The sequence below is a fragment of the Rhineura floridana genome, chromosome 2 (genome assembly GCF_030035675.1).
Source record: "Rhineura floridana isolate rRhiFlo1 chromosome 2, rRhiFlo1.hap2, whole genome shotgun sequence".
Classification (NCBI taxonomy): Eukaryota; Metazoa; Chordata; class Lepidosauria; order Squamata; family Rhineuridae; genus Rhineura; species Rhineura floridana.
The window spans coordinates 97,426,860-97,497,789 of record NC_084481.1 but is presented as its reverse complement, the minus strand read 5'-3'; the positions used below and the strand labels follow the sequence as shown (position 1 = coordinate 97,497,789).

The following is a 70,930-nucleotide window of genomic DNA, read 5'->3' as shown; positions in this document are numbered from 1 at the left end:
TTACATATGATGTAGTTGTAATGGCTATTTCAAGCGAACTCTTTTTTAGGAAATATCTGAATTATGAACTTTAATCTTAAATCAGTGCTATTTTCCTGAATTCACATCAACTCAACCTTGACTAAGGTCAATGTGAGCAAATGCAGAGAACAGTGTCTTTAGGTTGGCCTGACACCCTAGATGATTTAAGGAGACCTCTTCTGAACAGGACAGCCCAAGGAGAATATAGGAGGCCTTCCTGTGCAGGGGTGAGAGTCTGATTGATTAATATGGTTGGGCTTAGGCTCACACCCTTGTGAGTAGTTGAACCTGCTTCTTTGGATTCTGGCACTCTCTGAAGTGTCCCACTACATTCTATATCAGATTCTGTCTGTGTGTGTAACATTTGGGGTAGGCTCGGCTACAACTAGCAAGGGGAGTGTGGTGGTTATAGGGAGCATAGCAATCATGTGCTTCTTTGACTTTGATGCTTTCAACAATAATTTCAGAGTTACAACATACACAAATTGAAACTATATAGCTATTTCCTGCTTTTCCCATTCCAGCCAATGGAGCATTTCAACCACGCATACACTTAGGACTTAGCACAGGGGTGAGAAACGTCAGGCCCAGGGCTGAATACAACTCTCCAGATTTCTCCCCAGGCCAGATCCTCTCTTTCCAGGCCATACCTCTCAGCAGCCCAGCTTCATGCCCTCCTTTTGTCCTCCTCCATTGTCGGAGGCAGTATGCTTCTGAATACCAGCTGCTGGAAGCCACAGGATGGGAGGGTGCTGTTGCACTCAGGTCCAACCTTTTGGTTGTCCTTCGGTATCCGGTTGGCCACTATGAGTACAGGATGCTGAAGTAGACGGGCCACTGGCCTGATCCAACAGGCTATTCTTATGTTGTTTTTGCCTGGCTGGAATGTGTTCTTGAACAGCAATAATGCCCCACCACCACCAGGCACTCAGCATCTTGTGGCTACTGAGCAGACTCAGTCCTCATTGGGCTGTTTTTTAAACTATGTTCCTAAAGTTTTTTTCTACTTCTGCAAACCATGGGTTCTCCTGGGCATGCTGGTACCTCCCTCTTGTTTCTCAAACCTTCTGTTTAGGCTGCGGTCATGTTAAGGGAATGATGGCGACTATGAGAAGGTGAGTGTGTCTAAGGTGGCCACCTTTTTCTGACAGGGCTCCTATGGGAAGGGCCATAGCTCAGTGGTAGAACATCTGCTTTACATGCAGAAGGTGCCAGGTTCAGTTCTCAGCATCTCCAGATAGGGCTGGGACAGACTCCTGTCTGAAACCCTAGAGAGCTGCTGCCAGTCAGTGTAGACAATACTGAGCTAGATGCACCAATAGTCTGACCCAATATAAACAGCTTTCTATGTTCCTGTGGTTTTAACTGCTATTTGACAGTCAAAAACTCAGCAGAGGAAGCTTTCCCTTCACTGAATTTCCATACCAGAAAAAGGCGACTTGTCTGCTGCTCACCCAGCAGTTAAAGGCACAGAAGGGGGGAAAGTGTAAAGAGGAAGATGGCAAATCCCAGAAGAAAGAGGAAGCCTTGTTATGATTCTTCTGGGCTTCAGAGAGAAGCAGGCACTAGAAAGGTCTGCAGTGTTATCATTTGTTCATTTATTAAACGTATAACCTGCCCTTCCTCCTGAAGGGCCCCAGGGTGGCAAACACACAAGCGATAAAACAACTAAAACATCTAAAAAAGATTGTCAAATACAGATGCAGACTGCAATAAGGTCTCTACTTAAAAGTTCTGCTGAAAAAGGAAGGTCTTCACTAGGTGCTGCAAAGACAACAGACAACGTCTGCCTTGTATTTAAGGGGAGGGGATTCCAAAGGGTAGGTGCCACCACAATAAAGGCCCGATTACTATATTGTGCAGAACAGACCTTCTTAGAAGACGGCACCTGCAGGGGGGCCTCTCCCACAGGGTGCAGTGGTTGAGTGGTTACATAAGGGGTGAATCGATCTGTGGCATCAAGAAAATGAGTCTGTGTCTTACAGAAAGTTAGGGTATGTGGTCATTACAATTCCAATTTATGCAAAAAAATTAAAAAATTTTTTTAAAGTTTTTTAATACATACAATAACAAACACTAAATTTGTACATATAAAGTTTTTAAAGAGACAGGAAGAGTATCTCCTGAATCAAAAGTGCCTAAGTCTTTAGTCCATACTCATGAATGAATACATACATTGCTGCTATAGTGCTTTTTATATACTGCTGGTACTCTTGCTTGTAGGCTTTAAATCTGTATCTCAATGGAGCAAGATTCGTATATTATGGCCAGACGCGTTTCGACTTGTGTGTCTTTTTCAATGGCCTTTCAAGCACATATTAAAAGATTTTCACTTGGATGAAAAGTAATAGGTGCAGGATAGATGCATTTCCATTAGTTCTTTTTTTTATCCAGTTCCTCTGGACAGTTTTTATCAGCAGCATTCATATAGAAAACCCCTCAAAATACACGGGGGTGACACAGTTGCATCTCTTATGGTTGATTTTGAACTTCAGATCCTAATAATCAAGAAAATGAGAACATCAGCAAGGATGTGTGGGAGGTTGGTGTGGACTTGTTATGGATAGGTGAGGGATTGTTAGGTAGGCTGAATCAGCAGGATTGTGCTTTGTGACTCTCAGACATATGAAGAAATGTGGGTTGTGCGTTTCCATGTTAGGGTCTTTGGATCACCCCTATTGGCTCTCTGTGTATGTGTGTGAGAGAGACAGAATATTTGAACATAGCTGGCTGGTTGTCCCTGAATATTCATGATTTCTTGCCTGCAGTTAGCAGGAAGTGATGCCACTCACGTGCAGGGAGTATGGGTGGTATTCAATTAACTAATTGCATGAGTAGAACAACTTCTTCTTGTGCAACAGGGCTTCCCCCTTCTCTTCCCCTCTCTCCTTCCCCCTCTTACGCACCCTGCAGCATCCCCAGATGTGCCCCGCAAGCTTGGGACAACCCCCAGAACAGATTTAGGGGGCACGCGTGGGGGGGAGAACATTCCATTGCCCAAGGAGAAATCCTTGCATTGACTGAACATATGCCTTAGCGCTATGCTGACTGTGACCCTGTGTGCTTATCACCAGCACCTGAGGAGACACGTTATTGCCTGGAAGTCAGTTTTGTACCAGCTCCTGTTGCTGTTAGATTCACTGTGTCAGCCGAAGCACATAAATACAGACCTGTGTCAGCAGACTGGAGGCCTGTTAGTTTCAAACGTAATGTGCTTCCCTCCAGTTTGCCACTCAGCCGATTCCCCAGTTCACCTTCTGGTTTCTCCTCCAATTTGTCACCAAAGGCTTTGACAATCCCAAGATATTGTAGCTTTGTCTGCCCAGGAAGTTGGTGGTACCAGTAGAAATTATAGTTCTCTTTGTTGACAGTGCAGTTCAGCTCCAGGTTGTCATTCTGCCGTTTGCTGGCAAGTGATGGTTGTTGGGTCACTTTCACAGTAGAATCACTGGCTACTAGACCTAAGAGGGCATAAATGACGGTCTGTCAGTTGGTACGAGAAGATCACAAGTGACTGTGGACAAACTCAAACAAAGGGAGACAGTTAGAGAGGGTACCAGATCGTCCTGTACTGGCAGGAACATCTAAATATTAGTTGAGAGTCTAAATGTGCCCCTGCCCCTGTATCTCCTGATACTTACCACGCTGCAGGGCCCAGAGGGAGAAGAACAGGTATCGGAAGAGCCCACAGCGGGGCTGAGCCAGAACTGCCACCATCTCGGCCTTGAACCAACTGCAAGTGTGGGAAGGAAACGAATGCTGCTGATTTCCTGCTCTTTTCCCCCCACCCCCAAATAAAGACCAGTGACAGAAACTTTGTTGTATATTTGTTTTCTGTTTCCCATTCAAAGACAGCTTAGCAGAAACCATCATGAGCAAAAATTCATCTTGTTAAACCTGTAGCTCCCAGCAATTCATTAATAATACTATGTTAAAATATGTGACACACCATACTTTCATAGATTATATATAATTTAGTTTGAATGGCTATCTCAAGCAAACTCTTCTTTAGGAAATCAGCTATTTCCATACTTCAGATATGAAACATGATCTTAAATGATGATATTCTCCTAGATTTATAACAAGTCAACCTTGACTGGGGGCAAAGGAGCAGAGTAAAAATGCAGAGCAACACTGTGTTTAGGCTTGACTGACACCATAGGTAAGTCAATGAAATCTCTTCTGAACTGGAGAGCCCATCCAAAATATATGAGGCCTTCCTGACAAGGGGTGAGAGTGACTGATCGGTATGGCTAGACTTAGGCTCATACCCTTGTCCGTCGTTGAACCTGTTTCCTTGGTTGCTGGGACCCTCTGAAGTGTCCCACTACATTTTAACACCAATGGAGTCTGTGTACGTATGCAACATCTGAGATACGGTCAGCTAGAAACAGCAAGGGTGTGTGTGATGGTTATAGGGGGCATAGCAATCACGTGCTTGTTTGACTCTGAAGCACATTAGAGTTTCACTTTTAAAAATGTCAGGCTTGCAGTGTATGCAGATTGAAGCTTTATAGCTATTCCCTGCTTTTGCCATAGCAGCCAGTGGATCATTTCAACACATACTCACGACTCCAGGGCACAGCCCCTCTGCCCAGGCCGCACCTTTCAGCAGCCCTGCTCCATATCCTCCTCCAGTGCTTTTGCTTGGCTAGAATGTGTTCTTGAACTATGGTCATACCTCTTGTTTAATTGGATGGAGGCTGGGGCCATGTGTGTGTGTGTGTAGACACCTCTGACTTTGTATGGCTAGAATAAAGCCTATTGGACAAATCTCTATGAAATTACTTTTCAGTATGGTTGCAAACCATTTCCCCCTCCCTCTACACCTGTGACTTTAGAAAGAATAGGGAAACCAGACTGCTCTATCAAAATGTTTGCTTGCATAAGAGAACAAATAGGTCCTGCAACAAAAGGTTGTAGTGTGGATTGCCCCGTTGCAGGGGTGCCAGCCATATCCTCTTCCAAAACACATCCATTTTTGCCTCTCCACCAGTTTTCTGCCCCCTCCCCAAACAAACAGGCAATGGGCATCCTGTGGCTTCTGAGTAAACTCAGTCCTCATTGGGATGTTTTTAGATTATTTTCCTAGTTTTTTTTTACTTCTGCAAAACTTGCGTTCCCCTCCTGATACCTTCCTCTTGTTTCTCAGAGGTCCTGTTTGGGCTGCAATCCTGTTGACACACTCACTAGCAGAGTTTGCTATTAGAAGGATGGATGGTGATGTATGGGCCGGCCCAGATATTGGCTTGAAATATGCATGAAATGTGCTGAAATAATTTACATTTATTTACATTTGCTTATATTTGCTTAAACGGCTTAGTTTATAGCTTAGTACTGCATAAGTGGCATAGAGGAAAAATGCTCTCTTGAAAATGGGCTTTGCTTTCCCTTCTGAACAAAGTAGTGTTTTGCATGAGAATGCTGACAGTATATGATATGATATCTAGGCAGTCAGCAAAGTCCAGCCTTTTAAGAGGAAGTTCCTTATATGGTATGGTTAACACCACAACATTCAACTAGTTCTTGACACTGGTCATACTTGCCAGCTCTAGGAGAAGGCATAGAGAGGCAGCTAGTGCTGCTTCTAGCAAGCAGCATAATTGATAAGGCCATAGGAACACGCCTTCCCTTTGATAAGAAAGTGTATAAAAGGCCAGGTTTTATAGCACTCAGGATCCCTCAGTTCTGCTGGAGTGGGGGGGTCAAAGAAAGCAGGAGAACCATTGATCTATTCCATTCATGACATCTGATGGGTGATGTCTCATGACATGTATTTCCAAATCCTTTGTAACTTTGGATCTGTAATATGATTTAGAGTTTAACTCAGTCTCTCATCTTTTGTAACTTGTTTTAACTAAGATGTGCCTTCAAAGTCTTATACTTTGATGTTAAATGGATATCCAGCAACTCCTTTCATGCTGATATGTATTCCTATTTTTCTGTTTCTGCAGTGTTGGCTAAGCCCACCTAGAATGCATTTTTAGTTGTAGTGTGTGAGATGTGAATAAATAGCATATTGTTATGAGTTTGGGGGGGTTGGCATGGATGATCCCTGTGGGTCCACTTCCAGCCTCTGATTTGGAGACTTGCGCCTGGGGGAAAAGAAACTCGCTCTGCTGGTCAGATGAGTCTATCCTTTGTTAAACATATAGAGTGGTCAGGTAGGATAATGGGATTATTGGTTGCCCAGAAACTGGTGAATGGGCCAGGGAGACCCTTTTGTCATTGAAACCCTTCTGGAGAGCATCCCCCCCCCTTTCTGGAGCCCAGGAGAGGCTTGTAGTTTTTAGTTGTGTCTGGAGAATGTTTTTTTGGGAGACTGGAGGCAGGCAGAGAGGCTGGCTCTCTGCATCATGGCTATAGGATGCTTCCTGTAACACTGATGGAAAAGCTGGATATTGGACTGCTGATGCCTTGAACCCCCTCCATCTTAAGCTCAGGATGGAATGTGTGTAAATAAATAAACCATATTTCATAAAGACACTGCAGTCTCCACTGACCTTCTTCCCAAAGGAAACCAAACCCTGGATGAGAGCAGGGATCCCTGAGATCTCACTGCTCGGAGATTGGGGAGGCATGCAACAATATATTATAAAGACTGTTCTGCTGACTGAAGTCTGACTCCTAAATAGAAAATTTCTGGTACCTCCCAAGACTCAATAATTCTTGAGTGGGGTCTCCTGTATCTTCCACCTACACTAGATGACTCGCTGTTGACATCCTGTGAGCTTAGATGAACTAACATTTGACATACAAGGACTCTTGTATGGCTAGAAGGGAGGAAGAGAGAAAGCAAGAACCCTGTGCATTCATTGGCAAGGGAGCTGGACTTGCTGGTATCAGTGATGATTGTGTGAGAAGGTAAGGCACCTTTTTCTGACAGGGCTCCTATGGCAAGGGCCATAGCTCAGGGGTAGAGCATCTGTTTTACATGCAGAATGTTACAGGTTCAATCCTCAGCATCTCCAGTAAGGGCTGGGAGACACTCCCTGTCTGAAACCCTGGAAAGCAACTGCCAGACACTGAAGACAATACTGAGCTAGATGGCCCCGTGATCTGACTCGGCATAAGGCAACTTCCTAGGTTCGTATGCTTTTAACTGCTATTCGACATTTAGCAGAGGAAGGTTCTCCCTTCACGGAATTTCTGTACCAGAAAATGGCAACTCGTCTGCTGCTCACCCAGCTGTTCAAGGCACAGAATTCCCATCAGGAAGAAGGTGGCAAATCCCAGAAGAAAGAGGAAGCAGCATTATGACTTCTCTGGGCTTCAGAGAGAGGGAGAGAGGCAGTGCAGGCTGCTCCATTACTCTTTATGGGGTATGGAAGCACCAACCTTGGCTGGCCTTCAGTCACCCCTTGTCTTCCTGCCTTCTTGCTTACAATCAGTCCAGGGGGTGGCACTGGTGGTCAGCTTTCTCCTCCTTCGACTCAGTAGAACTCAACAGGGAGGAGGATGGGGACAAGACAGGATTCCTTGGCTTGGCTCCATCTGTTATTGGCTCTGGCTCCATCTGCTGTTGGTCTCCCTGCCTTCTTCCCCACGAGTCTGCATGGGCACCAGTGATCACTGGAGAGAACCAGGGAACAGAGATGTCTGTGACAGCAAGAAAATGAACAGAAGCACTGGTGTGAGGGGAAGGCTTGTAAGGGAGGCAGAAGCCCCCCACATGGATTGTGCCTCATGACTCTCAGCCATACGAAGAATGTCGGTCGTGGGTCTCCACATTAGGGCCTTTGCACAACCCCTATTGGCGCTCTCTCGCTCTGTGTGTGTGTGTGTGTGTGTGTGTGTGTGTGTGTGAGAGAGAGAGAGAGAGAGAGAGAGAGGTCCATACCATTCATTTAAAGGACATCTAATGCACATTTAAAACCCATGACTCTCCCTGAAGAATCATGGGAATTTTAGTTTGTAAAGGGTGCTCGGAATTTGTAGCTCTGAGGGGAAAACCACAGTTCCCAGGATTCTTTGGGGGAAGTTATGTATTTTAAATGTACGTTGGATGGGATTTAAATATATGGTGTGGAGAGAGAGAACAGAGTTGGCTGACAGACATGAGAATATGTGATGCCTTGACTGCAAGTAGTGGGAGGTAATGCCACTCAAGTACAGGGAGTCTGTTTATCAGCAGCACCTGGAGAGACATATTATTGCCTGGCAGTCAGTTTTGCACCAGCTCCTGTTGCTCAAGATTCACTGTGTCCTTTGCAGAACACAGATACAGTCCTGTGTCAGTAGACTGGAGGCCTGTTAGGTTCAAATGTGATGAGCTTCCCTTCCGTTTGCCACTCAGCCGATTCCCCAGATCATTTCCTGGCTTCTCCTCCAGGTTGACTTCAAAAGCTTTGAAAGTCCCGAGGTGCTGAAGCTCTGTCTGTCCAGGGAGTTGGCGGTACCAGTAGAAATAATAGTTGTCTTCATTGACAGTACAAGTCAGCTCCAGGGTCCCACCTTGTGGGTGGCTGGCAAGTGGTGGTTGCTGGATCACTTTCACTCCGGAATCTCCAGCTACTAGACCTAAGAGGAGATAAATTGGTAAAAGAAGATCACCATCAGTGGACTGTGGACATATCACAGGGAAAACAGAGAGGGCACCAGATGGCCCTGTCCTAGCAGGGGCATCTAAATATTAGTTGAGAGTCCAAATGTTCCCCTGCCCTCATATCCCCAGCTACTTACCACATTGCAGGGCCCAGAGGGAGAAGAGCAGGTGTCGAAAGAACCCACAGTGTGGCTGAGTCAGTGCGGCCGCCATCTCAGCTTTGAACTAACTGTGAGAGACAAACTGGTGCTGTTGATTTTCTGCTCTCTCTCTCTCTTTCTCTCTTGTTTGTGTGTATGTAAAATGAGGGATCCAATGTGAAGATGTTTTGAATATTTACTTTCTAGTTTCTATTAGAGTATCTTGATAAACATCATAAGTTTGAACATTTTTCTTACTATTTTTCTATAATAGTAACATAATTACTTAATACACGTGGTAAAGGTGTTGTTACTGCAATGCAAACTGAAGATGTAGGGGATTTTGTATGTTTTGATACTAGGCATCCCTGAGGACTTGCAGCTTCTGTAGAGCAGTAAAAGAACCAAAAGACAAGAATCTTCAAAACAGCAAGGTTTATTAAAAGACAACGAATCTGAACATTTTAATCAGAGCATTAAGCAAACAACCCCCCTACAACTTTCTAGCTGTGTATGAGGAAAGTGGGGACAGGGAGGGAGAAGGCGAATAGGCAGGAATAGGATTCTGGTGGTGAGTTTGTAAATGAAGGACTCTCTGTGATGATCTGGATGGGGAGGAAAGCAGATTTTTGGGGTGCACAGACATAGGGATTTGAGAATGGAGAGGGAGGCTTGGGGAGGGAGAGGAGCATGAGGAATGTTGCTAATTTTGTGCAGAGTCCACAGTTTGAGAGAGTTTAACATGCTCCCCTTTCACAAAGGTTGGCTTGTACATAGGGATCTGGCTGGGACCTTGCTCACAGAAAAGTAAGGAGTGACATCCCCCACGAACTTGGATGACCACACCCCTGGTTTTTTATATTTAGTTTCTTGTTTTTATGGAAATGTTTGAAATGACTTACACCGTTGAACATTTTCCTAAAATGTATCTTTTTTTATAAATATATGTGGTAAAGGCATTGTTATTACATGCGATAGCATGTGCATGCTTATAGGCATGCAAACTGAAGATGTAGGGGGTCTTCTATATTTTGGGACACTTAGTGTCTCTGAGAATTACCAGCTTATGTAGTAAAAGAAGCCAGAGACAAGAATCTTCAAAACGACGACCAGGTTTTTTAAAGAGGGTTTTTAATTAGAAGGTGAAATGCTAGTCAGCATTTACAGGGTTAATGAAAGCTATCAATTATATGTGAAAGTGTTTTGAACAGACAAGCAAACAGCACTCAGTGATTTTCTGGTGTGTATGGCACAGGAAACTGGGGAAGGCAAATAGACAGGAATAGGATTCCATTCAGGTGGTGAGATTGTAAATGAGGGATTCTCTGTGATGCTCTGGATGAGGCACAAAGCAGATTTTTGGTTTGCACAGAGTGTTTGAGAGTGGGGGTTTGAGAGTGGAGAGGGAAGTTTGCAGAAGAGGAGGAGCATGGCGAATGTTGTTTCTATTCATTTGATGGAACTTTCTAATATGTACAGTTATATGGAAGTGAGCCCCACTTAATTAACTGGAATTCACTGTCAGGTAAATTTGCAGGATTGTTGTCCCTAGATATGTGAGGGCCCAGGGGGAAAAAAACTGGAAAAATCCAGGGGGAAATTGTGGGGTTCATTTTTTTTTTGGTTCTGAATTTTGGTGGGGGGGTCCCCAAAAAATTAAAATTAAAAACAAAAGAAAAAATCATGGTTTCCCCCCTAACTTTTCCAGACTTCTTTTTTGGTGGCCTTTCTGTCTCTACTTGTTCCATCAAAATGAACAGGACAAATGATTTGTCATTATTAACTTCATCTGGACCAGGGCTAATGGGACTGATCTATTAATGTTTTAATTGCTGAAGAAAACTGACGACCAGCAGGATGATTCCTGACTTGAGGAAACTGCTACTGTACAGGCAATGCAGATGTATGGCTCTTTCCTCTATGCCAGATGTTGAAGAGGAAACCTCAAGATGGTTTTCCCTAACAGTTTGCATCCTACCCTAGCAGATGCTTTGCATTGCAGGGTGAGATGCTATGGTTTTTTAAAAAACAAACTCCTGTCAGTAACCAGTAGAACCATAGACAGCTGAAATTGACAGTGTTGGAGTAGATGTGTTAAGTGCTAGGTTGAAATCCATGTCAACACATATTTTAAAACAGGCTTTTTCTTAATAGTGATGGAAGTGGAATATGTTCATTTTTGAAGCCCTTTTTGCATGTTACTATAATAGGAAAATTCTATTTCCCCAAATCTGAAGGAGAGAATATTTTAAAATGGCTTTTCCTTTTTTGCCAATGAGCACCAGGCTTATCACAGTTGAGCAAGGTTTCTTACACTTCAGAAACTGCCACTTTCATTCTGTATTCTCAGAAAATAAATCTACACTGAAATGTTTGCAATGCATGTAGGTATATTACATAGGCTATGCAATTAAATATCAGAAAACAAACTCTTAAAAAGTATTAGTCAGCCTTAACAGAAAGCTTTTCTTTCCAGCAACAAAACCAGACTAATTTGAAAAAAAAAATGGCTGAGAAGACAGATATGGAAGCTCCAGAGCACAGTATGAGATTTCCAGCTGGAACGGCCTCTGGTATAGTAAGTATAGCCACTTCAGACTGTCATTATTTTGTGAGTGGGATTCAGTTGCATACTGGCAAATTCATTTTGCGCAGTCAAAATGGATTGGCACTCTTTTCTGGAAACCCACTTCCCAAAACACTGGACTTTTGGGGGGTAAAAAAAGTGATGGGGAAATGTACTGGAAAGTATGGGACAACCATTGTTTGATGTGATACTGTATGATCTTCCTGCAAACAAATCAGGATGAATGATCCATGAAGGGGTCATCTGGAAGCAACCTATGTCAAGGTTCATTTGCCTCTTTGCAGTTGTCTTGATGTCTACTGGGGGTGCTAGAGCCTCTTCAGTTCACAAGACATTATGAACCTATATGGGGGGAGGGGACAGGCAATAGTTAAGCACAGGGAGAAAACAAGGTGGTAATCATCACAACTATTTACCTGACAGTGTTGTTGTTGTTATGTGCCTTCAAGTCGATTATGACTTATGGCGACCCTATGAATAGGCAACCTCCAATAGCATCTGTCATGAACCACCCTGTTCAGATCTTGTAAGTTCAGGTCTGTGGCTTCCTTTATGGAATCAACCCATCTCTTGTTCGGTCTTCCTCTTTTTCTGCTCCCTTCTGTTTTTCCCAGCATTATTGTCTTTTCTCACTGTATGCTGAACAAATTATTGAGAGCGTTGGATGCATGGAACTTTTCCCTGGAATACTAAGATATGAATAGGCAAGAAGGGCCCTATACCTGCTTTCTTACAGGCTGTGTAGATTCCCAGAGTAGCATGCCACAGGCAAAGCCCTTGGCAGCCAGGAGCAGGAAAATGAACTGCACCACGTACAAGGCTGATCTGAATCTCTAAGAGGCTTGAAGCTGATGTGGAAGAAAATTGAGCGACTTGGTTACAACAAAAATAGCTCCTGGAGATGGGACATGGGACTGACATTTTTGGAGGACAACTTCTCTTCCCAGCACTCAAAAATGAAGGCTAGAACCTGAAACTCCAAGTGCACTCCCTTAGTTTTTGTAAACTGCCCTGAAAGCTCTGCTGAGGGATGGGGTACATGTTTTAGATAAACAGGAAGTCTTGTGGTAATCACCCTCTACCTGCTTTTTGTTATGTGCCTTCAAGTCGATTATGACTTATGGTGACCATATGAATCACTGACCTCCAAGAGCATCTGTTATAAACCACCCTGTTCAGATCTTGTAAGTTCAGGTCTGTGACTGCCTTTATGGAATCAATCCATCTCTTGTTTGGCCTTCCTCTTTTTCTACTTCCTTCTGTTTTTCCCAGCATTATTGTCTTTTCTAGTGAATCACATCTTCTCATTATGTCAGATTCATCAGTTTCTAGTGATAGTTCTGGTTTAATTTGTTCTTTGTTGTTGTTATATGCCTTCAAGTTGATGCCGACTTATGGCAACCCTATGAATCCTTTTGTTGTTGTATGCATAGGATTTTCATGGTAAGTGGTATTCAGAGGGGGTTTACCATTGCCTCCCTCTGAGGCTAGTCCTCCCCAGCTGGCTAGGGCCTGCTCAGCTTGCCACAGCTGCCCTTCCTTGTCCGCAACTGCCAGCTGGGGGGCAACTGGGCTCCTTGGGACTATGCAGTTTGCCCACGGCTGCACAGGTGGCAGGGCACGTCACCTCTGAGCCACTCACTTTGGGGGTGATCTTTAGCTGGCCCTTGACACCTAGGAGACACAAGCAGGGATTTGAACTCAGACTCTGGTCTCCCAGCCAGGCTCTCCTCCACACTGTGCTATACCAGCTGTCTAATTTGTTCTAACACCCAATTATTTGTCTTTTTCGCAGTCCATGGTATGCGCAAAGCTCTCCTCCAACACCACATTTCATATGAGTGGATTTTTAGCATGTGTTTCTAAATTGTTTTTTAAAAATGTGTTTTTAAATTTGTATATTTGAATATTTGTTTTTAATGTTTTTAGTTGTAAACCGCCCAGAGAGCTTCGGCTATGGGGCGGTATACAAATGTTATTATTATTATTATTATTATTATTATTATTATTATTATTATTATTATTATTATTATTATTATTATTAATAATATTAATAATAATAATAATAATAATAATAATAATAATAATTTTTCTCTTATCCACTTTTTTCACTGTCCAACTTTCATATCCATACACAGAGATCGGGAATATCATGGTCTGAACGATCCTGAGTTTCGTGTTCAGTGATACATCTTTGCATTTGGGGACCTTTTCCAGTTCTCTCATAGCTGCTTAAGACAGAGCATTACAGATGTAGGGGAGGTGAATGTGTGTGGGTAGAGCAGCTCCGGGACCTTCTCTGAACAGGCATCCTGACGTCATCTGCCAAAGCGCGAGCGGACTGTCTTTGCTCTGGTAAGTGAATGAGGTGATAATGAGGCTTTCAAGTTTCACTATTGTGCGTGCCAAAGATTAGCATAGAGGATGCTAGACAGTGAGGAAAACAATCAAGCGGAGGCTGGCTGCTTCTTTTCTTTGATGGGGTTCCTACTTCACCTAGCAGCAAGATCATCGGCATCCCTGATTAAAAGAAAAAGGGCTGCCGAAGGTCTTTTGTTAAAGCTCAGTGTGGTGAGGCTGAACCTACGCAGTCCGGAGTAGCGTCCAGGGAATACTCGGGGAATGGCGGAAGTAGCAGGCAGAATCCCAAAGGGAGGGAAGAAAGGAGACCCAGAATCGGAAGCTGGTGACTTCTGATCCCCCTGAACTATCGCAGATAATACTCAGCGTCCCCTCACCGGATGGTGAGAAATAAGAGCGCAGCAGGCAAGTGGGCGAGTCGGGAAAGGATGGGTTGGCGGGCTGGGGCTGGGTGGGGGACCCTTCTTCTTTGTCTTCATGATTGCTTTCCATATTTCAAGTTTGATCCCTGTTCCAAAATTACTCGCACGTGGGCTGTGGGCACAGTTGGGGCTGGAGAGGGCCCCAAACGTGCCACCCCGTACTGGCCCCTGGGCTCTCTGTACTGACGAGACCCTCCCTCAGAAAATCCCCTCTCCCGGGGACGTCCGCTACCGGCTTTACCGAGCAGGCAGCAGATCACGCGGAATGAGAGGGTGAGCCCTCTCCTCTCCCGCGAAGGAGGATCTGAGTGTCAGAGTCTAGGAGCTGCGTCCCAGAGTCGACCCGGTAAACTGAAGGCGCCGCCCAAGGGCCAGGTTAACATCTTCCGGGCTGATCGTGGCCCTCCGCGACGGCTCCTGGCTCACCTCCTCTGCGGAGCCAGTGCAGTGCATGCCCGCCTCCACCCGGTTCCGTACAGAAGCAGCGAAGCCCCTCACCCATTCCTGCCAGGGAAAAGTATCCTAGAGACAGAGCACTGCTAGACCTCCCCCTCTGTGCCCTAAGCCGGACCCTCATCTCTAGGGCAGTCTCTGCCCCCATCGTCCCCTCTGCGTCCTCTCAGTCGCGTATTGGACATGTGTACCCCATTGCAGTGCCTGGCACTCTGAGGTGCCGCTTTGTGTAAATGCTCAGGGCTCCTGCAGAGGACCCGTTTGTGGAGCATTCAGCCTGATCTGCTTGCACAGAGCTTAGGCACAGATGAGGCGATGGCCAGGCTTTGTTAAACATGTGTTTTGATTTCTTTGTGGGAGTCATAAGACAATTAATCCCGACCTCCTGTTTATTGAGCATTCATCCTGATTTGTTTGCTGGGAGGTTAGACAAAGTTGGCTCTTTAATGAGCATACAGCCTACATCCTGATTTGTTGGGGAGGGGGCGGAGAGGCGACAGGATGTTGTGTCACACAGCAAGTGCTATCCCACCCTTTCCAGTCCGTTTTCTCTTTGCTTTCCTTATCGTAAAAAGTCCAATCTTTTGGGGAAGTGGGTTTGTTGCACAGGACCTCCCAATCCATTATAACTGGGCAATCTGAATTTGCAGGCATATGTTTGAATCCCGCCCCAAAACAGCCACAGTCTGGAAGCACCCAGTGAACGTTCATTCTGATTTGCTTGCATAAATAGAGGTTATATGGTGTCTTTAGTCTTATCCAGAGTAGTTTTTTTTCCCCAAGAGTGAATTCTGCAGCATGTCATTGACCCTATAATAGTTCGTTCATAGATTTATACTGGACTGCACATCATTCTGCTTTATTGCTTGTTCTCTGATGCTTCTCCAATGCTATTGCATTATTACTACCTGGAAGGGCACTCTTGCACTATAGCGCATAAAAGGAGGACAACAACCCCTCCCAACATTTGTGGTATAAAAAAATTACAGGATTTCAGCAGGAAGCTACAGGAAGCTGGAAACAAAGCAGTATGTCCACCCCAAAACTTTTTCAGGTGCAAGCAGTATTGAAAGCAGTATTGTACATACCATCATGAGCAGAAATCATGAATGCACAATTAAAAGGATGTCTGGAGGAGCCCTATGTGAACATTCCTTCTGATTTGGTGGGGTGGGGTTAGATGAAGATGAACATTCATCCTGATTTGATCCTGATTTGCTTGCACAGAGGTTATTCCTGTTAATCAGCCATTTATCTAACACTTTTTAGTGCATTTCCCTAATACTTTCCTAACTGCTAGAAGTTTTTTTAAAAGATATTGTGGTTTTGTGTGTGTGTGTGTGTGTGTGTACCTGAGCAACAGACAGTTTTACTCCACTTTAATTGTGTGAACCTAAATTTCTGCTATGTGATTGAATTTCCTCCACAAAAGGCTGACAGCCTCACTAGACTTCCTGGCCTGGGGCAGTGAGGGTACACAGGCAAGGGGCAGACTTTCCCAGTGCATGTCTTTTTGGAATCTTTATGTACACTGCTTAGAAAGTCCAATGATTAAACATATGCAAATAGCCAAAATACATAAATGAGACCCACATGTGTGTGTCTGGGTTTAAATGCCAGTTCTCGATGTGGATGTTGTTTGACTGGAGAACAAGTGTTGTGATGGTGTCTTTTAGAATTGCCTGAATTTTCAGGAAGATGCATCTGGAACAGTTTTGATCTGACTTCTACACAGGCTCCAGTCCGGCGTCCTTGGGCAGCACAGGCCATATCAGTGTGTCCCTTGTCCACCTAATGTCTCCCTGTAGCCAGTCAGCTGTCCCTGGGAAGCTGATAACCAGAGTTCATGAAGATAACTGCCCTCCTCTCTGTTGGTTCCCAACAAGTGCTATTCAGTCGCATTCTGGCTTGCTAAGATGGACGTTCCATATAGACATCATGACTAATTGCCACGGATGGATCTCCCCTTCACGAAGTTGTTTAGGGGTTAGACAAGTGGCCTTCATTGCAATGCAATTTGTGGCATTAATTCTGCACTGGCTGAGGGGTTGCTTTTTCTCATCTGGCCTGTATCTACTGCCAATTTATTTCCCTGCATGACTCTGAAAGAGAAGATATCAGTGGTGGCAGGCTCTGCATAGTGCTGGCTTCGTGTGAGTGAGGTTGCTGGTGCTGAGCTTGCTTGTGTAACCTAGTTGTAGAGTATGACGCCAGCTTGCCCACTGATTGTGGGGAGTGAGTGCCTTAGCTTTTTCAGCAGCACATAAGAGGAGCTGGGGGTATTTGTTGCTGGCACTCACTTTTGCACCAGCCCCAGTTCCTGCCTCTCTCACCGTGGCCCTTGCAGAACACAAATACAGCCCTGTGTCACTAGGCTGCAGACCTTGAAGAACAAGTTTCATTTTCTTTCCTTTTTCCAACCATTCTCCTCTCAGCCAGTCCTTTGGGTTGTGTTTTTTGAGCTCTTCGGTCAGCATATCAGAATGAAAGTAGAACGCCCCAATCTGTTGTAGCTCTTTCTCCCCAGGCAGCTGGCGATACCAGAAGAAATTGTAGCTTGAGCTATCGGAATGCGAGCAGCTGAATGTCAGGTTCATCTCTTGCAAGAAGCTGGCAAAGGGTGGTCCCTGGGTCACCTTCACGGTAGATCCACTAGTAGAGGGTGGGGGGGTCCCTTTCATTGTGGATCCACTGCCCAGCAAAGCTGAAGGGAGAGAAATGGCAAAGTCAGCCAGGAATATGAGATAAGGTCCCTGAAGGGAGACTGTAAATTAACTGAGTCAAGGCAAATCAATGAGGAAGGTGCCACTGGACAGCTGTTTTCCCCCCCCATATTGCGTGAAACGGAGATATCTAAGGATGGAAATGGCCCAGACCCGTTTCAAGGCACTTACCACACCACAGAGCAATGACAGACCAGAGGAAGGGGAGTTCAATGAACCCTTGATAGAAGTGAGTTGGTGCAGGAGCCATGTCAGTCTGGGGCTGATACAACAACTGGAAAGAAGCCAGAAGCAGCTTGATTTCCTGTAATGTGTGTGCAAGGGTGCAGGTGGTGCTGTGGTGGCTGGAGAGGGAGACAGGATGTGCTACTCATACAGTGGCAATGCTAGACTCTTTCCTATTGGATGATAATCTCAACCCCCACCCCACCCAAATAGAGCAGAGCCTACACAGAGATGCAAACTCCACTGTGAGGCAATACCTTAGAGCCAATCGAAATGTCATGAAATAGTGAGCAAGTTTCCAAATTCTCCAGAATTCTTCATCAGGCTGGATGTTAGGCCCAGGGCAGGGCGTGGTGGAGGAGGGGGAGAAGCTGGCTTGATGATGAAGCCAACAGACCCTAAGTCACAGTCCTGAGATGGAGTGTGGGAGATAATAGGCTTAATTACATTAGGCTCTATGAGGTTTCATGTTGCACCTGGGAAACTGACCACCTAGAAGAGCCTAATCTAAATCACAATGCAATAACCACATCCATCTCTACTCAGAAGTAAATTCCAATGAGTTCAGTGAGACTTACTCTTAGGTACAGAATTCTGTACTCTTTGTACAGAATTGCAGTCTCAGTCTACTCTCTTATCCCACACTCCAAATTAAAATAATGACTAAATGCAGACTTCCACTGTTTCTGCATGAAGGCACCACCCCTCCCTCTTTGTTTAATATACAGCTTGATGAAGAGCTGTAAACAACTCAAAAGTCCGACTGTTTTATGATATTTTGGCAGGGACTGTCTTACTACTGATTTTGTAAGTTGCTCTGGGTGCCTTTTTTGGCCAAAGAGTGGGTTTTAAATGCTAAATGAATAGGCAATAAAGTTTTCTGTGGGGTTGCCATATTAGTCTCTTGTAGCAAAAACAAACCAGGAGTCTTGTGACTCCTTGAATACAACCAAAATTATTATAGCATAAGCTTTTGTAGTCTCAAGTCCATTTCCATCAGATACACCTGAACAAAGATATTCCCTGAAGGTAGATTTTGGGGTCCCCCCTGCAGATCAACATGGCTTCTTTTGCTTTTTGAGCAGAGATGGGAATTCAGTGGACAGTCTCCCCACAGAGCTCTTTTGCTCTTACTCTCATGGTGGGTTTTTGGTTTCTCCAAAAGAAGCAGATGGAGGGTGGTTGGTTGGCTACACCTGCTTCTTGGCTATACGTAGCTTCAAAGAACACTTCATTATCCACTCCTGGTGCTTCCCCAAAATCTTTGACCTCAGAGTGAGGTCCACATGTTTTCCTCCATGCTTCTACCATCACATTGTTTCTAATCCTTCGGATTGCAAAAGTAGGTTTGAAAAGATGTGTGCAATACCTGTGAGATTGGGGAAAGGGGCATGAATAGCACTTCCAGTAGTCAGGGTATCAGTGCTCTTCACCCCTCACCATGGCTGGCAAAGGCAGAACAAAGTATGCAAAATCAGTTTCACTTCATTTCCATAATTAAGTATCTTGGAATAATCCAGTGTTTCTTGGTGCAGAATTTTGTTTTGACCCGACCATAATGACTGTTACTGATTCTTTCTTGCTTTCTTTTCCCATCTTTCCTCCAAGGAGCTCAAGATGATCTACAAGGTTCTCTCCCCTGCTGGCCCAAGGTCACCCAGTGAGCTTTATGGCTAAGGCTGCAGTCTAATACATGTCTACTCAGAAGTAAGGTCTATTGGGTTCAATGGGGCTTACTTCCAGGTAAGCATGTATTGGATTGCAGCCTTGGTGAAGATTTGAACGCAGGTCTCCCAGGTTTGAGTCCAACCCACTGGCTGTAGTGTATGAGGCATACACTATAGGGGACATATTTATTTATTTATTATTTAATTAATTAGATTTCTTGCTTGCCCTTCATCACATGGCCCCAGGGCAGGTTATGACAATAAAATATACAACTACAAAACAAACAAATCAGTTATGACCATAAAATAAGTATAAAAATAATTAAAAAGCACTTATGCTGTATGAGGCAGTAGATAGGTTAGCTTAGAGGGTAGCAGATCAAATGCCTCCTCAGTCATGAGGTGTAGTAGCTGCCTTCTTGATCTCTAAGCTCAAGACTGAAATTAACTTTGTCACTGTATAGATCCTGTTAACATTACTGAAATCAATTAGGTGTTATTTGTGAATCTTTCCCACTTCTGTCTTGTTTGTTTAGCATAAGCTTAATTAGTTATTTTTGTCATTGAATCATATTTCCACATTTTATGTAGTGGGTTCTTTAGTAGTTGGGTCATTTTCATTTGTCTCCATTTATTAGCGTATGTGATTCTAGCAGTGGTGTGACTATATAGAAGATCAATTCTCTTTCTCTAATAGGTGTTGTTTGTCTTTCTTTCTGATATTTCCAACATTGTGACGGTGCTTTGTATTTATTTTGAAGATAATTAAAGGGGAGTAATACCACCTAGACAGCATTTTTGTAGCATTTCTCTCTAAGGTCCATATTTAGAGAAAAGGTGTGAGAGAGACTCCCACAATTGCATAGGATCCTCCTCTGTCCATCTCACCATGTGTTCTTTTAATTGCTCAAATCCATACATATCTTTGCAAGATTTTATACATTGTTAAAAATAATGTACTTTTCATATTAATTGTATATGTTTATTATTGTTTATAATTGTTTCTTCCCCATACTGTGCTATATATTTTTAAAAATGTACAATTGATCTTAGGAAAGCATTTAAGAAAGACCTACTCTGAAAATGCCGAAATGGGGGAGGGGCACTTCAAACCATCATTTTTTCTTGTCTGTCTCTATAGCAAGGATGGAGAACCTGTTGGACTACAACTCTCACCATCCCTGACCATTGGCCATGCTGGCTGGGACTGATGGGAGTTTGAGTCCAGAAACACATATAGGGTATTGCATTACGCGAACTTGATATAGCTCCACATCTCCTTTTCCATCAAATTCTTTTATTTTTCCAGTTCTGTATGAATACACAAATTTTCTAAAGCAATGAAAAGCTTTTCTCCCTTCAGTGATTCTGTTCAGAGTTGGACACTTTGGTAGTCATACTTGCATGGAAGCCATACATCCTAGTCTAAATCCCCCGTCCCAGGTACTGGATATGAGCAGGTCAGATGTGAATATTCCCTGGTGGGGCAAAACCTAAGTTTTGTCCATGCTCAGAGTGCCTCTTCTTCTATTTCCATTTCACATGTGCCAAAGAAGCCATTGGAATCAGAGTTATAGTGTGGTTCATATGAATCCCTAACCAGAAGGAGCAGGCTGTTCTGAAACTCAAGACATGCCAATTCTAGACAATGCTGGAATTGCAGGTGGGAGAAGAGGGCAGAGGAGGCCTGGGCCATTTATCTTTGTGACAGCAGCCTTAGCTACTGTTTCAAAATGGCTATTGGTGAGGGAAAGGATGGTTTAGCTAAAACAGGGGGGAGGTCATAAAGTGGTACTTGTGGGTTTCATCAATCTTTCCCCTCATTATTGGAGAACTGATCGTAAACTTCTCCTTCACTTCGCAGGAGTCATCATGTATTTGGAGGTCTTGGAGAGGAGTCTGGTAGAGGGTGTGAGTTTTGCAGCATAATCGTGGATCTTCTAACCCGGGTTAGTTGTCACTTAACTTACTTTAACCCCCATGCTTTCCAGCTTGCAGCTGTAGCTGTCAACAGGTGACGATTGGTGACAAATGGTGACGATTGTAAGTTGATGGACAACTCAGTCCAATGCACTGCCTTCAATGGGACTTACTCCCAAGTAAATTGCATAATGCTGAAGCCTTTATTTTATTTTAATTTGTTTGTTTGTAAGGATTTGATAGTCACTAACAGAAGCCTTACTTAACTGTCTTGGAAACCATGTTCCTTACTTTTAGATGAGTGGGAATAGGCCATGGCAGTTGGTCTGGTGATGGAAAGGCAATCTGCATATCCTCAAAGGCATTTTCTTTCACCAGGACTTCTCACATTTCTGGATTAAAGAGTGGGCATTCCATTACTGAGCGTTGGCACAAATGAACTTTGGAATGTAGCTGTTTTGAATGGTAAGCCTAGGAAGGGACACTTTTTCAGTGTGGTGAGTGTGGGGGGAACACAAAGCAATCTAGATGAGTGTGTATTGTGGACTTGAATGGGTAACGTGTTGTTGAACTATGTATACATATATACACGTATATAGCTGAGTTTTGGTTCAGAAGGGGCATCAGGTTGGGGCCAGCCCAAGACATCTTGCTGCATAAGGCGAAGTGGCGAGAGGCACTCCATCACCAAGTGAAGGTGCACAGAACCCAAGGCGAGCCAGATTATTTTGACACATGAGACAAAAAATCCCACAAACACCCTCCCCCCTCCCTGGCAGTAAATATATAATAAGAGTAAACTAAATAATGAACAATTTGCTGCCCTTTCATGAGCTCTTTGGATAGCTGCCTTCTTCTGCCCAAAGGAAGGGCTGGCTCTGGCTCCATGGCTAGAATAAAGTTTTTAAAAACCTTCAGTAACGTTGTAGTTGTTCCAGGTTTCATTTCCAACTGCTTGGTTGCTAGTGCTTTTCAGGGAGGAGGGGATTGTATATACTCCAGGAAAAAAAGTGTGAACATACTTTGCCATCTGGCTACTGCAGATAATTATCCATATATATCCCTTTTTAAAAAATTGTAATTATGATTTAGAAGGGCATCTGAAATCCAGAAAACCCTTGAAAGCAGTTTTTCATTGCCTACCCCAACTAACTAGCCTGGTTATCAATAATTAGAAGTTCAGAAAGCATGTGTGAACTATGAATGGGTGTTCACAGGAGAAATGCCACAGAGGTGAATGCACCTACAGTTTTTGATGTGGATCAGCCTTTTCCTAACCTGATGCCCTCCAGTTGGGCTCAGACTCCCATCAGCCCCAGCCAGCATGGGCAGCACAGCGGTCAGGGATGATGTGGGTTGTAGTTCAAAACATCTGGCGGCCATTATCTTGAGGAAGGCTGGTGTAGATCATGGCACCGGCATGCCCACTGGTTATGGGAAGTGATACTGCACACAGATGACATTGGGAGTATGTCTTAGTTATATTAGCAGCACAACTCTTTCCTCCAACTCAGGGTATGCACAACTCTTTCCTCCAACAAAGGGGAATGGCTGATGGGGGGAATCAGAAGGAATGAGGGGAGCTGCCATTGCTTCCCTACCCCAGCATCTGCCACCTGGGGCAGTTGCCCCGCCCTGTCTAATGGTAGGGCTGGCCCTGGCTACTCAGAGAATGTCTCCTTAGCAAAGGCTTCACTCCTTTCCTCATCTGCACAGCCATCCTCTGCAGCACCTGTTTCTGTGATGCTGCTTGTGGTTTTGAGGCTGATTCACGGCACCTTCCGGTACTTATGTTTGCTTTGCTGACATCTTGGCCCTCGCTTCCTCTCACTGCTCTGTGGTTTAACTCATTTCTACAAGTCAGTGGAAAGAAAGTCTGATGCTATGCATGCTTTTTTTAGAAAGAAAGCCCCACTTGTATGCCAAGTTCCAAAATCTATATGGTTCCTAGGTGGAGAGAAAGGGTAGCTTAAACCAAGGCTTTGAAGATGTTGGCCAGAACAGTCTCTCTTCCCCCCCCCCAAATTTCCTCTTTGTTTTCCTGTTCCTTCCAGACCTCTTTATTCAAGGATTAAAAGGATCTAGTTAACATATTGCATAAGGTCAATGGTTTGTGGATTCATTCTGTAATGTTTGGAATCTCCTGTCATCAGTTTCCTGGATCCACATTCTAGAGGAGAAACAAATATCTCTTTTCCTGGACAAATAAAGTGAAAATCACTTTGGGTGGGTCATAAATTCATTTCCAGCTCCCTCCTTACACAGCAGATGATCACTAAGAGAACATCAGTTCACCCTCTTCATGCTTTCCCCCCACATTGGCCACCCTTGAGGGCTGAATGTGGCCTTGGGATACAGTGAACAGTCTGGGTGGGAGCTCCTGATGCTGCAGTATTTCTAAAATTAAGCAGGTGTAGACAGTTGAATGGGAGGCTTTTTCAAACCACGTACAAGAGGAGGATATATTTTGGAAGCTGATGTAGTATATAGTTAAAAGACTCTGAGCTGAGAGATCAGGGTTCAAATCCCTGCTTAGCTCAAAGCTTGCATGGTGATTATGGGCCACCCTAACCTACCTCACAGGGTTATTATGAAGATAAAGGAGGCCTATGTGTACATTGCCTTGAGCAACTGAGGTCAAGCCTGGGATAAAAATGCAATAAATAAAAATGGAATAAGCCTATTTTTCTCCCTATCCTGTGATGCACCAAGCTTGTGTGTTCTATTCTCCTGTTTCTCTCCCCAGCTCCCAGTGTCAACAGAGGGTTGAGGGAGATGCTCTCAAAACATTTTAGTGGTGAGTATATATTATTGCTCCTTTGGCTAATCAATGTCCTGACTACCAGAGCAAGCAATCAAGATTTAAAGACATTCAAGTAGATGGGCCAGCCATTAAGACATATGAGTCACTATGAAATGCATATTGAAACTGGTGCTAAGCTGGGCTGCTTCAAATCCCTCTGCAGTAATGTCGAATGAGAAGATATTTTACCAGGGTGAATTATGTAGAACCAACGGAAGGCTTTATTGAATACATAACAAGAGCACAAACAGCCTCCGGTCCAGAGACTCAGATCAGAGGAAGTTACAAGGCAGGATCTCAATGCAGCAAAGAGCAGCTATAGATTGCACCTGGGGGAAAAGGAAAAATTAAAACAGAAAGTTGTTTTATAGGCCATCTCCGAAATAAAAGGAGAAAATGTGTTTGTATTGTGGTGGGCTGCCATAAAAAGAAATGTAATTTGAAAAGTATTGGAAGTCAGCAGAGTTAACACAGCAGTTGCAACAAATCAGTCTATTAAGACCACTGGTAAAGGCAAGAAAGAAAAAGTTTATTCACTAATAGCATACATAGCCACCTCTCTGAGTGAGAGCTCAGAGAGACAACCTGGAGAGTGAACAAAGGAGAGTGTGGTCCAAGAAGGAGCAGGAAGAGATGCTTAAAAACAAACAAACAAGTTACAAGATAGTCAGTGATAAGAACACAAAACATTACTGTTTCTGTCTAGCACTCCCCAATGGTTCAGGTAACTAACTACAAGCTTTGTGGTCTCATTCCAACAGCAACAAAAAACCCCACAGGGAAATTTCAAGTATGATTTTTAGAGACGGCAGATGTGGCTGCACACTCAGAATCAACCTGGCACAGGATTGGGAAGGAGCAATAAGGATACAGGGAGGAAGGGAGGGAACCCTAAACATGCTGTCTTAAGTGGGTCACACTCCTCCTAGGAAAGCCTGCATTTTTCCTAGCACTGAGCTGACATTTCCTTATAGAAGGGGAAATCGCCTCCTTTGATTTCTCTGTACTTGATGCCTGGTGGCAGAATGTATGAAAGAGCTCCGTTGGAAAGCAAAGTGGCTGAGGTGCTATGGATGTTCTATCCGGGAAGGTATATCAAGGATGGCCTATTCACACATGCAGGGGTTCGATGCTGCAGTCATCAAGTGATGATGAATGGGCATGCATGAAGCAACCCAAGGTCAATGGATCTCAATGCCTGAGTGATGGGCCTCCCTTGGGAAGCATGGGGAATTGCCAAGGAAGCCCACACTTCTTCCCGAGTTCTCTCTATAAGTGTCTTGGCTAGACTAGGAGGCAGAGGGCCAACACATTAGTGCTATAAAGGAGATTGCAGAGTGCATCCCTTCTGTTTATTATTAGTGCTAGGGTATCCCTGAAACCATCATTTATTTCTCAAGACCTCCTATAGGAATTTCAACACACACTGTGACCTCATGCAGCCCCCCCCCCCGCCTCATTTGGTCTGCTTGCTTTTGGGTTCAGGCAAAGATGTCCATTGGAAGGTTAACAGTCAGTCATCATTGCCTGTGTTCATTGCCCTAAGACAGATGCAAATATGTGTGCTGTTGCTTGGGTAGGCTCACAGTGGCAAGGTCTTGGCAACCCGACGATGATGCAACTCTAGACCATTGTCTAGGGCCGTCTTTTGTAAGAAGCAGAATTTTGGCAGCAGTTGCTTCTGGAAGTGTCATAAGACCATCAGAAGAGCCCTGCTAGATTTGGCCAAAGGCCCATTGCGTCCAGCATCCTGTTCACACAGTGGCCAATGAGGTGCTGCAAACATGAACACAACACCCTCCACATTAGTGAATCTTAGCAACAGTAGAGGCATACTGCTCTGCAAGTGACTCTAGCATATAGCCATCGTGACTACATAGCCTCATCCCACACAAATCTGTCTCATCCTCTTTTAAAGCCAGCCAAGTTGGTGGCCATCACTGCCTCTTGTGGGAGCAAATTCCGTCGTTTAACTATGCGATGTGTGAAGAAGTGCTTCCTTTTGTCTGTCCTGAATCTTCCAGCATTCAGCTTCATTGAATGTCCATGAGCTTCTTGCTTAGTGTTTTGGTGTTTTTGATGTTTTATATGTTTTTTTTTGCTTTGTACGTCGCTCAGAGTGGCTGGGTAGCCAGCCAGATGAGCGACTAAGAAATCAAATAAATAAATAAATGAGTTCTAGTGTTATGAGAGAGGGAGAAAAACTTCTCTCTATCCACTTCCTCCACACCAGTGAGTGAACACCAGCAGCCTTTAAAGAACAAGGCTTACAGGGAGGAATGGCAGCGAGAATGTCGAGCCAGGGGCTGCTGTGGTAAGCGGGTGCTGTTGCTAGCAAAGGAGGCCCTGTCATAAGGCTTAGCAAGATGGTAGAGAAGGGACTGCCAGACCCAGCAGCTCCAGGATAATGTGTCAGAGGCAGGAAGGGGACATCATTTTCGTTCTTTATGTGTAAAATACATACCTAAGTGCTTAACGGCACTTGAGGTATGCCTTGGAGGTGTTTGAAGGAAATTGGTAAGATGATAGTGCAGTGGAAAAATATGTCCAGCAGGTGGCACTGCAGAACTATGCCACTCTCCTCAGGAGCCAGAAAGCAAGGGATTTAGTGCCCCATCAAAGGTTTGGGCGGGACCATAGAGAAAGCAATAAATTGGACCCCACCCCATGTGATAGAAAACACACTGCAGCCAATGTAGCTCATATTCAACTTCTATTCATTTATCAAAGCATTTATCAACAGATGGAATGCATAATTTAGTTAGCAATGACAATGTGTGCAGATATAAAGTATTAGTAATTTAACATTTAAATGCTAAATGTGGTATAGAAACATGGTATGTCACAGGTAATTCCCCACCCCCCAGTATTTATCCTTTATTTATCTAGGTGCTCTGTGTGTGTGTGTGTGTGTGCATAGAAGGGCATTCATAATTTACATGGCTTTTTGAGATGAAAACGAGGTTTTCAAAGGTCTGCATTATTTTCCAAGAAGAGCTCCTCAGTTACAGTGACCAATCAGACAAATGCCAACTTTAGTCACAAATGCTTCTTCACCAATTTCCATGAACTGAAACGGTGTAGTTACTAAAAATACTGGAATACACCGGAGATGACAATACAATAAAAAAAAATTTTTTTTTAAATCTTCTTTCTCACAAAAGAAGCCTTGGACTATTGTCCTAACTGTCTATATGTTCTACGTCCTGTGAGATCAAGAGGTAATCAATGAATGTGTTGTTGTTCAGTGTCTTTAGGCAGTTTTGTTCAGCTGAATTGTCAAGTAGACTGGCCCCACATTCTGACCTGCCCCCCAAGTGCTCTTCTGGTGGGTGCTGGCATGCCAGTCCCAACCGTCACTGGAACATAGTTCACCCACCATTGGAACATCATCCAAACTGAAGACAATGAATAAACAAAGTCAGACCACAGCTTCATCTAGCTCCTTATCAAGGGTGGGGAGCTTGTAGCCTCCAGACATTTTGGACTTGAACTCCCATGAGCCCCAGCCAACGTGGTCAACAATCAGGGATGATGGGAGTTGGAGTATCCCAACATCTGGAGTGCTACAGCACCCCTGCTCTACATGGACTAGCAACAGCTGTCTTGAGTTTCAGGCAGGGGTCTCCCCCAGCCCCACCTGGAAATGCCAGGGATTGAACCTGGGACCTTTTGCACGCAAAGCAGAGGCTCTACCACTGAGCTAGCCTATGGCCCCACCCCACTGTGCTATGGCCTTTGTGGTTTGTAAGGAACCATGTCAATCAGACCTGAGACTCCAGAAGCCTTAGGGTTAGGGATGCCAGCTTCTAGGAGAGCTCCTGTGCTTTCAACAGCACACAGGTAAGCAGAAGCTAGCAGGTGAATGCTAAGCCTAACTTGCTAATTTTCTTCAGGCCAGGATATTAAAACCATAGGAACAGGGTCAATTAAAAAAAGATGGGAACCCAAGTGATCGAGGACAGGCAATAAACTCTTACAATGTGTTCTTATATATGTGGCAAATCTAATCCATTTAACAAGAAATCTAGGGAGGTCATTATTAGGGGATTAATTAATATGGAATAAGGGGTGTGGCCTTAGATGTATAGGCATCTTTACACCACATACAAAACACTCATCATTTGTACTTCGTGTTCATCAGTCCGAATAACTACCATCTGGTTGTTTTCTCTTCACAATGGATTAGGAGAATGTCAGCATTACCCAGGATATGTCATTGAAGGGAGGGCAGAGGATACACTCTATACGGATCTCTTGCTTGCGGGTGCAATGGCGTGGATAAAGGGGTGATGATCAACCTATGTTGAGTGTGTCCTTAAAGAGAACAACATTCCTTAGGCAGGGCTAGCATTGCAACACAATACACAAGCAACTGTGGGTGTGGGGACTGGATTCCAGGCTAGCACTACCCCCTCTTCTCTCAGCAAACATCTTCCTCCTTGAGCCATTCACTTCTCTGGGAAGGGTCTGTGAACAAAACCCCTTAGAGAGAAAACAGGAGTACCTCTCGACATCTGCCTTGACCACAACAGAAAGTAGAGCGGGAGCTCCAGTACAGTAGTGGCAAATTCAGAAGCTCTGGGTCCCTTCGTGTTAGCCACAGCCACACATCTGGCCTTTTTTTGCTGCAGGGTTGAGAATGAGATCCTTGTTCATGCCTTCTCCCACAACAACAGACATCCCTAGGAGGCAATGAGCATGAAAGAGGAGAGTGTTAGCTACTGAGAAGAGTCTTCTTATTTGCAGACTCATCTCCTTTCACTCTGATTGCCTCTGAAAGGGCAAGCAAACATGTTACAAGACTCTTATTAGTGGACACCACACTCTTCTTTCATGCTAATTGACTTGTAGGATGCTGGAGACATAGGGACGCTGCTCCCGCAAAAGTAAGGGGTCTAAGACCCCAGACGACTACTCCTCTGGACCCAGAGCTCCCTGACACTGAGGTCTCATTCCTTCAGCCCCTGTGGCTTGGTGTTGCTGGGGTTTCCAAGTTTTCAAAGCAGCCCTTCCTGGATATGCTGAACCTCTTATGCAAAGCTTGCTGTTCACTACCACTGGGCTAAAACTTCTTCCCTGGAAGGAGATGAATGGAGGCACGTTGGGGAGGGAGAGCAAAATTAATTTGGCGGGCATTCCCTGCTCTTGGAATTTCTGCTTGGGCTTAATTCAAAGTTCAAAGATACTTCCTGCAAACGGAGACCGATGTTTAGAGATATATAGATATATAGCAAGGGGAGTCTCACAATGTGGTGCCCTCCAGATGTTGTGGACTATAACTCCCATTGTCCCTGACCCTGAACCATGCGAAAGGGCACCACATTGGCTACCTCTGATACATAGATTTGCTCCCCATGGTTATTTATTTGAAATCACAAGCCTGTTTTTCAGCCCAAATTACTCGCACCCAAAGCTGCCTTTTTACAGTTTCACAATAGGCAGACACTCAACCGGTACAGCTTTCTTTCCAATCGCTCCACTTCCCTTCCTGAAGATAGCTTCACTTATGGAATTCCTGCCTGTCAAGCAGCTCTTAAAGGCACAAAATCCTGTTGTTTATTATTATTATGGCCGCAGAAGGGGGGTGCAACGACATCGCAGTGGAAGGAGACAGCCCTGAGTGAGAAGCCCAGGGCAAGGGAGGCTGTGATGACCATTCATCCTGTCCTCCTCACCCCCCCCAACTTTTCCAAATATGCTTCGAGATAATAATGGGGAGCGGGGGAAGGCGGCAGCGATGAGCAAACGGAGGGGCTGAGAACGGGAAAAACAACGTGTTTTTTGCTGCTTCACAGGGAACAGATGGCGCGAAAGGGCTGCATCTCCTCCTGCGGGGGCCGGGATTGGGGGGATGGGAGTGGGGGCCAAGCAGAGATAGCACCGGGAAGGATTAAACCCCTTATCTCTCGGTGATCGCAGATTGGCCGGCGGGCCGGCTGTCAGGCCTCTCCCTCAGGCCACACCCCCTGCCCCATCTCCCCACCCCCACTCCTTTCATTCATCGAGGGGTCTGGCAAGGAGAGACGGGGAGGGACCAAAATAATCCCTGGAGGAGCGGTTGATTTTGACCCCGGCCTTTCTTTTGGTTTCTGTTTTTAACAGTGCCGCCAGGATGAGGACCCACGAAGTGGCGTAGGAGGGGTACTCTCCCCAGCCGCTCTTTCCAACCGGACACGCCGAGCTCCGCGTGATCACCTGTTTCCGATGCCAGCAGGACTCGGGAGTGAGGGGGAATGGGGTGGGGGAATGGGGTGGGGGAATGAAGTCACCGTAGAAAGCTTCTCCTGGGCACGTGCAGAGTACATTTTGGTCAGCGCCCGTAGTAACCACAGCCCATCCGGGAGCATCTGAGGCTTATATTAGGCAAGGCTTCCAGATCAGAGGGTGTAGATTCTAGGAAGGCAAGCTAGCTCAGTATCTTCTTTTTTAAACAGCCGCCGCCGCAGCAGCAGCACTGAAGCGGAGAGTCCTGTCCTGAGCAGAACAGCACATATCGATCCTGGCTTGCCCAACATCTTCCTTCCGAGGAAGTCGTCCTTCCTTGCACACTGCGGGGCACCTGCAGCAGCATGGCGCCCGGGGCATTGTGTGCCAGGATGCTGAGCTACCCCCAGCAATCTCACAGCGGGCTTTGCCGCCGCCACACACAGTACCTATCTCTGGGATGTCTTGATGCATCGCATCCGGTCGCCAGCCGCCACCTGGCCCAGCGGCCACCCACCCTTCACCAGAGCCTTGATATAGTCCTCGAAGCAAAGGCTGCAGTGAAGGAGGCCCATTGAAGTTCCATTGGTCAGAACCCACCAAAACATTGCCATGCTGATGGATGCACATTTTTAAAATTTTATTTTTTACCCATCCTTTCACCAAGGAACACAGGGATGGCATTCAGGGTTTCCCCTCCCTCTCCCCTTTGTTCCTCACAACAACCCTGTGAGGTAGGTTAGGCTAAGAGCAACTGGGCCAAGGTCACCCAAGGAGCTTTGTGGCTGAGTGGGGATTTTCACCCTCCTCTCGCTGTTCTAAGCTGACAGTCTCTAACCACTACACACACTGACTTTTACAGGGGGAGCTGCTTGGACAGAATCGTTTGATGTGCCAATCAAGCCCACACTTTTACTGGGAAACACCTTTCCCCCTCTAAAAATGAAGTTTTTAAAAGGACATCTATTTTTGTAGTGTTACACTAGCAAAATGCCCCTTCGTTATGACGTGACAGGTGCTGCGTGCATGTGTAGGGCCTGTATGTTAAAACACGCTCTGTGTTACTGCAATCTGCCTGTTACTGGTGGCTGAGCTACTGGATCAAAGGGCAGGTTTTGTCTCCATTACAGTCGTGTCCCCGATTGCAGCACTTTCCTCTGTTGGAACACAGAACAAAGGAACTTGGGAAGCTGCCTTATATCAAGTCAGTCTCACGGATCCATCTAGCTCAGCAGAGTCTCCACTGGCTGGCAGCAGCTCTCCAGGGTTTCAGGCAAGGAGTCTTTCCCGGTCCTACCTGGAGATGCAGGAGATTGAACTTGGGACCTTCTGTTGCAGGGCAGATGCTCTACCACTGAGCTATGGCTGTTCCCCTGTTTGGGCTCCTTCTGGGAGAAAGGGTGGGATATAAATTTAATAAATATTGGAGAAAATGGCAATTCACTTTATGTGGGAGAAAGTAGGGAGGTGTCCTAGAAGATACCACTGAGATAGGGATGGAATCTGCTTCTGCCCAGTGACCCCTAAGGCTGCAATCCTTGTAGCAAGCCCCACTGAATTCCTTAGAATTTACTTCTGAGTAGAGAGATGGTTAGAAGGGTGCGGCCAGTCACTAGGGTTGTTTATCCCTTGTTGGTCACACAGCAGTGTGAATGATATGAATATTTTTTAATATTGCTTTGGGAGAGTAAATGGAAACTCTCTTAATACAGTCCCAGATAAATATCTGCTTGAGAAGGCTGAAGTTTTGAGGACCAAAATAATCTCCACCTCCTCCTCTTAAATCTCATTTCTACATGCAAAGAAAACAGTGAACATTCAATTTAAAGTAAAGGAAAACATTTTAGTGCATTGCATTGGCTGGAGACAAAAGTAATAGTGCAGTATGAAAATGGTTCTTCAGGCAATCTGTCTGAAATGAGGGTTAGGGAGGAGCTCCGGGCCACTGAAATTTCAAAATAGATTAGGCTTCAGAAAATAAAACAGAAAAGGGACAAAAAAAAATAAAATGTGATGGCGAACAAATGATTCCGTTTCAAATACTGTGACAAAATGTTAATTACATTTTCAAAAATGTCCTATGAGAAAGACAATCAGAGGGGATGTTGCCTAGTAACAGAATATTACAAAAACAATCATCCTGGAAATCTGGGTGCCCTGACATGACTCCGTCGAATGATACCAAGTGGGACCACTCTTCTCCTTTCTGTACCTCTGATTTCCTAGTGGCATCACTGAGATAATCGGTGCAATCTCAAATCATTAAAATGAATGACGCCTTTGCCTTCAGATTCAAGGTTATACCCTTTCACTTCTCTGTTGTAAATTGTTTAATACATATGGATGCAAAGAGCTAGTTTAAGAAAAACTACAGCGTGATATCTATTATGCAATTTAGAAGATGACATTCCAGCCACTGAGACAGTTCTCTAGGGATAATAGGCAAATTAAGAATGGTGAATACAGTAGTGGTGTATAGATGCCACCTTGTTTTTCAAAGCAAAGTTATCACATATTAAGAAATAATGCAGTCCCAAAGCAAGCAAGAGCACCTTTCTAAACCTCTCTATCCAGCCTTCCTCCCTGCAAAGTAATACACAGCACAATCCTAAAGAAACTTCCCCATGGGGGCCTCCCTGGCCACTTACAGACTCCCTTTCTTGGTGCGTCCACCTGTGCAGAAATTAGTCTTGAAATCAGCCTCCCATTAATGCCAATGGAAGACTATTTCTCAAGCCTAATTGCCGCACCAGGGGGTATTTTTGGGGAGGTAGTTCACAGTATACACATTCTACCCAGAGGTCCTATTAAGTTCACTGGGGCTTGCTTCCAAGAAGTTGGACATACGATTCCAGCCTTACAGACTTTATACTTCCCATTCTCACACCAGTCCTGTGAGGAAGGTTGCTATTTGTAGTTTTTCAGATATAAAATATGGGGCATGAGCATGTGACTTGCCCACCACCATTATGCCTCTGTCGATGCCTGGCAGGACTTACTGGGTTGAAATACTGGACTTAAGTTGGTGGATCATGTTTGTATTGCATTGCACTGTATATGGCTAACCAGTCTGTGGTTTCTTTGGGAATATCTGAACATTTAAATAAATATATATTTGAAGAAAGTGACTTGTCCAAGGCCAACCAATGAACCCAGCAAGGCTATGATGCATCCATATCTTCCAGGGCACAGAATCCACCAGGCCGCATGACTGGAACCCATGCTGCCAGGCATGATAACGTTTACAATATTTTATGCCAGGGAAGGGGTTAATCCTCAGCACTGGAGCATGCAGGAGTGGGAGGGAAGGAGCTGGTTGCCACTTACTCATGACTGCAAATTCCAGGGAATGTGTTTCATGTTCGGGGGATCACAAATAGAAAGGGGAAAACGTGTTAATTAAGACAGAATACAGATGATGGGGGGGAGAGGGAGAGAGAGAGAAGAAAGAGAATAGGAGAAAGGAAAGGTGAGATGGTACAGAAGCAGGGTGGGTAAGGGTGCAAGGCCCAAGGGTTCTTGTGGCTGCTTCAGGGGAAATGCTTATATGTGCCCATAGGTGATGTGGCAACAGCTGATACAAGACATTTTGATTCCAGAAGCATAACAACCAAATGATATCTCCCATCTATGGTAATTATACAGTGGTGGCTGCTGGTGCTTATTGGGCAGAAGCCAGGGAGGCTAACAGTAGGTTCAACCAGAGCCAAAGGCAGGCGGAGCCAATTCATTCTCATTTTGTCTCCATCATCCTCGGCTGAGTTCTATCAGGGCAACACTGAGACTGAGGAAGGTGGCAGCCAGGGCCACCCCTTGGACTGACTGTAAGCAAGAAGGCAGGCAGGTGGGGACTAGCTGAGGGCTGACTGAGGTTGGTGGGGCAGTGCTCCCTTTGCCCCAATGGACCAGCCACAACTGTGAATTTATATTACATTGCTGACAATTTGCAGTCTCTTGTTAGAAGACCCCTGAGTCTGCCATTTGAGATATCCGCCCCACTGTGTGTCATTGTAGAGCCAGCTTTTCAGTGTAGCAGATGCAGATCATGTTGCAGAAAAGGAAGCAGCTGTTATTGAGGCAGTCTTTGCCAACTTGAGAGCCAGTGTGGTGTAGTGGTTAAGGTGCTGGACTACGACCTGGGAAACCAGGGTTCGAATCCCCACACAGCCACGAAGCTCACTGGGTGATCTTGGGCCAGTCACTGCCTCTCAGCCTCAGAGGAAGGCAATGTAACCCCCCTCTGAATACCGGTTACCATGAAAATCCTATTCATAGGGTTGCCATAAGTTGGAATTGACTTGGAGGCAGTCCAATTCCATTCCATTTTGCCAGCTTGGGTCCTCCAGATGTTTTGGACTATAACTCCCATAAGTCCCACCCAGCACTCAAACATGTGGAGGGCACCAAGTTAGCGAAGGCTGTATTAAGGTAACAGAGTTTTCCCGTCCCTTGCAATCAGTGGCCTTGATCAGAGGGCTCTAAGTCAGGTGAATGTTTCCCATAATATCCATAACTAAGTGAACTGGCACAGCAAAGTGGAGAGATCCTTATTTATTTATCCACCTTTCTTGGAAATCAAAGTGATATAAAACTTACTTTCCAGTCTGTGTCTGATGCAATTTCCAGAGGTGTAACTGTATTAATCTCTTGCAGCAAAAAGAACAAAGAGTCTGTGATACCTTAAAGACCAACATTTATTATGACACAAGCTTTTGTAGACCACAGTCCACTTCATCAGATGCATGAAGTTTTATCCTGATTTACAGGTACAAATGCACATGCTTTTGGGGAGGATTGTAAACAGTGAGATCAGAGGGAAATGAAATGCAGAAAAGTGCAGACCATAATAATTCACAAAACAGTTGTTGACAATGCAGACATCCTGGAATTGGTAAGCCAATTAAAACAGAACGTTCTTTGTCTTGGTTTAATCCACAAGAGATAGTACTGAATATATTGATGTATCAAGGGCTTCAGCGCTACCACTTGCAAACTGATCCAAGACAAAGGGTTTACTTTTTAGCATATGTGCTAGTTGGCACACCAATGCAAGAATGTCTGTGTTATCAAAAATGTTTTGTGAATTACAGATAATTACATAATTATCACATCAGTGCTGCTTGCTCTGCAGTTCATTTTCCTCTGACTTCACTGTCTCCCCCCCCCATGCATACATATCTGTAACTCAGAACACTTTATGCATCTGATGAAGTGGACTGTAGTCTATGGAAGCTTGTGCTGTAATGAACGTACTAGTCCAGCCTTTCCCAACTAGTGGGCCACCAGATCTTGTTGGACCACAATCCCCATCTTTCCTGACCATTGGCAATGCTGGCTGAGGCTGATGGGAGTTGTGGTCCAACAACATCTGGCGGCCCACTAGTTGGGAAAGGCTGTTAGTCTTTACGATGCCACAAGACTCTGATGCATCACCCATCAGAAAGAATGGGCCACCTCAGATGGGGGTGAAAGAAAGGTCGTGGTGAGTGTTTGACAAATTGGCTCCTTGCTCTGAATGAGCTGCCGTGAAAGAACACAGCAGCAGACGCCTCAGCCAGTGATCCGTGGTGACTGGCCCGTTAGGGAGAATGAAGCACTGCTCTACCAACCTCAGCGGGCCCCTGTTTGCTTGCTTCTTGAAACCAATCCAGGGGGTGGCTCTACCTGTCAGTTTCCTTCTCCTTAGTTTCAGTGTTGCCCTTGTAAGACTCCGCATGGAGGAGGAAGAAGGCAAAACAAGCGTGAGCTGCCTCTGCCTGCCATTGGCTCTGGCTCCACCTACTGTTGGCCTCCCTGCCTTCCGCCTTACCAGTCCCAGAGGACGCCAGCCACCATTGCAAGTTATCCTCCTCTCTTTCACTCCCCCCCTTTTACATCACACAACAGCCCCGCGAGGAGGGCATGCCTTCTAACCTTTGCCCCAGTATATTTTTTCTTCTGCAAAAAAAAAAAAGTTCATTGCTGTTGCTTTCCCCTCCTTCTCTCTCTCCATCCCCGCCCCCACAGAAATTCTCCGCCAATTGCCTGCTGCTGCTCTCCTAACCAGGTGGTGCCCCTGTTCTCTCGCTCGCTCGTTCTCCTTCCCCACCCCCCACAGGTCAAGGGCTGAAGGACATTGTGGGAAAATGAGACTGAAGTCAGCGGCTCGAGCCCGTGACCGAGGAAGAGTTAAGTCCGCTGCCCCTTCCTAAATCATCCAGGGAAACGACCAGCCGAAGGCCACGGGAGTACCTTTTTGCCAAGGAGAGGCCCCCTTTCCTTTGCCCTCTTTTCTTCTTTCCCCAAGGCACCTCCTGCTCCGGCTCTCGGCCCCCCGTCCGCATCCCTCCTCCCGCGTCTTGCCTCCTCTGGCGCAGGGCTGAGCTGAGAGACAGGTGCAGGGGCCGGGACGCCGAGAGGACGCGAGCCAGGCCGCCGGCGGAGCAGATCTAGGCAAGATGATGAAAGAGGGAGCGTCCCTGGGGAGAGAGGGAACAACTGATTCTGGAGGTCACGAAGTGGGAGGGAGGAAAGAGGGAGTGATGCGGAGGGGGATGAGTGCAAGGATGAAAGGCGGCTCTCAGTAACACGTGGTATGGGTCGTGAATAGTTAACTCCTCAACAATCTGAAGGGGTTAAAGTGTCCCCCCCCCGTTTCAGTTAATGCTGATGGGGATGTGCGCTCAGTCACAATCCTGCGCTAATCTGAAGGGTTTGATCTGGATTAATTAACCCGGAGTGGTCTCTCGTCACAGTCCACAAATATGGATTAAACTCCCCACCTTTTAAAGTGAATGCGGGGAGGGGGGTGAGCGCCCACAACGCAGCCTCGTGGAGTTTGCCCTGGAGCAGACAGAGAAAGAGTCCAGCAAAATGCTGGGCCTGTATTGTGGAGGGGAAGAGCTGGAAATGCAGGAATTGGACTGGAAAGACCAAAGAATGGCCGGTATTCTGAGAGTCAGGTGGTGAGGAGGAGAGATGGGTGGAGGGACCGTGCTGGGGAAAGCCTCCCCCCCTTCTGCCTTAAAGAACTTCTTGGAGTGGGATCAGGACGGGGAGGGAAGAGAACGGGGATGCGAAGATGACACCTCTCAGGTTTCGGAAAAGCTGACAGGGCAGGAGGTAATTGGAGTGCCTGCTCCTACCTGCCAATCCACCACCTGCACCCGCCCCCGCCGCCCCCTCCCCGGCATAGATCCACTGGCTCTCATTGTCTGGGTGCTGACAACAGAGTCGCGATCACCTTACGTCGTTCCACAGCAAAGAATGGGCACTGCCAGTCAAGGCACGGAGACGAAAAGCTTCCAGCCGACAGTGCCCCGCTAATGCCCAATCAAAGCACCAAGTTACAAAACAGCACCCCTCCCCATGCCTGGCTAGGGTTGCAGTGTCAAAATTCATCTGATCGCGATGTAGGAGCCGGAGGGGGGAGAAAGTGGAGAGACAACAGCATAGATGGTGTATCTCTCCAGCTTTCCCCACCCACACAAGAAAGCAGGGGAGGCGCCAAAGGGGGCAGGGGAAGCAAGTGCCCCCAACAAGGAGCTAACCCCCAGTCTAGTATATTTCACCACCTAGAAATATACTTTGCCCCTTCTGTGCCCCCCAATTTTTTCCTTCTTGTTTTTGCCCCCTTGCCCCAATTTTTTTTCTGGTGCCCTTGCTGGAATCCTGGGAAGTGTAATTGTTGCGCTGTGTGTAGTTGTGTTGCTTAATTTCGTTTAAAAGCAGCACCACAGCAAGCAGAGAGTAACAGCAGATAGTTGAAATGCGAGTGTGCCAGCGTGTGCATGGGTTTACCTAAGAAAGCAGGCTTTTACCCTGCATCAGCATCACTGAGAGTGGAGACTTAGTAAAATAAGAAAAGCTACTTTATTTATGGAAATACATAGTAGATAGAAATGGCATACATGCTTCTAACTAACTAGCTAAGTTGGAGGCATAACGCCCAGTTGTAGGAGTTAGCCCCATGCTTGGAGAGAGCAGAGACAAAGGGAGTCTCCTCTCTCCTGAACAGCCAGAGAACAAAGGAGAGGAAGGCAGAAGGATGAGGGGCAGGTAAGCTTCCCTAAAGGCATCACAGTCTAGCAACAGAAGGAAGTCAGTCAGAGCATCACAGGTAAAAGGTAAACAAGCCTGTCCATCTGGAGAACCCTAGCTCTATTTTCCTTCTAGAGCTTAAACAAAAGAACAAAACAGGAGTTGCTCTTGCCCCACTTCCAAAAGTAATTTGGTGAGGATGCTGAGAATTCCCTTAGAAATTGCCACCCCCACCCCCCAGGACTACAGTTTCCAAAGCTCCCTGGGTGTGTGTGGCTACTAAGCCAATATGTATAAAGTGTAGATGGGTCCAGTGAGTTGGACAGAACCTATCCAAGCACTTGACCTGAAGGAAGGACTCTCTCTCTGCATCACACACAGGCCAGAACACAGTGTGTAGGATGGCCGTGTGTCGTACTTACAGAGAACAGTCGCCTATCTGAAGAGTCCTCTGTTTGAAGGGCTGCTGGTCCAAGACCAGTTTAATGCTAAAAGAATCCTAAGAAGGGAGAGAGAAGGGGTGTGCGTGCTGAAGTTGCCCATCAACAAGTACCTGGACAGCAGACTGGGCAGGCACTTAGGTTACCTGGTCACAGCTTTCCCCACACGATTCAACCCCTACACATTAATATTTGGTAGAGCCACCTTTCGCTGCAATAATGGCTTTAAGTCTTTTGGGGGTACTATGTACCAGCTTTGCACCCAGTGTCGGAGGGATTTTGGCTCATTCTTCTTGACAAATTTGCTTCAGGTTGTTCAGGTCGGTTGGACTTCGCTTGTGGACCATAATTTTGAAAGAGTGCCACAGATTCTCAATGGGATTGAGATCAGGACTTTGACTGGGCCACTGTAGTGTTGTTGTGCTAAATTTGTTAAGCAGAGAGTAACAGCGGTCTGAAATGCGAGTGTGCCAGTGTGTGTGTGCGTTTACCTAAGAAAGCAGGCTTTTACCCTGCAGTAGGATCACTGAGACTTGAGACTTAGTAAAATAAGAAAAGCTACTTTATTTATACAAATACATAGTAGATAGAAAGGCATACCTAGTTCTAACTAACTAAGTTGGAGGCGCAATGCCCAGGCGTGGAAATTGCCCTCATGGCTAGGAGAGAGAGCAGAGACAAAGGTGTTTCCTCTCTCCCGAACAGTCAGAGAAGAGAAGAGAAGAGAAGAGAAGAGAAGAGAAGAGAAGAGAGGGCAGAAGGAGGAGGAGCAGATAAGCTTCCCTTAAGACGTATCAGTCTAACAAGGGAAGGAAGGAAGTCAGAGCATCACAGGTAAAGGTAATCAAGCCTATCCATCTGGAGGACCCTAACTCTATCTCCCTTCTGGAATATAAACAAAAGAACAAAACAGGAGTTGCTCTTGCCCCACTTCCAACATGTAGGAGATTCAGCTTTTTGTTCTTGAGCCACTCCAATGTTGCTTGTGCTTGGGATCATTGTCCTGCTGAAAAGTGATTTTCTTCCCAAGTTTCAGGTTTTTAGTGGACTGAAGCAGGCTCTCTTCCAGTATTTCCCTGTATTTTGTTCCATCCATTCTTTCTTCAATTTTAACAAGATGCCCAGTCCCTGCTGATGAGAAGCATCCCCACAGCATGATGCTGCCACCACCATACTTCAGGGTAGGGATGGTGTCTTGAGGCATGGACAGTGTTAGGTTTGCACCACACATAGTGCTTTGAGTTTTGGCCAAAAAGCTCTATCTTGGTCTCATCTGACCACAAAACCTTTCCCCACATCACAGCTGGGGTATTCTCATGCTTTCTGGCAAACTCCAGATGGTACTTTTTGAGTCGTGGCTTCTTTCTTGCCACCCTCCCATACAGGCCAGTGTTATGCAGAGCTCTTGATACGGTTGACTGGTGCACTATTGCTCCATTCCCAGCCACTGAACTCTGTAGCTCCTTCAAAGTGATTGTTGGCCTCTCTGTGGCTTCTCTCACGTGTCTCCTTGCTGGAGCGCTGAGTTTTGAGGGACGGCCTTTTCTTGGCAGTGCCTGGGTGGTGTGATGCAGCTTCCACTTCCTTTATTGATCCAGCTGTGCTCACTGGGATATCCAAACGCTTGCATATTATTTTGTACCCTTTTCCTAATCTATGCATTTGTATTACATTATCTCTCATTTCTGTAGAATGCTCTTTGGTGTTGATTTTCCTTCAGATCTACAGCCTGACCAATGATCCTTCAACAGTGGGGTTTTTATGCTGACAATGTGCCAGCAACTTTAACGCTTCACAGATGGAGGCCAATGGTAAGGTAATTGTGTCCTCAATGGGGCAATTTCTTTCATCTGTGTCAACTGGGAGCTTCCACAGCACAGGGGTTGAATACTTATGCAAGCAACATGTTTCAGTTTTTTATGTTTCTTACAAACATTTCCCAACATAAAACCAATGTCACCTTGCAATAATTGATTTTGAGTTGCAGTGTTTCAAAATAAAATATCATACAGAACAAAATTACGATGTACCATTTGTAATTCAGTAATACGAGAGCATTGGTCAGGGATCTGATTACTTTTGCAAGGCACTGTATTTCTATTTCAATGATGGTAATTATTTCTATATTTGCATCTATATACATAAATTAGCAGATGGAAATTTTATGCAGATCTGCATCCCTCTTTTTTCGTGGTTCAGTTTTCTTTTCGATAATATCTAAGTGGTCGTCCTAACAGCATGCCACAATCAGGTGTGTCTCTGTGCACCTTGGGGGGGGAATGCATTCAGAGCAAATGGTAGTGTCATGCTCCCACTTCTCCAACCAATATAAAATCTCAGGCTATCTGCTTACAGGGTGGTTTCCTTGTGTGGAAAGAACAGTGGAGGATAATTTGACATAAACTTGTTTATTGACATCTCTGCAAGTTGAGTAGAGAGTGGGATGGCACAAAGTGCTAGCTTCTAGCAAACAAAATAGCATACCCTTGCAGTTCCCTATGTCTGTGTCTTGGCAGCCCACTGCAAAAAGTCAAACTTCTTTTTCTGGCCCAACGTAAATAGTTGCTTTCCCTTGACACATTGGCCTTAGCTCTTACACTGCTAAGTAAGTGTGATCTACATTCCGGGCTGACCTTGATGATTGCCCATTCATCAGCATTCACCCTTAGTGGACAAGTCTCTTAGCAGGCTCATAATAATATTTATGATGGTTGTGGGGCAATACTTTGTGTTGAGAATTGTAAAACTGGAGAGAAGCAAAAAAGCCAACCTTATGTACTAAGGCAGAATATTCTATACTGGGCCTGAACAATTTATACGCCATGAAGCTGAACTCACCCTAGCAGTCCAGGAAGGCTGCAAAACCAGCTGGTTTATCAATATGGCTGGTGAACTTTGTTTGACCGGGTGTTCCATAAGTTGAGCCCTGGTCTTAAAAGTGGCAGCAAAACATACCTGCCTAGCTTTTTTCTGTATAGCCTCCAAATAAGGTAGTTATACCCTCTCAATGGGCACCTTGCAGGTTTTCTCTTCCTGTACCTGTATCTGTGTCCCCTTATTACTTGTAGGCATTGCAATGAATGCACTGCTGAGACATTGCTTTATCACAATGAATACTGTGGTTTTACCAGCACTTAAAGTAGTACTGTATTCTCTATAACAATTCCACAGGACTCATCCCTACAAGCAAGATAATATTTCATCAGAAATCAAGTCCATTCAGTCCTAGTACAGTTAACCTTCAGTTAACAAAGGTCTCTTTTGGTATGGCTTAAAGTAGCTCAAGTTTCTTCCAGATACTAGCGTTACTGAAATCAGACGCTTAATTAGTTATTTCCTGTTTCCTCCTGGCCACCAGCATTATTGAAATTGGCACTTTAATTATTTTTCCTTCTTTGTATTCATATCAATCCTACCATTTGCTCATTAATTGAAGAAATTATTAGCGCAATTGCACTTTAGTGAAAAAATGGAATAAAAAATATTTTATTATTCATGCAGCTGCCCTTTAGTGCCAAAAGAAAAAAAAATACAAAGACAAAACCATGGCTGTAAGAGACGAGACTGCATAGCAGATCACGGTAATGGCAGACCAACCAGGAGATGTAGGGCAAACAATGCAGAAGCATGTCACTAAGAGAGCTTCCAGACTGTCTCTATTTTCAGGAGGGATTCAGCCACATACCAGCAAATTCAGGCTGTGCAATTAAAGCTGATGTGGAGCTCTTGAACAGCAAACCTACTTCCCCCAAAGACTGGACTTTCTGTGATAAGAAAAATGATAGGAAAATGCACTGGATAAGAGTGGGATAACACTATCTTGACATACTACACCATTGTCTAATCTCTCTGCAAACAAATCAGGATGAATGTTCTATAAACATACCCGTTTTATGGCAATTTTTCTGATTTTCAATGCAATTGCAGCTTCAACCTTTCGTATGTGGATTGGCAAGGCTCTATGGGTGCATGAGTCCGATATGAAGGGAGTATTACTGATTAAACACATCAACCTGCAAAAACAGCCACAATCTTGTGCCTTTAAAGGCAACAGCACATCTTTGTGTGTTAGCACAATGTGTGTAACTGTGTGTATCTGCTTTGCGCCTCTGTGACTGTGTTCTGTAGGAGTGTGCTATGCAATGTGTGTGTAAGTGTGTATCGTTGTGACTGATTACTACGTGCAAGCGAAGGTGCATCTGTACCGTTGAAGAGAAGTGGAGAGCAGATGTACAGGGCATGTGTAAAAAGTTCTCTTGGATCCCAAGGACATACTAGGTGCCGTTTTGGCTCTTGCTGACTGGCTGGAAATTGGGTCACTGTGATGCTGTGATGTCACACTTCAGTGTTCTGTTAGAATTACAGCAAAGGGGGCCCTTGGGAGGAAGGCTGGAGCCACTGTTAAACAGTGTGAGGAGAATCACTTTAAATTTACTGTAGCCTGTGAAGTGCACCCGCTGCTGGTCTAGCGAGACGCTAACCACTCAGTGTGAAAAGCCTATAAACACTTGGTTTCCCTGTCCTGAACTCAAATGATGCCCCCTGTTGGGCTAGAGAGGAATCCTCGCGCAATTTGATTGGCAGCTTTGTGCATCATAGCAGTAACGATCATGGACACTTTCACACCTGTATAGTACAGCTTCTGAAAATCCCCCTTCGGTTCTGCACAGGCGCAAGCTCCAATACTTGACAAATGTTTCCTTTTTGCAAATCAAAACTAGTTCCCAAACCTTGGCTCATCTGTTCTGTACTGTAAGGACCATGGATTTCACCTCACCCTGTCAGTCTCCAAAGAAAAAGAAACAAATAGATGTGAGTAAAAGAACAATGATTTCTTTACATTCATTCTTAGATAAACATTTTTGTATTAGAACCATTATGGATAGAAATAAAATCTATGGCTTTTAGGACTATCTTGATTATTTTTTTTAAGGCAACACTCTGGGTGATATCCAATCAAGTTATACTCAGAGAAGACCCACTGAAATCAGTGTACTCAGTGATGGCTGGTGCCCATTGGAACTGGGGACACAGAAGGCAGGGAGGCCAACAGCAGGTGGAGCCAGAGCCAATGACAGGCGGAGCCAAGTCATTCTAGTTTTGTCCCCATTCTCTTCCCTGCTGAGTTCTACAAGGGGCAACACTGAGACAAAGGAGGAGGAAGCTGGCAGCCAGGGCCGTCCCCTGGGCTGGATGTAAGTAAGAAGGAAGCCAGGTGAGGACTGGCTCAGGGCAGACTGAGGGTGGTGGGGTTAGCCACTGATAATGTGACACTGATTTGAATGGGTCTACTATGAGTATGACTTAATTGGACATCACCTTCAGTATTCCAAAACAACAATGCACATTTTCATGCCATAGTAGGAAAAAGTTAATAAAGATGATGATGACGACCACTATGTATGCACACTTGCCTGGGAGTAAACATGCACAGTATTGCTCTGCACATGTAGAAAACAGGCACAAGGACATCAAAAAGCAATGGAAACTAGACACTCCTTGTCACAAGCAAAGGGCACCTCCTTGCTTCTTATTTTAACCAGGCAAGAAGGTTATCAGCAAACTTGTTTCATGCTCTCTCTTGGCCAAATCCAGCTGTGGGCTTGAAACGTTTGACACCTTCAAATGTTCAAAGGACATTGTTGCCCTTTTTCTTAATGGTAGCAGGAAAAAACTGATTTGGGGACAGAGATGTGTTGCCCGAGTTCCTAATGTCCTGGTCTGGAATAGGAGCTTATCCAGCTTGGAATGCTGAGCTGGAAATTGAAGTTCTTCTCTGGCTCAGAATTTTAAATGAGTTTCTGCACATATCTAGTCCGTGCTTAGGCTGACCAGGCTACTTTGTAAGCACATGCACGTAAGTTCTCTAATTTTATCCCCTTACTCTCAATGAAACTAATTGATCACTGTGAAACTATGTGAATAACAAAGCCAGCTGCTTCATAGGGTTATGTGCAGAAGTTCTTTAATGTTAGCCCCTTGCTCTCAATGAAACTCTCATTGATTGCTGTGAATGACGTGACCAAATTATCCAACCAAGCTGTCTTCTGTTTAAGGAGTGTCTCTTATTTTATTTATTTATTTATTATGAAATCTATATCCTACCCTTCCTCCCAGGAGCCCAGGGCAGCAGAACTTGATTTGAGTTAGTTCACTCTGTTGTTTCTTGCAAATGTTTCATTTGCTTGCTGTTTCCCATCTGGATCTAAAACTCTATCTTATCTTGTTACTGAATGAGCACGGGAGGGGTGGTTAAATTTCTGAGTGGCACGGAACCGTGGCTGATGCTGGGAACTACAACTCCCCAGAGGAGATCATAAGGTTCATGCATGAGGCCCCATCAGAATGCATGCGCATTACAAGCTGCGTGAAAACTCAGAAACAGACATGCTCCTCACCCCCCACTCTGCCACCGGCAGCACTCACCAAGAAAGCTTATAAAAACTAAGATGATCCTAAATTGAGCTGTGGAGAGTCCAGCACTAGTTTGAAGGCAATTGGTAACCCTAATTTCCCTTTTAATCAGGTGTTTCCAAGACATTTTGCTGCCTGAGACAAAAAATCCCCCGTCACATGCAGAAGCCAATCAGATCTTAGTTTGGTAGTAGTTTATATCCTCTATCACACCTGAAGGCATCAGCCTAGCCTAGGGGTGCAGCAGAGCAGGCCATGTGGCACCCATCACTCTGCTCTCCATCACCTTGCTGTCACTCCCTGCCCTGCAGCATCTGCCTCCTGAATCAGCCACCTCCCTCTGCCTAATGGTAGGGACGGCCCTGAGTCTGTGTAGCTGAATGGTCTGGGTGGACCTGAGAAGGGTCTGGATGGAGGTGCAGAGAGGGATTTACAAAGCCACAGCTAAACCTGTTCTATACATTTAAGAATGTAAAGGCTACTCTTTTTCTGAAACCATCAGATTTTTTTTTTAAAAGACAATAAGAAATAAATTTGACATTATCTCAGTAAGTGTTGTGTATGAATCATTTGAGTGAGGAATATGTCTGAGTCCTGGATGACTTGAATACAAAATCACATTTTCAGGCTACATCCCTCGCTGCTAAATAAGTCGCATGTCCCGTTCTTCAGAAGCAGTCTGCATTTAAATGAAAAAGAAACCAGATGTACATGGAGGAGAAAGCCCAGTCTCTTGTTTCTTATAATGGTCAGTTTCAAATGCCTTAAAACAGCCATCCCCAACACAGAGCCCTCCAGATATTGTTGGACTCCAGCTCCCATAATCCCAGACCAAGTTACAGAAGGCTGTCTTAGAAGACGTGTAGCACAATCCAGGGCACTAACACCGAATGGCAGTCTCTAGCACACATTCCCTCTTTCCAGTTGTATTCACCGTTTACCCTCCATAAGAAGGAAGTCCAGAACATCTTTGCCAATACTTACTGTTATACCCATTTTTCCATGCATTTGTGTAGTGCTCCTCTAAAGACAGTTGTCTCTCACCAAATCCTGTGGCAGTGAATTTCAAATGCTCCAGAGCAGAAAAAGGCATATTTAAGACTATTGATTTCAATGGGTCTTAGGGACAAGAAACTATACATGACGTGGGAGACTGGACTTCCTGAAGTCTTTTTATTTGCTTAAAAGCATCCGTAAGGAGAGATATTGGATGGTGGATGCAGTGCTGGTGGAAGGGAGGGGTAAGTAACCACTTTCTCCTACACCATTTCTCTGATCCATTGAGACACCCCCACCCAGGAGCTGCTATCCACCATGGGGCAGAACAAACACAGGTATCTGTATTGCTCTTCTTCTCTGGGGTGACTAGCGGCTGGGGGTTTGTGATTTGATAAATTAGGAAAACATTATAGGGATAAATATTCAACCTTCCTTCCCAGCACAGTAGCCCTGAAATATCACCCCTCCCTGCCCTGCATGGCTGCTTTTAAGCAAAGAAACATAATGGCGGAAGATCTCTCACTTCATGTTGGTTGAATTTGTTAGTTGCCTGACCTAGGGGCCTCAGCAGATGTAGCGTGCAAGGCAAGGGGACACGCCTTTGCCAAGATAATGTGTAATTCTACCCGCAAGAGAGGTCTAGTGGTGTTGTGCACATGTTTGCAGCCCGGGGAACGGAAATAATTGTGCTACCCCAAATAAATGTGTTTGACTTACTTCCCAGTGCCTTATGTTCTTTTAATATCTGCCATGTGGATGTCTCTGGAAAGCCCAAATTTCTACCTGGCTCTCAGTTCAGGGCTCAGTGGAAATCACTGGGCAGCATGAAACTCACTTCCATACCACTCCAATGTCCTCTTTTAACAGACTGTTCCATCAGTTCCTGATGATTGTGAAAGCTCCTCCATCCCTTGAATGGCTTCCTGGCATTCTCCACATCTGTCTGCCGGTCTATTCTTTCCCACTCCAGCCTGCCTGCTCCTCCTCACTGCCCTCCCTGTGAGACCAATCTCATTTCCCAGCCAGAATGAGGCCTGAAGATCCTGCCAGAGTGACCTCAAGAACCGGGGAGGGCTTCCCGGCTATGATGTTTACCTCCATGGGATAGTGTAGCTCTCACAGAGTCGGTATTATTCCTGTGCAGCTGCAGAGGGAATAGAAGGGAATGCAGCCTGCAGGCTTTTCACCAACTCAGGACTTCCAGCTGTGATTTGGCCACTGGGATCATTGAGATTTATTTGTGTTTATATAGCCCTGTTGAGCCCAGCAGAGTTGACGGTAGCTACGAGTTTCTGCCCCAAGCACTATATACACTCTGTCCTGCTGTCAGCAGCTGAATCATGTTTGGGTTATCTACTGGCTTCTTAGAGCGGGGTGGCTGACAGGAAGGGGGGTGGGAGAGAAAACTACAGCATAGTCAACCGAACACAGCAGGACCAGCCTTGAGGCACCTTGATCTGTGGTTCAGCAAGTGCTCTCTCTACCCCCTCCCCACCCCACTTCAGCTCTTGTCTCTCTCACAGTGAGGGGCTGTCCAATATTTAGTGGCACAATCAAGCTCTCAGTAGGCAGCAAAGGAACCAGGTGCCATTTTCTTGCCTTTGGTTCTAGGCTAGAGGAGGGATGTGGTGGTTTCGAATGGTTTGTGGAAACACATTTTTGCAAGGAGAGAAGGGCAGCGAGTGTGGAAGAAGGAAGCAATTTTGTGGCAGCCAGCTTCCTCTGTGGGCTGCAGAAGTTCTTCAGAACAGGGGGAGAGGACATGCATGGTGCCTGCAGTGAAAATGTGACTTGGTTTTAGGTGGAGGAAGAGCAAGAATATGGTTCAGTAAAGGGCCTTCAAGTCAAGATGAGATGGGGGGGGGATGAGATGTCTCATATACAGTAGGTGGCATCTTACACATTGCCTAAAGAGGAAATGCACTACCAAACTAAGGGCAAAAAGAGAACAGATTTCCATCATATTTGCTTATGTTACTTGGCAGAAATGCAAATTTAGAAATAATAGCTGTAATTTAAATAGAAGTACAAGAGATTTCAACACAGAGGAGAAGACTGACTGGGTGAGCTGTGTACCTGCTCAGTCTGTTACTGTCCAGGTGCTAACTGTTGATAAGTTATTTCAAACACTCCCCCCCACTGCTCATTCTCCCTTTTTATGGTTGCATTTAAACCAGACTGACACCAGGCAGCCCTTCAAACAGAATAGAGTCCTCTGCAAAACACTCTAGCAGTACATATTCAGAGATCATGCAGAGTTTGTCTTCCTCATGTGTGCAGCTGTTGAAAACTCACATGGGGCTGTAATTCCTAGATTACAAAGTATCCTCATGTGAAAACATGGATCTGTATGACTAATGATATGACACAGGCAGGAGTCTGGATCATGCCTAAATGAGGGCCTCCTTTGGGGAGGTCATCCCAGGCAAACATCATCCCCATTGCTAAGAAAGTAGGATTGAGCCTCCTGCTTCCTCAGTGTCGCTTCCAGGCTCACTGGATTCTTTGGTGCTGTTGTTTTTGGTCCTGGGCTTTTGAAATATCTTTGCCTTTCCATGTTAGCATCTAATAACCTTATGTCTTTAAGATACAAAACCATTTAGGGTGTTTATATTTTGCTTTCCTGCCACCTAATCCTCCTGATCCCTCTCTGAACAGCTGTTTCTTCCATCAAATTGGAATGCAACTAACTTTAGATTGAGTGACCACCCAATGAGTTGTGGCAAGGAGGCCAAATTCCCTGTTGACCTTTGAACCAAGGCAAGATGGGTGTGAGTGACTGAGTTATTACCAGTTCCAGTACAGTCCCCACCAACAGAAGCCACAGCATCCTCTGTCCTTGAAGGGAGGAGGGAAGAGAGAGATAGTTCCCCCCAAAGTGGGAAGGGAAGGAATATGCCCAAGAACACACAATAGGTCAGTGTCAGAAATGAAACTAAGCACTCACTGCCTATTTCAAGAAAGGCAGTTCATTGCCTCTTAAAACCAGATGCATAGAGGGCAAGGATGAACAACTATGGGCGTGTTTCAGAGAGCAGTGTAAGCAGCCATATTTCAATTCACTAATCAGTCATGATAAATGCATCATGCATTTATTTCCCATAAAAGCAAAGTTGCAACTGCTGTCCTAATACATGGGATCAAACTAGATGAGATGCCATTCCTTCCCTTAGCAAATGCGTGAATGGCTTAAAAAAAGTAAATAGCAGGTATAGAGCCCTGATGTTAATTGGGATCCTGGGGAAGGGGGCTTCAATCTCCTTGCCTCCTCCCCAGTCCCAGTATGGCTCCCCCCCATACTGACTACTTGCATTAGAAAAGTAAAAGGAGTGTACGGCCAGGGCAAAAGAAAGAAAAGCCATACTGGGGGTAAACCTTCAGGGAAGCCAGCCTCTCATCTAGAAGCCAAGGCCCTTAATCCCTGGATCTATGGAATGGTCAGAAGTATGAAAATTATGCTTTGAGTCTGCACACACACTTAGAAGCCAGCATTTAGATTAAACAAACAACATAAAGAGTAATGTGAGAGATGTAAGTCAAAGACCACAACTGGAGCTATTCAACTGAAAGACCACAGGCCATGCTCAAAGCAGGCAACTCTGCAGCCACACTTGCCATCTGACATGGAGACAGTCAAACCAAACCTAAACTAAAAAAACAAATCAAAGATTTGTTGAGTGCATGTCAACCATTACTTGAAAGCAGCCTTTCCCAACCAGTGTGCCTCCAGATGTTGTTGGACCACAATTCCCATCTTTCCTGACCATTGGCAATGCTGGCTGAGGCTGATGGGAGTTGTGGTCCAACAACATCTGGAGGCACACTGGTTGGGAAAGGCTGACTTGAAAGTCTCGCTTGAACCCAGATAGGAATAGAGAAAAGAAAAGGAATCGGGTTACTGATTCAGTGTAGGGGGATTTGACTTTAGATAACAATTGATGGTTCTCTCATTAATAATAATCAGAAAAAATGATAAAGATGTAAAATCCCAGATTCATATTCTGTGTACCTGCCCTCTGGGGGGCTGCAGGTATGATACAGACCTTTTGCTTTAATATGATAGATATCTATAGCAGGCGTGTAAATAGACTAAGGGCAGGGTTGCCATTTGAGGGGTGGGGGGTGAGGAGGTGAGAAGAGAGAAGCTGATAACTTTTCCCTCCTCCCTCCTCCATTCAGACTATATATCATTCTGGGGTTGACATCATTGGGTACCTGCTGAGGCCTACTTCCTGAGCAGGCCTCCCCCGCCCCCATTGCTGACCCCCTGATCTTGCTGCTGTTCCTTGATATCACTGTCTGTTCACTTGCCCCCCACCCCGCAACCAGCATGTAAGCAATGATCAGAGGGAGGAGATGAACCAGCAGCAGTATCTTCTACTTGTGCTCTCACTCCCCCTCTGGGTACTTGTGCAGATCTGGCCCAAAGGGAGAGAACAATTAAATGGGCAATGGAGCAAGTGGCAAGAAGGAGGTCTAAGGGCTGTAGCTCAGTGGTAGAACATCTGCCTTGCATGCACAACATCCCAGGTTCAAGCCCCGCCATCTCCAGGTAGGGCTTGGACAGAACTGTGCCTGAAACCCTGGACAGCCATTGCCATTCAGTGTAGACAAGACTGAGCTAGATGGACCAATGTGTCTCACTCAGGATAAGGCAGCTTCATATGCTCCTATGTCCCACTCACAGATGAAAGCCCACTGAGGACATGGCACCCAAGTGACCCCCCCCCCAAAAGCTGGAGCTGGTGCCAACCATATGCATTTTTTCTTTATGCTTAAATAGCAATAGTTATTTGTTAACTAATAGGCAAAAACCCCACCCCTTATGGTTTAAGAAAGTACCTATAGGCAACAGATATTTCTATCAAACTTTAAAAAGCAGGGAAACTTGGCAGCTATTGTCAATGCACCAGGAGAGCAGGAGACCTGACCTCCTGTCTGAGACATTGTACTGCCTTACAAATTTGTAAAAATGCAAACACAATTTGGGTTGGTCTTTCACAGTCCAATCCACTTCCTGTGTTGCTTGGAAGAATTGGTAACATGTGCCTCTGAGCATATGGTGAGTGGTGACAACAGCAGTCAGCCCAAATAACAGATAATCATAACTTATTGCATTCAATGGAATTTACTCCTGTGCAGTCATGCTTAGGATATTTGAAACTATGGGACGGGGCAGAAAGGGTATGGGTAGGGAGGAAGGTGGAGGGGAGAGGGGTTAGGGGTAGGGAGAGGAGAAGATTTGGGTGGGCACTGGGCAGAAGGAAAGTCCTTTCCTTTCCAAAAGGAAAACATTGTTAAGAGTATCATTATTTTTCAGGGGTTTCCCCACCTTTTTATTCTACAGCAAACACATGTAGTCTCCCACCCAAATTTAAACCAAAGCTGACCCTGGCCACATCCACACCAGACATTTATTCCACTTTAAACAGTCATGGTTTCCCCCAAAGAATCCTGGAAAGCACCAATTCCCAGAATTCTCTGGGAAGAGGGGCTGACTGTTACCACTCTGGTCACTGGAGCTCTGTCAGGGGAATAGGAGTCTCTGATTAGCCAAGCCAAACAGTCATTAGTCTGGTTTTTAGAACACTGACAGTTGGTTCTTACTGAGCATGCCTGTGTTTATCATTGACTCTAATGTTAATTTTCTTAAATTAAAAAAGTGCACGGCTAGTTAACTTTTACACTGCAAAATATGAAGGTCAGAGTATGGGGCAAGGTCAGTAATAGTATTATACAGGTACTCTGTGAATGTGGCTAATTTTTAATTAATTTCAACAAATTATGAGACCCCTGACAGAAAAGAAATCCAACAGGGGTCTGGATTTTTTTTACTCTTGTTTTGGATTTTAAACTGACGATTCTCTGAGTGTTTTGTGTATCACCATGAAAACTTAGAGGGCTGTTAAGTAAGCGTTACTGAGTTCGGGACTGTAAATTTTGTAAGATTTTGTTTTGACATGAGCTTATGGGAAGCTGCAGAATGGCATGGAGGATATTTTCAGATTAACATGGTGGAATGCAAACAATCCATGATGGCTATAGCATACAGCCATTCATGTCTGTAAATAATAACTAAATAGGCAAATGTGCAGGGCATGCACGCCAAAGTGCAAATCCCTCTGCTTAAAACAATATTTACTGTTTGTCCTGTAATGATCATATTGCTCTTGTTATCCTGAGATATAAATATGTAACCACAAACACTTTAAAAATAGGATTATATATATTTTTGCAACTGAATCTGTAATATATCCAAGAGTGGATTTCTAAATCTGGCTAAAAATCTTGCCCTTCCTGCCATAGTCTGCCATCCCTCTCCAAATCTGAAATGGGTTCCATGCTTGGGAGAAGGAGGAGGAGAGGACAGCAAAGCCATGTCCATCTTACTTGTGCCATGTTAAGTAAGGCCAGTCTTTGTAACCATTACAAGTGGTTGAAAACCATCCCTTTTCACTTATGATGCACTTTACATATGTACTGGATAGTTGTTAATTTGACAGCAAGTCCCTACCCCACCCAGAGAGTATATTTATGTTTGCAGCGTCTCCTGCAGCAGTTTCCCAGGGGCCAAACTCTGAGAAAGAGGACAATTTAGATTAATTGTTTCTGCTGAACCCTCTACTACACCAAAAGGGCCAACCAAAGACATTTTACTGCTTGTGGCAAAGGGCAAAATGAGGTTTTCCCCATTCTATTATTCCTATTTTTATTATATTATTAATTTATATACTGCTTAATTGGCAAGATGGCTTCGAAGCTGACATGGCCTTCTGATTACTGGAAAGTAGAGTTGCCCCCTCAGAATGCAGATACCACGAGGGGGAAAGGTTTTCCCTGCTAGAAAGCAGTTTAAGGCACAAGTGCTTTGCTAGAAAAAGAGTTTCCAACCCAATCAGAGAGACAACGTGAAGAGGGGTCTTTCACATGCGTTTCATTTTTGATTGTTTTCTGTAGCCTCAAATGCCACTTAAACACGGCAGCCTTTGAAATGCATCCTTGACTTGTCACCAAAGTGGTGATTTGTTTGGTTTGACAAACCACAATAGTACTCTGCAAGAGAATGTAGTTCCCTGCTAAAAGAGTAATTTATTTCCGTTTGCTTTCTTTATCAAGCAAGTGACATATACTATACGGAACTTGGAACTGCAAGCAGGCCATACAGTTGACCTCTGTAATTTGCACCATTTCGTTTCCTTTGAGACTGTCACCTTGCTATAATCAAATGCCACTCAACACCAAAGAAAGCCTTCTCTGAGCCACACCTTACACAAAGCCCTTTTCCATATGCAGCTGAACCCAGATCCTTATACAAATGCATTAACTCTCCACCTCACAGATTCCAGGAGTAAGCATGGGTTCAAATTAAGTTCTACCCCATGGCCTGTGCTCTAAGAAACCCACTATCGTGCTTTGTCAAACAAAACAGAAAGTTTAATTTTCTGCCTCCAAAGCACTATGCAGTGAACAATGATGCAGGGAATAAGAGAAAAGGCTTTCACTTCTAGTTTACTGGTTCAAACCCAGAAAAGGAAAACAGAATAGCTAGATCAATATGTTTTCACCACTTATGCGACACCATTAGTGTTGAAGCAGTTTGCAATTTAGGATGTTTCTTTGCAGGCTGATCCTCTGCACATTTACTCAGAAGCAAGTTCCACCAAGTTAAATGGGGCTTACCCTTTAGGACAGTGCTGCTTAATCTTGTTTGGGTCACAGCCCCCTTGGAGAATCTGATGAAAGTTATGGACCCCCATATATAAATTTTAAAAATCTATTTTATTGCGTTGGAAACTGATTTTTTGCACAGTTCACAGACCTCCCGAAGCCCATCCATGGACCCCAGGGTTAAGATCCCGGTCTGGAGGGCCAAATGTGGCCTTTCAGGTTTCTCTATCCAGCCCTTGAGACTCCTCCTAGGCCACATCCCTTCTCCTGCCTCTGACCTCGACTGCTTTTGCCTGGCTGGAACATGTCCTTGAACAGCGAACATGCCTCTTGCTTCCTAGGATGGAGAGAGATGCACGAGTAGAAACCTCTGGCTTTTGTGTGCCTGGAACGTAGCTGACTGTCCACACGGCACTCCACCCATGTTGGCCTCTAGTCCCATCCTCCACTGGCATGTGGCCCCTGAAAGGTTTCTCACAAGGTAATGTGGCCCTTGGGCTGAACGTTTCCCCCACCCTTGCTCTATAGCCATAACCATTCCTGAATGTGGCGCTGGTGGCTATTAATGCTAGCCACACCTACCATTAACAGGCCCCCTTGGCAAAGACTTACATTGGTCTAGCTCAGTTGAGTTTGGAAAGGAACATAATATCTTTATGACCAGAACACCTGGCTGCACTTAATGTCTTAGAATGCCAGGGCTTGCTCAAGCAAAGCTCTCTCCAGGATGGCACTTCTCCATCTGTAGCACAGAGGTCCTTTGTATGCCGCTCTTGATTGATCCAGGACATTTAGTGAGCCTTTAACACACATACCCCCAGGACTGCTCAGAAATAACTCACTCCAGGGATGTTGGCATTGCAAATTCCTTACCACATCCCCCAGAAGGGCAGAGTTAAGGTGATGAATGCATAAGATGGGACATTACCACTGACTGATTCAACCTGCCCTTGTGGGAAAAGGACAAAACAGCCTCTTCACCACTTTGAACAATGGGAAGAAAGAAATGGTGTTTGGAGCTGCAATCTACATTTCATCAGGGCTTCATTTAGAAAATGAGAAATGTCAATAGTTTTAACTCCTTCCTTTATTTACATAGTGCTGGAGGGGAGGGGGGAAAGGAAGGTCTCATTGCGCTCTATAAAGCCTGAAAACTATCATTAGTAAATAATGGATTGAGAGAGAGAGAGAGAGAGACTAGTTAATTCACAGAATAGGACACTTGTTAAACTGGCCACACAGAGTGCGCAACCTCGTATTCCAGGCTTTTCCATTTCTCTTCCATCAACTGCAAGCACACACTGCAGAATGGACAGATCACTTCCGAATTTCCCTCTCCATGTGCTACCCTTCAAAATGTTTGGAAATGGTTCCTGTTGCAGAAGGGACAAGAGCACAGGCAGTGTCGTGCATACTATGCATACACACAAAATGCAAGGCAATACAAGCTTCAGTTTGAACCACTTGTTCAGAATAAGCAGATCTGAAGAATGGCTGCCTTTGCATCATTTATTCTTTTCCAGCTAGGAACAGAGCAAGCTGCCTTATACAGAGACTGATCTAGCTTGGTCTACCTAGCTCAGTTTCGTCTGCACTGACTGGCAGCAGCCCTTCAGAGTGGCAGACTGAGACCTCTCCCATCACGACCAATTGGTAGGCAATGAACCCAAAATCTCCTGCACGCAAAGCGGCTGCTCTACCACTGAGCTACAGCCGCTCCCCTGCAGCCCTAGCCAATGCAGAGGGTCAGAGCACTCTAACTCGATCCCCTCCCCTCCCCAGCCTTGCCCCAACTCCTTGTGGAGGTTCAAAGGTTGCACCAAGCACCATTTGCCTTAGAAGAAAGCTGAGCACCCCAGGATCTTAAAATCCCACCCTTGTGCAACCTAGTGGACAGACTGCACACACAGGGCCCTGGCCACAGGATCCAGTCCACTGACTGTGGGGGCCGAGGTGTGGCTAAGCAGGGAACGAGGCCGTGTTGCACAAATGCCCCTCTGGTTTGTGAGTCTACGTGAGCCCTAATGCAGCTAGGTAGACAAGGGGTGGGATTAACTCCTTATACCAAAGTGTTTGCAGGGAGTTGCTACCAGGGAACCTCCAGGTGTTGTCAGGCTTTACCTCCCATTAGCCCCAGCCAGCATGGCCAACGTGTAGATTTTGGGGTGGGGTTGGAACGCAACATCCTCTAGATGGCCACAGATTTCCCCCATTGGTGTCCTATGTGGGGCACTGCACCCCAATGGCAACCAAACAGGGGCACAGGAATCATTACTGTAGTAACTGCATTCTATTTGTGACTCGACCCAGCACAACAGATTTTTATCATTCATCCTAAAGTCTGAAAATGCCTAGCTCGGAGGCAAATGACACTGAAATACTAGCGACCAGAACAAATGGGCCACACAGAGGTCTGTGGCTGCAGTTACTAATGAGAGCAAGTGCAGCACATCTTGTTGCATGAAGAGAGGCCAGAGCTGATGGCAGTTCTTTGAAAGAGCCAAGCCCCTTTTTGGAATGAAGCATACGAAGAGTTTCCACAGCACTTCAACATGCACGCAGCAAGACAGATACTAGGTTCGGGGGGGGGGTTGGTGGGTGGAGAAGATTAGGCAGGGGACTCACTGCTGCTACAACAGCAGCTCACCCCACATCATCTTCTGCCTGGACAGGATACCCTGCCTCCACAATCTGTGGATGCATACCTGTGTTGAAGAGAAGGGTGGGCTGGAGGTATGAGACCGTGTGTAATTTGTGAATATTTCACACTGCGATGTATCTCTCTGTGTGTGTGTCTTCCTGAGCCTTCATTCTCACATCCCTCTCTCTCCCCCTGCTGCTCTGAAATAGCATCTGGGATAAGGGGTCATGAATATTTCACAAGGATAATTACCTGACCTGGAAAGACTGAGCCCGCTGGAGTCTCGCTGGCAGATTTAATGGCACTTTCCTCCCGTTTCACAGCTCAGCATGGCCCTCACTGCAGCTTTGGCCTTTGCCTGCCCCCCTGCCAATTAACCCTAACTTCATACTCGTTCACTCCCTGCCTACCCCTTTACAATAACACCATATAGCTGCTTCCCTTGATCAGCCAGCCTCATAAATGTGCACCCCTGTCCTGGCCTACAGTTCTCCACACCTTCCGGCTCCTAAAATCCTTTTTGATGTACCAATCTATTTAACTCTTCCTGCCTCAGCCAACAAACACACGTGTACATGTATGCTCACACCACACTTGTACTCTCACATCTGACTCTGGCTACGAACAGGCTTCCATATGCTAAAAATAACCCACTCTTCCAACTCTAACATCCTGTCTCTCCCTTATGTGAAGTTATATTAAGAAAGCTGCTGCCCTTAGACTATAATACATACTCTTCTTGCTGTTTCAACTCCAGCTGTGCCAACCCCGCCCTTCTTTCTACATATGAAAGAGAGCCTCTCTAGCACCATCTCTCTCTATCACAATTTGCAGTACCCCAGGGCAATATTAAGCACTATAAGCCAGGAATTCTGGTGCCAGCCACCAGACCGATACCCTCCCTTAACACATACCCTAGGGTTCTATCGAATTTTTATTTTAGGAAGGTTGGGATCTCTCCTATCTTTACAAAACATACTTGCAGTCCATTTTGAAAACAAAAAAAATAAAAAAAGCAGACAAAGCAAAGGACTGCAGAGAGCTGAATAGTTTCAAGATTCAGCAAGCTTTCCAGTTGCCAAACATTATAGGGGAAGGGGGAGAAGATATATATTTAGCATATCAGGCTGCCAAAGGAGGACACGTCTGGCAAATAATCGAAAGAATTAAACATGTCCTGTCCTTAAAAAAAAGTCTGCATTAGGAATAGCATGCTGAACATTCTTAATTTAACATGCCATTTTAAAAGGACAATTTTTGATCCACTTCCAATTATTAGTGACAAGCCTCTCTCTTTAGAATGAGAATAGTAAATCGGTATAAATATTTGAATATGAAACACAGACCAGAACTGTGCAGAACAGGAAAACAAGGGCTCAGGAGGAGCAGGGGAATACAGGCACCCTGAACATTGCATGCCCAGTCTAGGACTGGGAGGACTCCTTCCTTCAATCCAACAGAAGGCCATCTTTCTTCTGGACAGGCTGGAAAGAATTCTTTGGATGATCTGAAAAGGAACCATTCTTTCCCACCAAAATCTCTGACCCTTTCATACACCCATGGAAAAGCCTTGTGGCAAGGAACCTGTAGCTCTCTAGATGTTGTTAGACATTCCTAACCATTGGCAGAGGCTGATGGGAGTTGGAGACCAACAATATCTGGAGGACCACAGGTTTCCCAGCCCTGCCTTACGATGACCTTTCCTCTTTACATTCCTCTCTCCCTCCCAATTGTCAATATGGTCTGTAGAAACAATTTTCTGATGGGAGGCAGCTGTGGTTGTTGCTTTTGCTGCTAAACAGACTAAGGGTCATTGTAACACCTCAAAGTCTAACACATTTATTACAGCATAAGAATGTAAGTACCACCTGCTGGATCAGGCAAGTGGCCTATCTAGTCCAGCATCCTGTTCTCACAGTGGCCAGTTGGATGCCTATGGGAAGCCTGCAAGCAGGACCTAAGCACCAGAGCACTCTCCCCTCCTGCAGTTTCTAGCAACCGGTTTTCAGAAGCATACCATCTCTGACAGTGGTGATGGAACATAGACATCAGGGTTAGTAGCCACCGACAGCCTCATCCTCCATGAATTTGTCTAATCCTCCTTTTAAAGCCATCCAAGCTGATGGCTTTCACTGTTTCTTATGGGAGCATAAGCTTTCATGGAATAGATATGGTATTATCTGATATCATAATAAATGTGTTTGATTTTAAGATGCTACAAGACTTTTGCTTTGCTGCTCCTGCTATGTTCCAACCAGATTTTATATGGCTCTTGCCCCTTTTTGACACAAAAGTCTTGGGCTACTCATGCTAGGTGCTCATCAACAACAATTCTATGACCACCCTGTTTTCTCCACAGCTACTGTGAGACCAGCTAGGGTACAACAGGAGCAGGGCATGGTTTTATGTCTTTTTTCTTAATCCCTCCAACAGCCTCCATCACAAGGAGTTGTGAGGATAAGCCACTAATGGCATCTCTCCAGTGAGGGCTTCAAGTAACATTTGGTTGATGGAAAAGGGCAGGTTAGAAAGTGTAGCTACAGCTTTAGAGTTAAGGTATTTTAATTGTTGCCCAATTTTACTATGTAAGCCACTTTGAGAACTTTTTGCTGAAAAGCAGTATATAAATAAATTATTCAGCAGGTGAAGACTGAAGCAGAGGCCAATCAGACGTAACTAAGCCTGTAAAAAACCTATGGAAAAGTGGATTTGGAAGGGGCCTGGTTCTGAAATGCCACATCCTGTTCGCTTGAGGCCACTTCATCCACTATGTCATTCTACGGGTACACTTTTACAAGGTAAACATGTGATTGTGATAAAATGTTTGTATGACAAAAGGCACAATTGGGAAGCCAGACTCAGCTGTGTTTCTTTGTCAAGTGTACACTCTCCCAGGTTACACCGCAGCAAACATAGGTCACAGCTTCAATACCAGTGAAGACCAGTTGGAGCAATGGGATTTTGAATAAGCCAAAAACCATGAATGAGTTAAACTCAATCTCTTTCAACAACCAAATGGTAGCCAAATGGGTTAGGAGCTACTCCAACGAGTATCCATACAAGAACGTTTGGTGAGGAATGAGTAACCGCTGACAGGAGAATAAGCTGCTCATCTCAAGTGGATTCCAGTCTGCCAACTGTTACAGACTTAAGCAGCTTACACCTCATAATGGTTCTCTCTGTGTATTACATTACTAATTTCCTTGAGTGACTGAGTCCACCAGACCATACTAAAATAGTTTAATAGTTCTCCAACCAACCATTTTTTGGCCTTTTTTGAGAAAAAAGGGGGGAGGGGAAGACATGGAGGCACCAGAGGAAGGACACAACCACAGAAATGAAGATTGGCTGTAATGACCGAGGGCCAATTCACACGATCGTGTTTATCATGATATAACTGCAACTGCTGCCCCAAGACTTGGATGTATGGAACAGGCCACAGAGTCAGCTGCATCGTCATGTAGACACTGTCCCTGCCAAGGAAGACTAGCTTACCTGGTGAAACTTCTCACTTAGAAATATCACCTGAACCGATTATGTGAGTTGGTCACTTGGTGTTTCAATAAAAAGAAAGAGAAAGAAAACATAAACCAGATACAGGGGAAAAGCTGGGAGGGCCCATGATCACTGCAGCCTTCTCCAGCTCAGGAAGAGGACAGCATTTCTTTTCTTTTCTTTTCTTTTTAGTTGAAGGATCCCATCCTACTGGATAAAGTGGGCACTTGTGTGCATGGGAGGATATTGCAGAAAGAACTGAAGCTCTGAAAATCAGGTTCTCATCCATTCCACACTTCCTTATCATGCACAGAAGAGATCCTTGCTCTTTCCTGGATATGGAAAACACAGAAGCCCCCATAACAGCCCGAGGAAGCAATAGCATTTAAAGAACACCTTTAGCAGGATAATTATGCAACATCCCAGAATTAAAAAAAAAGGGGTGTTCTTGCCATATATTCATGAATTATAACAGATACCACCCAGAAAGTGGCTCCAGTATTAAGTCTCACAACCAGCCAGGAAAGCAGCAGCAACAGATTTAGTCTCCCTTTGACCCTGTGATGGGGGCAGGGAAAAGGTTAAATCACTTTGGCCTCAGCTAAGTGCTGGGTGGGGATCCATCCTGGCTTGGATCTCCCAGAGTCTCGGTTCTCAAAGGCAGCTTAGCATTCAGCAGAGCAGGCCGCCCTCCATTGTCAAAACCAGGAAGGTCCCCAAAGCATCAGTAGACAGGGAAAAGAAAGCAACAGGAAGCCAACCCTAATACCTCCAGAATTCAGAGAACAACCACCAAGTTCTGGGCATCCCTTTTTCAGCTGTCCCCCTTCTTCATTGCCATAGCCCCCCCAGTAGCCATCCTCTGTTGGTGGGTCATACTTGGGGCTTCGGATGTCATTAGCTGGCACATCCCTGTAGAAGGAGGAAGGATCAGCAGGAGGGGACCCTCCTAGGCCATAGAGGTGATTGGACGAGCCATTGGAATGAGGACGGGGATGAGGGTGAACCACTCCATTTTCCCACTCAGGCCTACAACTCCAGTCAAACCCAACAGGGTGGTGATTGCCTGGAGGGCAGCCTTTAAAGACAGTTTCGTTTAGGTGGCGCATGTCACGCCCCACACGGTCAGGAGGAGAAGTGCATATGACATCCGAGATGGAGACACGGGTGTGCTGAAACCAGGCCCAGAGGGAGCGAGCCCGGCAGTCACAGGCCCACGGGTTGTTGTTGAGTCGCAGGAACTCCAGGGCGGGCAAGTCAGAGATGGTTTCCCCAGAGAGGGTTGTCAGGCTGTTGTTAAACAAGTACAGGATGGTGAGCTTGCCCAGATCACGGAAGGCCCAAGTAGGAATTGCGTGCAGGCGGTTCCTGTGTAGCAACAGACGATCTAATCCAGACAGGCCCCGGAAGACATTCTCGGAGAGCTGCCAAATCTTATTGCCGTGCAGGAAAAGATGGCTAAGGTTAGCCAAGTCCACAAAAAGATCGTCCTGGGAGATTGAAAAATAATAATACGCTATGAAGACACCTCCTGCAAAATAGGTGGCCCAAAAGACCTTCACCTGCACATGGGAGATTACAGCCTAGCTATCAGGACCATACATTTATTGCCCCCAAATCCCTAGCCTTTCCAGATCTCTCCCTCATAGTTATTCAGGATCTACTGCTGGATGAAAACCCAGAGTTTTATTATTGACTCCTACTTCGGCGGATGACTCAAACTACAAGAGAAGAGGCTTGATCCCAGCTCCCCACAACAAACTTTGTCCTCCCCCATTAAGGATGTGGCTTGAAGCCGTGACGTATGATCTGTAAATGCATTTTTGCTGCTGCAGGCCAGGCTGCAGTTTCCCTGCTCTTAAGCCACATGCTCCCAGGACCGGATAGGCATGTGGTTTTTAAGTGAGTCGCTGGCAGGGCACTGAGAACCTGTCTTCAGGGGAGAACCGGCCACACTTGGGCAGGGGGGGGGGAAGAGGGCTGAGCACCACACCAGTTCTTTGATGGTCTTCAGAGCGAGATGGTGGAGGGGCTCCATTTGCCCTCTCAGAAGAGTGAATGCATATCTTAAACCATCTATTTGAAAACAAATGTCAACACCAACACTGCTTCCCCCTCCAATCAACCCACTTTCCTGCTCTGCCAGTGAGGTGATCTTCCATCCTCAGAATACACTGGAAACCCATCATTCTCCTTCTATCCAGAAGCTTCACCGCCAATCATTTTTTCTCTCCCCTCTCCCGCCCAATGTAATAGCTGCAAAATCTTAAGAAAAGGCCCACAAGGTAGAAAGGATTCAATCCAGAGGAGAAAGGGGATCCTACTTCATTGCCCACCTGGGAACCAGCTCTCTCTAGAGGCCAGAGGCAGCGGCAGCCTTGCTAACCCAGAACCAGTCATTTTGCTCACCTGCAGGCAAAGCAGGTTGTTCTCCTGAAGGTAGAGGTACTGGAGGCTGAAGAGATTGCGGAAGATGGTGGTCGGGAGGCTGCTCAGCTGACAGCGGTAAAGGTGCAGCGACTGCAGCCGCTCCAGACCAAGGAAAGTATCTGGGTCAAGAGTGCGCAAATTGCGGTTGTCTCCCAGGTCCAGCCACTCCAAAGCCTGAAGGTGCCGGAAAGTGCCCGGCTGGATAGAGGAGATGTTGTTGGAGTAGAGCCAAAGGGTGACGAGGCTTGGCCCAAACATGCCAGCTCTCAGGGTCCCAATCAGATTGTTCTGCAGGAAGAGGCGCTGAGCGTTGGGTGGCAGGACCCGTGGCACCGAGGAGAAGTTGTTGGCCTGGCAGCTGACTGTGGGTGGAGAAAAGTAGCAGGTGCAAAGCATTGGGCACATGGCGGCTGCCAAGGGAAAGGCCAACAGGAGCAGGAATGCGGGAGCCAAGCCTAGAAGCAGAGAAGGAACAGGCATTGAGAAGCTTGTCAGCAAACCTCTGTTTATGTGGAATATCCCAGGTGTGGCCACACCTTCCCTGTCCACCACGACATGGGCTGTTTCAAGGCAGCTATTTATTGAAAATATTTATACCCCACCTTTCTTCCTGAAAGCTCAAGGCATCGTCATCATCGTCGTCATCATCCCACCCTTGCTCTAACCACTGCAGTGGCTCTCTTTAGTACTCTCCTCTAAACACATTCCACCCTGATATTAAAAAAGCTCAGTTGTCAGGCTTTCAATTAAAAACATGATTTTAAAAGATCAAGAATGTTGTCATTGTATTATTGATAGGTTACCTTTTTTAAAAAAGTCCATCGCTAGTTATTTTTTCCAGCTCTTTTAACTTTGTTCTTCAATTTACTAGCTCTCACTTTTATTTAGAAAAGAAAAGAGAAGAGAAGAAAGCCAAAATCCTCCCACTTTTCAAGAGCTGGGATGCGGAAAGAAACATCCCGAACTGTGAGACTCACAACAAAGTCACTGGAGTTGGCAACCCTGCAAGGCATAATCCCACGTGAGGAGGCATGCATGTGCGTGCACTTCCCTAGGCAAGCGAGCAGAAGTTTTCACCATGCGCATGATGCACACAGAACATCTCACGTGAGCAGGCACACACCCCATATGCAAGCCTGCCTGGTTCCCAACCTCTGTATGTATGTGTGTAGGTGGTGTGACGTGGTAAACGAGTAACACAAGCTGCTGATGCCGTTTCAGTAGTTCACACCACCTCCACTCGGGCCCTACGCTGCCTTCCCACTCTCTCCAGCCTCCATTCTGCTCATGACAAGCACCACACAAACACAGAAGAGTCCTTCAAGCAGCCACGCCAGCACCCAGAATGCCTGGGCACAGTGCCATTCCCACCAGCGTCATCATAACCCCCCAGAGCAAGAACGTGACAGTCCCCATGTTACTCCTTCAGTAAGAGACACACAACCCCCCCACCCCTAATTTATAGTTTTGATACATTCACTGTTTTGGGTTTCACATGAAGTGCAGTGGGAAAGGGTTCCTTTCGGCTAGGCAGGTCATGGGCACTCAAGGGGAAAAATCCTTTCCAATTTTTTCAGCCCTTCTCTACATTCCTCCTCAGGAAATATTCCCTCTCAGATTGGGTGCCAGGACCCTCCCTTTTCTGTCAATTGCATCTGATTGAGATGGGAGATAGACAGGGAGAGGGAACACTGTGTGAGTTTCCCTCCACAGGTCAGCAGCCTCCCAAGTGGGGCACTTCAGACGGACTCCCACCTCCCGCCCCTCCTTTTACCATAAGATTATGAGCTGAAGTCTTGCACTGACCCAGTTTAACAGGGCAGGCATGCAAGAGGGTGAGCCAGGCCAAATGACCACTAGGACAAGAGGGAATTGTGACCGCTGCTAACAGCCACCAAGGTGAGATATTGCTCCCCCAAATCTACCACAGCGTCTGTTTATTTTTCTCATTTTTTGAAATCCAGATTGTACTGAGTTTTGTAATATTGCATCAAACAAGTCGCATAAACAAATCTTCCCCCAAAATGTCATGTATAGCATGTCAAGGGAGGGTACTTTTGACTAATTGGCAGTTTTGTGACAATAACAGACACAACTTAGACAGGATAGAGTATGGGTTGTAAATCAAGGTGGGGGGAAGTAAACAGATCACCACTAAAATACTTGTCATTTTATAGATCTGAGACCCTCACAAGCATGGGTGTGTATTCCATAACCAAAGATATATGCAAGGGGGAGTTCTGTTTGCAGGATTCATTTCCACCCCCAGAAGCAGGGGAGGAAATTTGGTCTGACCTCCCTCCTGCTGTAACAGCTACCTTACTCCCCAAATCCTGGATGGGGTGGAAGGAAGCCTATGTTCCTTACAGCCATCCACAACAGCCATTTCCTCCAATAATGGCAGACCGGTTTTCCCTCAAGGGAGAATAGGGGAAAAGCCTCTATCTTGCACGGAGGGGAGGGGGAGGGGAGGAGAGAGGGAGCTGCAGCTGCTACTAATGTTGACTGCCTCTGTCTCTGGACTCTTCTCTCTGGTCCGGTGGAACGGCTGTAACCCAAGGAGTCTCATCCATAATTCAGGCCTGTGGCTTTTCGCTGCAGCTTGGGCAGAGAAAAAGCGGAGGGGAAGGGAATGGAAGCTTCTCATCTCTCCCCATAAAAGCCCTCTGGCCTCTCTGCCTCCTCTTAGGGGGAAGGGAAGCTCACAGGCAAGTTCTAGGCATGCTGCCCTCCCCATGCCCCACCCCAACCAACTGGTACAGAGTCACACACAGACTTCCCATGGGGCTACTGGAGGCTTTCATATCAAATTCCTTCTCAGTCCTATTATACCCACCCAGAGTCACTTTTCCAGTCCTCTCTCCACCCTGATCCCTGCCCACCCCAGTTCTTGTTGTCATAAAGGGGGAAGAAATACTTTGCTGGATTCCCCCCGCCCTTCCAGCAAATGCAAGATGCTCATTCATAATTTTCAAGGTGAAAAGGCTCTAGCTGAACAACTAGACCCCAAATGCATTTGGATTAGACTGAAAAGCTATTTTACTACCCTTCTTCCCAAGATGGGATGGAAGGATCCTCCTCTTTTCAGCTCTAAAAATAAAAGATCGTGTGTTCTGTAATCTCCACCCAAGCCCAGACCAGCCTCTCCATCTGTAAGACATCCCCCTCTCCATACTCCATACAGTATGGAGATTTAAAGCCCTTGATCCTTCCCTTGGAAGAAAACTCTGCCGAACATTCATTAACCTTGTGAGATAATTCTAGCCTGTACTCCTAATAGCACAAGCCCCTCCATGTGCCCCAGCTTTTAACCACACTGTTATGATGGATTACCACTCTCTTGGGATGGTGCAGGAACAACTCACCCCATGATGGAAAAAAGAGAGGGAGGGAGGGGGCACACGCTGCAGAAGCCCAAGGCAGAAGCGATACCTTTGGCAGAGGGAGCTATAAGCAGTTCCCGTCTCCTGGCATTCAGCAAGCAGGGTATGCACACCAGCTTATGAGTGTCTTTCCTTCAGTTATATGGAGCACAAAGAGGAAGATAGTGGGAGGGACATCCTGACAGACAGACCTGACTGCCAGGCTAGTTGAAAGGAAAGAGGAGTTATAGAGGAGAGGAGGTGCTTCTCCCACTGGGCACCTTGAGGGCAAGAGAACCCTACATTTGATTGTATATGAGTGACTGAGTCAGTCATTATCTCCCAGCCTAACCTACTTTACAGGGCTGTTGTGAGGATAAGAGAGAGGGAAAACCAGTTATATCCCACCTTTCCTCCAGGGGCTCATTGGAGGATATAACTGGTAACAATTCATCATAATTAAAAAATTGAATTCTGATCTAGGACCATGGTCTCTACAAGGCAGGAAGAACTGAGAGGTGGGATGGGGGGGAAGAATCAGTAAAGATGCCACCCATCACCACATCAAGACTAAGAGTATGGCTTGACCGGTGCAGTGGAGCCAAGCTAGACAGGGTCCATTTGTAACTCAAGGGGTATGAGTGAAACCAACCCCCAGCAGATGTGCTTGCTACCCCAGGAGGAAGAAGATGAAATAAGACAGTCTTCTTGAGGGCCACTCTTTCCTCCCTGTCCTGACCTCCATCTCTCAACAGTTCCAGCTCACCAGGAACTGCACTCTCAAATGGGGAGGAACAACGGAAAACACATTCTACCACTTCGCCTTTGAGCAGAGCCATGTCTTCTAAATATCAGGGCACATATTGACTGGCATACTGCAAGGGACAGAGAGTATCGCAGCCTCTTCCTCTCTCGATGCAATAGCTACCCTGGTGGTGCAAAAGAGGTCTACCTGCTTCTTTAGTTGCCAGCTATCTGTTTTGCCTTCCTCTGCTAGAAGAGAGCAGTGGTTTTTACAAAGTTTTTGTCCTGAAAGTGTTGACTATAGTTAAAGGATCTCAATTTTTTTTATTATTATGAACTTAATAGTCTTTTGAAGGAATTACTCAAGTAACGTGTGCAAAGTGTTTTCGCCTTAAAAATGTTAACTATGTTTAAACAGCCTCAGTCTTTTGGGGTTAACTAAATACTAGCCCCTTGCTTTGTTACCATCTTTCATAGCCTTTTGAGCACCATCATGTCCCCAGCACCCTCTCTCCTATTCTTCAGAGATCTTTTAAATGTGTTTTGTGTAAGATCAGGATGCAACATGCACCAACAGCAGTATTGTTGGCGATGCATCAATCAAGAGTTTCTTCCACCCGAACACACTAGAAACCTCTTCTACAATGGAGCAATAACTCTCTTGCTGCTGCAGTTGTATTCCTTATTGTAATTCTGACAACAAAGATCAGCATCTGGAAGCTGCTGGGCCAAATCCAGGCCCCAGAGGGGTGTTCTCTAATGTGCCAGTTACCAATCTACAGTATTTGCAAAAGAATGATGCAGAGGGAGTGGCAACAGGCCACTTTAGGAAGAGGAAGTCAAGGATTTGGCCCTTCACTATTATTCCATTTTCAAAGGGAACCCTCCCCCCTTTCTTCCCAGGAGGCTTAACTGCTGACCAGGGCTTTACAGATCTGTTTTATGGAGTTCTGTTTTCATGATTGTCTAGTCCTCCACAGTTCTTGGTGCCCTGGTCAGGCACAGGAGTGAAATGGGGAATGGGAGTTCAGCCTAGTTATTGTTGTTGAGGTGTGTCTCACTATTTCATCTTTTACTTATATTTTCTGTATTTCATCTTTTATTTGTGTTAGGAAAACATAACAGAAATATTTACAAAATTAACTTTAAACTAAAATTAAAAAATAAACTGAAACAAAAGATTTGTATCAAGGCCATATTCACCATACATTTATTTCACTTTAAACAGTCATGGCTCCCCCCCCCCAAGAATCCAGGGAAGTGTAGTTTGCGAAGGGTGCTAAGAGCTGTTAGGAGATCTCTATTCCCCTCATAGGGCTACAGTTTCAGAGTTGTTTAGCACTCAGTCCCGCTTCTCACAGAATTCTGAGAATTGTAACTCTATGAGGAGAATAGAGGCCTCCTAACAGCTCTTAGCACCCTTCACAAACTACATTTCATAGGATTCTTTGGGGGAAGCCATGACTGTTTAAAGTGAAAAAGTGTATGGTGTGAATGTGGCCATAGTAATTCAAAGATCTGTGTGTACTATCCACACACGCACATTAAAGTCTATTAAATAGACTCTGGCAGACTCCAGAATGGCTGAGATTTTTTTCATTGCATGGCTTGCCTGGGTGCTTAATGCTGTATGATTGTCCACCAGGAGTCACAACATGACATTATATATGGGGGCTTACTTTCTTCCTGAGTTAGTGTCACCCATGGTCACATATATACTTGTAGTTGCCAGTATGGCTGGTCTATGTATGCATGTTCCAGTGTTTACAGAATCCTGCGGCGCCACAGACGACTTGCAAGGTTCATCCAGAAAAAGATCCATCCAAGGAGCTGGGATGCTTGCATGCTTCAACACCAACTGTGGCAGGAAGCACTACTTAAAATGCTATTTGGGACCAAGGCAGACAACACACAAGCCTTAAAGTTGGGGAACCTTGATGGGTGCTGAAAACAGAAATGACAACTCAGTTATGTGTAGGCTGGGGGTTAAGACAGTGTCCCTGGGAGGGGCCAGAGGTAGCAGGTCTGACGTGGCTGGTGACGCAGATAAAGCTGAAAACAACCCAACTCCTCTTTCGTCCATAATTTAACACCCCCAAAATAAGCAGCTGTCTGTTGTTGCGTAAACCATTGGGGGCCAGGCTATAAATGGCAACAGGCAGAGTAGAGCAGAAAGCCACTGGCATCCCTGCAGCCAGCCAGGCATTGCCACAGCCAGCCAGACTCGCCTTGTGTGAACTTTGACCCTGCTCTCCTGATCCAGTGCCCCCACAGGCCAAGCATCCATCCAGCAGGGCAGCACCCTGGAAATCTGCAGCACCTGCCCATCCTTGACTACTGCCTCATTTACTGGCAGCACACATCCTCCATCCTTTATTAATTCAGCACGGATCATCCCTCCAGAGATGGAGAAGTCTGTAGCAGTGACCCTCACCCCTCCTCGCCCGGCCCTGTTTATCACCTTTACAGCCAACCTCCTATCAATGCCACAGAAAGTGGCACATCCTTCCAACTTCAGGGATACACACTTAAACCTTAGCTGGAGAAGAGAACTGGCTTTGTGGACAGGGAGGGGAAAGGTCTGGAGCCTCATCCAACCCTGCACACAACCCAACCTCCCTGCCTCTGGGCCGCTTTGGAATGGGCACCCCCTGGAAGTCAGAGGTTCCTCTTTGGCTTGTATCTGGTGGGGGTGGGGCGTGCTCATAATGTTTCTGGAGTGATTTTGAGGCAGGCGAATTATACCACTCCTGTCATCTTTCTATACCATTGAGGTGGTTTTCAGAAAGCGTCTGAAGGGTAGCCTTCCTCCTTCATCACATGGCTCGCCTGCAGCGCTTGAGTGCCTCCGATGATTTTGAAGCCACCAGATCGGGGAACAACAGTTACCTCGGAACAATCAAATCCGGTTTAACAGGATTGCCCGAAGATGAGGCCCATTATCTCCAGTCCGCGTGAACACACTAGCGCCTCAGAAGAAGTAGCCGCCTCAAGGTCTCAATGGGGCTAGAATGGGCAGGCTAAGGCTTGTGTGCATTCCCACGAGATCTTTCCCGTGTTGTGAAAGGGGTCAGCTCAAAGGGACAGGAAAAAGGATTAGTTTATTTTCCTTTCCAAACTCAAAGAATCAGCCTGTTCGGACTTCTGCCCGGCGCTGCTTCCCCCTCTCTCCTTGGACAGCCCGTTTACACGCGAGGTACCGCCATCTCCCCGCCCCCCATAAAAAATGCGAGAGCCATTCTTACTCCTCGCCTATCCGCCACAGCAAGACCAAAACACTCGCCCCATTCCAGACATCCCGAAAACGGATCGGAGGAGAGGGGGAAGGCGGTGGTCCTCACTTACCATACAGGGTGGGTCCTAGACGGAGCCGCATGGTGCTAAGGAGGCTCGGTGGAGGAGCGGTAGAAAAAGAAAAAAATAAGAGCGACAGATAGACAAAACCTCAGGAGAAGAAAAGGAACGAAAAAAGGGAAGGGAAGGGAAGGCGGCGAAGGCGGCGGGGGTAGGGTGGGGAGAGGAGGGGGCGCGCAGGCGGCCTCCCAAGTCTTGGCTGAAGAGCGCACCCGCTCCGCGACCCGGGACTCCCTAGCGAGGCTCCTGCGGGACCGAGCGCAAGGCGAGGAGGGGGCGCAGGAGCACCAGCCCTTGCGAGTCTGGCTGCCGCCCGCGGGGGCTCATGGCCCGCTCACCCGCCCCGGGCCGGCCGGCGGGCCACCCTCCGTGGCCCGGCGGCGGCGCTACCCTCCGCTCCGCCGCCGAGAGCTGCCGGACAGAGGCTTCATCCCGGGGGAGCCGCCAGGTACCATCTGCTCCGCTCAGCTTTGCTCCCTGTGCGCCGCCCCGGCACAGCCAGCCAACCAACCACTCCGCAAAAGGTAGGGAAGGCACCCGGGCGGCGGCAGCGGCAGCGGCGCCTTATTCCCCGGGCCAGCTTGGGCTCCGCCCCCTGTTGCCGCTTTAACCCTTTCCGGAGCGGGAGAGTCCTCCGCCCTGCCCACTCCCGCGCAAGCCGCTCTCGTCCTGTAGTGCCCAGCGCTTCCCTCGGTCCCCTTCACGCCCACGTACCTCGCCCCACCCGGCAGGCGTCATCGCGTCTGGACCCTGCGGGGGTTTGAATTCCCTGCCCTTTCACTTAACAGGGGCGGGTCGCCTGTGAAAGAAAAGGAGGGGCGCCATGCGCAGATACCTGATACTCCGGATTAATTAATCCGGATTAAATTCCCCTTTCCACATTCAGCGTCATGATCATTTCGTATTCTCTCGATGAATGCCCCGTCGACTCCCAAAGCGGCGATCCTATGCGCACTTACTTGGGAGAAAGTAAGCCCTATTGAACTTGGTCGGATTTCTGAAGTAAATGAGTGCTTGGGTAAAAAAAGTTTAGGATAAGGAAGACGTGTCAGGAGATTTGCGCATGCGTCCCAGATACACCTGGTGCGCTGCGCACCTTCCCGGGGTCTCCAAACTCATTACGCCTCCTGCGCGCAGGAGGGAAGGTTTAAGAAGTTGAGCCGTAGCCAGAGCCTTCTGAGAGGTGGTTGGGGCCCAGGGCATAAGCCTCCACTGGCCCACGCCGCGAGTTGTTTATAGAAGGAGGGTGCCTCTGAGCATGTGCAGATTTTCCCCCCTTCCCCTGGGGAT

At 45.9% G+C, this 70,930-nt stretch overlaps 2 protein-coding genes and 2 gene segments (V, D, J or C); all 4 read right to left on the bottom strand.

The window, feature by feature from the left end:
- The window catches only part of LOC133378237 (immunoglobulin heavy constant gamma 4-like), a 15,918-nt gene extending 12,175 nt beyond the window's left edge, over nucleotides 1–3,743 (bottom strand). Inside the window, 2 exon segments of the C gene segment in view lie at nucleotides 3,192–3,482; nucleotides 3,663–3,743. Of these exon segments, the coding sequence occupies nucleotides 3,192–3,482; nucleotides 3,663–3,738 (367 nt within the window).
- A 4,442-nt stretch (nucleotides 3,744–8,185) lies between these two features.
- LOC133377949 (immunoglobulin lambda variable 1-47-like) lies at nucleotides 8,186–8,779 on the bottom strand. The segment is given in 2 exon segments: nucleotides 8,186–8,541; nucleotides 8,704–8,779. Coding segments are annotated over 2 exon segments (432 nt in total).
- A 7,234-nt stretch (nucleotides 8,780–16,013) lies between these two features.
- LOC133378236 (uncharacterized) lies at nucleotides 16,014–17,512 on the bottom strand. Its single transcript, XM_061613034.1, has 2 exons — nucleotides 17,424–17,512; nucleotides 16,014–17,233 (listed from the first exon to the last, which is right to left on the bottom strand). The coding sequence occupies exons 1-2, from the start codon at nucleotides 17,500–17,502 to the stop codon at nucleotides 16,647–16,649; spliced, it is 666 nt and encodes a 221-aa protein (XP_061469018.1). The 5' UTR covers nucleotides 17,503–17,512; the 3' UTR covers nucleotides 16,014–16,646.
- A 42,666-nt stretch (nucleotides 17,513–60,178) lies between these two features.
- Nucleotides 60,179–70,726, bottom strand: RTN4RL2 (reticulon 4 receptor like 2). 5 transcript variants are annotated; one of them, XM_061613030.1, is made up of 3 exons: nucleotides 70,476–70,726; nucleotides 62,160–62,635; nucleotides 60,179–61,240 (listed from the first exon to the last, which is right to left on the bottom strand). In XM_061613030.1, exons 2-3 carry the CDS (start codon nucleotides 62,583–62,585, stop codon nucleotides 60,449–60,451), a joined length of 1,218 nt encoding a protein of 405 aa, XP_061469014.1. In that variant the 5' UTR covers nucleotides 62,586–62,635; nucleotides 70,476–70,726; the 3' UTR covers nucleotides 60,179–60,448. The 5 variants fall into 5 exon arrangements, with proteins under 5 accessions (XP_061469014.1, XP_061469017.1, XP_061469016.1 ...); XM_061613033.1 differs by having other exon boundaries at nucleotides 70,600–70,726; XM_061613032.1 differs by lacking the exon at nucleotides 70,476–70,726 and adding an exon at nucleotides 70,355–70,413.
- Nucleotides 70,727–70,930: the final 204 nt, after the last annotated feature.

Bases quoted from the DNA above. Each gene is read 5' to 3' on its own strand.
- LOC133378236 (XM_061613034.1), bottom strand. From the start codon at position 17,502: ATGGCTCCTGCACCAACTCACTTCTATCAAGGGTTCATTGAACTCCCC. The intron at 17,234-17,423 runs GTAAGTGCCTTG...CTCTCCCTTCAG, and splicing joins TGTCATTGCTCTGTGGTGTG to CTTTGCTGGGCAGTGGATCC.
- RTN4RL2 (XM_061613028.1), bottom strand. From the start codon at position 69,662: ATGCGGCTCCGTCTAGGACCCACCCTGTATG. The intron at 62,636-69,631 runs GTAAGTGAGGAC...CTCTGCTTCTAG, and splicing joins TCTAGGACCCACCCTGTATG to GCTTGGCTCCCGCATTCCTG. The intron at 61,241-62,159 runs GTGAGCAAAATG...TCAATCTCCCAG, and splicing joins ACAACCTGCTTTGCCTGCAG to GACGATCTTTTTGTGGACTT.